Source organism: Watersipora subatra, chromosome 4 (genome assembly GCF_963576615.1).
Source record: "Watersipora subatra chromosome 4, tzWatSuba1.1, whole genome shotgun sequence".
NCBI classification, from domain to species: domain Eukaryota; kingdom Metazoa; phylum Bryozoa; class Gymnolaemata; order Cheilostomatida; family Watersiporidae; genus Watersipora; species Watersipora subatra.
The window spans coordinates 56,787,044-56,859,132 of record NC_088711.1 but is presented as its reverse complement, the minus strand read 5'-3'; the positions used below and the strand labels follow the sequence as shown (position 1 = coordinate 56,859,132).

Here is a 72,089-nt window from a genome sequence, read left to right as displayed (position 1 = left end):
ACGCAGTAGCAATACCCGTGCAAGTTCTGTAGTACTTGTAGCTAGAAAAAATGAAGGTAACTCAGCTGTGGAAGGAAATGAACATGTTTACTATCACCAACAGTGGCAAATGCAACGTTTTAAAGTAGTGGAGATGTGGTAATTCACAGATAATACAACGTAGAATGAGAAGTACTTACCTTTTTGAAGTAGAAATTTAGTAGGTAATTTTTGAAGCGAAAAAAATTGGCTCGGTGGCCGGAAAAGACAAACGTTCACGTGACCTTCCGTTGGCTTCGTATGACCGAATCGAAAAAAGGAAAGACCAGTCTATAATTTCTTTATTACGCATATTAATTCAGTTCGCTTCGTACAACCGAATCGAAAAAAGGACAGGCTGCTTTATAAGATGGACTAACACACACGCGCACACACACGCACACAAATATACAGACAGATCTTTTGTCGTTTATATAGTAGATATTCTTAAAATATCCTGGCAGTCAGATCACCTTCAGCTTTAAAAAAAAATTAAATGATAGTAAAATACCAATGCTTTCTGATAAACTCTACAGTGTAAGATTTATGTTTAACATGTCAACTTAAAAGTGCTTTTACTTGGAAAAGTTGCGATGAAACTTGTAAAATTATTTTCAAACAGTACATTGGTCAGATTCAGTAACCATTCCAAAAGTAATACTTTTGGCCATCAATGGAAGAAAACATTTTTTATTAACCTTTCTGTTTTTCTCCTACCAAATAATTATCTTTTTTCACTTAATTAAGAACAGAATAGTGCTCTTGAAAATTTTTGCTTTCTGATACGAGACAAATTTGAGATATCAGCATAGGAGGCGGTTTCTGATACGGCCATTAGGTGGCGATAATGCCCGAGACTGATAACAGCATTGCTTATTCTTTCGCATTAGATTAAAAAAGGTAGAAGTGAAAGCGATTCTAAAAGAGTCAAGCTGGAAGATAATAGAAAAGAGAAAATGAAAGGAAAAGTAGAATTAAGTTCAGCATAAGATTAAAACATATTTTTAAGTACGTGCATACTAAGTTAAGTTCTGTTAAGTTGGTTGTAAAGTTTATGTTACGTAGCGTCACAAGTGTGGCGTATCAAACGTGTTGCCATCTATTCTCCCATACTGCCATTAGCTAATACATGTACATCTAGCCTGGCCATGGCTCTCGTGGGAATTGGGAGAGAGAGCCTGGGACACATAGCGAAAAAAAGGTAAGATAACTTCTGCAAAACGAGCGACATATGTTACATATGACGCTCAGACTGATACTAATGAAAGCGTGCCGATAGATTCAGATTTCACGATGTATTAGATGTGGCGCGTTTAAAAGCCTATCGTCACGGTAACGTGACTTGATCTAGTGAAAGGCCTTATGTTTTTGATAGGCTGGGTAGTTATGTAATACCCCGTCTGATAACAAAACGATAAGAACCAAAGGTTACTATTCTCTTGCGTTTTCACGTTTGCAGTTTCATTTCATATACTGATAAAAAAATGGAGCGATTCAAAATTCATCTATCAAAGCTAGGCATAGTCACGCTGAGCCCAAAACAGTCTCAAGCTTTACAACATATCGCAGGTTTTGACTAATTTATAGTTCTTCCTACTGGCTTCGGAAAGAGTATTTGCTTTCAGATGGCACCATTTTGCGATGGTAGGTCCAAGTTGTTCATAATAACTGTTGCGAATCACAATACTCGCAAGTAAAATAAAACTGAGATTACTTTTTACTAGATGAATTTTTCTTTATTAGCAGCGTGCGATTCATTTTTGTTGTTCTATTGCTATTCGTTTGTATTGTTATTGTGAAAATATTTTATTCAATTGATTTAATTTTTGATTATAATTAAATCAAAACCTAATTAATTAAATTATGAAATTAAACATATAAAATAATATAACCCCCGTGATTGATTTATTATGCAACCAACATTTCATACTTACCAACCAGCGTTTTTTTGCTGCCAATTTAGATTAAAAACAATGCATAATACTCGCGAAGATCATAAAAAAAGACCGTCACATGATACTCCTTCCGAAATAACGATTGTGATATTAGCGACTGCAGAAATCGACTTTTAGAGTTTTCTTCCTCGCGTGTTGCAATGTGTCCCAGGCTCTCTCTCCCAATCCCCCACGAGAGCCATGCCCAGGCTAATGTACATCTATCTTGAAGGTAAGAACGCTATACAGTACTCAGTACTGTACGCAATGGCACATTTTATTACAAATCATAATAACTATGTATGTAATTGTTACTTTGTGACTCTAGCTGGTGAATTAGATAAATCAAAACATTTTTTTCTATGTAATATCATGTTTTTATGTTTTTCTTACAGAATTAGAACGGATTAATTTTGATTTAATTATATCGTGTAAAAAAATCGATTTGAGATACGAATAAATTGACATATGAGTTCGGGCCCAGAACGCATCAAGCTCCTATCTCACGATATTACTGAAGATATATAAGTATTTTCTTATTATTTCAGTGTTTTATCTTCGAGGGTTGCCAGCCTTTTTACTAACAGAACCGTGGTTTAAATAGATTTTGAGTGTCATATTTGGGAGATTATTTCATATGCCGAAACAAACATTGATTCATATTTTATAGTATAAGTCAAAATATAGATACGTAGAGGTGACTGTAATATGTACATGTAGACTTGACCTTATGTCTAGGTGAAATATGTTGTACTGCGATCTCTGTACCTATGAGCTCAGCATGGCTTTATTATCTGCATATTTTCATTATTCCGTTGTAGAAGGTTTCCGCAGCTACCAAAATTACCTTGAAGAGCTTGGTAGGGCCTACGAGAGACCTCCTACTAGGCAGCCTAATAAATATTTTCACTGTCGATAGTTGGCAGCTGTTGTTTGTTGTATTTTGTTTTTGTATATAATAAATTTATTGTTTTGTTTCCTCAGAAACAGTTATTTCTTACATTTTGAAATGCAGCTAATTGTTATAATAGAAACATGACAACTCTTGGCAATAGGATACAGTGTAAACAAATGACTCAATATTATGTAGTATAAAATCACACACTTGTCCATATAAAGATGTCAGTGGTAAGTATGCGTAACCCAATTAGTTGTACTTCAAATTATGGCATGGACACTATCTGTAAATGGAACTGCAAGCCTCACTAATAATTATTAAAGTTTAACTAAAGACAAAATAATCCCTGACGAATTTCTAAAGCACCAACTTGTCTGCAGTCTTTGTAGGTGCCTGTAGGTAGTGTATTGTAAACAACTAGTCACAATAATGATCAATTATTGAAATGAATCAAGCATAATTACTACAGACAGCGGGTAGCTCGAATCGTCCATTGACAGTTAATAGTTAACCACTTGCATAATACTCAGCATGTCAACCAATCATAGAATAGGTAAAGTTTCTTGTATTTGTAAAGAAACATGTAGCAAACAAGTGCATGTTTGCATAGCTGGCAGCACCGCTGTAGATAGCGGCAACGAGTTCTAAACAAGTGCTAAATCTTTTCCAGCAATGTTTACTCTTTAAGATAAAATTTCAACAGTAAATTGCTATTGAACAAGATAAGCAATGTAAAGCAATCAATCCAGTCTCCCTTCTTAAACATAGCAACCTGCTTAATACCTGCCAGCACTTTCCTTTGCTGCCAACAAGTGCTACTTTTCTATGCCAGTCAGTGTTGTTCGGAAGAAAGGCTCTGCAATAGGTAAGTGTGAAGCCTATAAGGCATTATGTTGTATAAATGGTGGAAACAACTGATAAGAGTAAATGTAAAATTGAAATTGTAGTAAGCTGAGCCAATAATGAGTAACTAATTTTTGAAATTTGATGAGATTGACTCACCTTAGTGTACATTGATGGCTGCTGTACATCCGGAGTATTCTATTTAAGATATACGGATAGAGCAGACAAACCTTAGATACTCACCTTGTGGTAGCAACCAGGCTGTTGTCATGTAAGGCCATAAACAATAAGCATTGACTGGATGTTAAACCACGACTAGCCAAATAGGAGAAGAGTGCTTTACGGCTAGACCATGTCAGGGAGGCTGAGTGGATGCTCTTTTCCATCATACCAAATAAGGTGCTGACAAACTATTCTAGTTTCTTGAGGTGAAAACATCGTTCAAAGTCTGTAAACTCTGTTACAGGCATGAATTCGCAACTTCGGTCTTAAATATGGTAGTTTACTGATAATTATAGAGTTATCTGCTCTTTGGTTACTTATCTAGTAGTAGGTTTAGTTGTTTAGTTAAGATTGAACATCTAAAAAGAAGCCATCAGCTATGATAGCTGTACTTAGAGCAAAGGTTAAACTAATGCTACTAGAACCATCATTGAAGACAGAGTTGATTAAACATTTCAGTCAGCAGGGTTTGAACTCCCAATCGTATAGACAACTGATTGCTGACGTAAATGTATTCAGCCAGCTAACCCTTAAGGCGTGATGCTTCTCATGACCCACTAAAATAGACAATTCCATACTTTATATTATCAGAACACAAATTTCTTTTCATAAGCACTTGAGTTAGATTTGAGATTATAGCTAGAGAGCTGCTTAGCAATCACATAAAAACAATCACATTGCGTTTTCACATTTTTAGGGCAATATCTAATAGACTACATTTTAGGGCAATGTCTAACAGACCACATTTTAGGCCAATGTCTAACAGACTACATTTATAGGCCGATGTTTAATAGACCACATTTTTAGGCCGATGTTTAATAGACCACATTTTAGGCCAATATCTAACAGACCACATTTTTAGGCCAATGTTTAATAAACCACATTTTTAGGTCAATGTTTAATAGACCCCATTTTAGCAATCTGCCTTCCGCCGGGTCGCCAAAAATATTTGGTACCAAAACTTCATCTGGTTCCTGATAATCAGCCTCTTAAACGCTCATTTGATTAGAAACTCAAAAATTTGCCTTCACATCTATTAAGGACGATTTTCCTCAACACGTTCATCAAGGACGATGTCCTCAACACGTTCATTAAGGACGATTGTCTTCAAAACGTTCATTAAGGATGGTTCTCCTCAACACGTTCATCAAGGACGATGTCCTCAACACGTTCATTAAAGACGATTGTCTTCAAAACGTTCATTAAGGACGATTCTCCTCAACACGTTCATCAAGGACGATGTCCTCAACACGTTCATTAAAGACGATTGTCTTCAAAACGTTCATCAAGGACGATTCTCCTCAACACGTTCATCAAGGACGATGTCCTCAACACGTTCATTAAGGACGATTGTCTTCAAAACATTCATTAAGGACGATTCTCTTCAACACGTTCATCAAGGACGATGTCCTCAACACGTTCATTAAGGACGATTGTCTTCAAAACGTTCATTAAGGACGATTCTCCTCAACACGTTCATCAAGGACAATGTCCTCAACACGTTCATTAAGGACGATTGTCTTCAAAACGTTCATTAAGGACGATTCTCCTCAACACGTTCATCAAGGACGATGTCCTCAACACGTTCATTAAGGACGATTGTCTTCAAAACGTTCATTAAGGACGATTCTCCTCAACACGTTCATCAAGGACGATGTCCTCAACACATTCATTAAGGACGATTGTCCTCAACAAGTTCGTTAAGGACGATTGTTCTCAACACATTCATGGATTTTTGGCGTGTAAGCCATTTGTATTGACAAGTTTGCACGCATGCAGCGGGTTGTTTGATTGAAAAAGAAAGAAATTCCGGGCAAGGCTGGACTTCCTGCTAGTGAATGAATAAAAAATAAAACTCTGTACCATGATATATATCATAGACCGAAACTTTATCAGTAGCCACTCACACTTCTGACTTTTATTGGTCTGTTTCAATGGAACTGGTTGAGCAACACGGCTATTGTCTATCCAAGCGCAATAACCTAGTTATCATTGTAACTAACCTAGTGACAACCAATAAAAATGCAGTTCGCAGATGATGGGATTGTTGAAACAGCAAAACTCAAAAGGTCTGTCAATGAACTTTTGAATTACAAGTAATTACCGTACAGGATTGTAATTTGAGATATTCAGGATCATGCGCAATAAACAAATAGTAGGACAGGCGGTTCAATATTGTTAGATTTTCAACCGCTGCAGTGATTTACTGGCAGCGACAGGTAGGGCTGCTTCTTCAGCTACACAAAAGGTATGCATTATATACTAGATAGATTTAGACTCATAAATTGTATAGAAAGAGAACGGATGTTGTTCATGAGATCGACTAGACTGAAGTTGTCTTTCCAGAGCATAGAACTAAACGTAAAATCCATTCATGGAGTTGCCAGTTCTTACATATGTACCATATAGTTATCAATTTATTTAAAGTAGAATATCGATTATTCACCTTTAGAGCAGATAAAATATAATGGCTAAATAGGATTAAAAAAGATTAAATTAAATTTTATACATTTATAAAGAAAGATAATTATTTATTAATACCAGTCATGATTTCAATGTGCCAGTAGACGTGTGGTTAGAGGTAGTGGGTGTTTTGAAAACTCTACTAGCTAACAGTTTGGGCAGAAAATGTCTATCTGCATCAGAGATGCTCTATCATCAACTTATACAAGGTAGTGGCTAGCAGGTGCCCTTAATCTGTGACATCTTATGCTTTGATGCACTTTTTGACGTTATTTATGTAGCAGTGCATATTTAGTTTTAATAAACTTTTTGTGCTAAAGTTCAACCGGATCATCTATACATTCTATTGTACTACCTGACTTACTGACACTTTTGGATTGGCAACACTTTTTTCAGCAAAGTAGTCCTGATATTAACTTAACACTACCATAGTGTTTTCTCTCTCCAATAAATGTGCTGGCTGTCCTGGTCCGACCTCTTGTAGCTAAGTGCTTACATTGCCATGGAATTCATTTAAATGTTTTTTAAAATCACTACAATGATTTAGGAGTTGAACCCACCCTAAATTTCATAGAGTTAATCTAGACACTTGGCATGTTTATATTAACTATTCAAATTTTGTCATTGTGTGCATCTGTCTGTTATTCTGCTCTTCTACATTTTTTGATTGATTTTATTCAAACTTTACATGCATATGCTCTATGCCTTCCCCAGGTTGCTAAAAGTACATGTGTTTGGTTTAAAAACTGCATCTGCCACCTGAGAACACGAATCTTAAACACCCTCCTGCAGGCTTTCTCATTGATAATGATAGGAATTCTAGGCATCGCCGAGCTTATTGCTAGTGAGATATGGTAACTGCTACTAAGTCAAGGCGGCTGAGCAAAGCTCTATTCAATGCTCACTTTATTATATTGCAGACTGACAAACATCTTTGAGGTTATACAGATGATAGTTAAACATTAGACTAGCTGGCAAAAAGTTTCAAGTTGTGAAAATTGGTATCCCAGTTGTGTTATGAATGTTTGTTCCGCTTATACTGAGCTTTCAACTGCTCATATAAGCAGCATTTTATATTTTATTTTTAAAATATAAAATAAAATATTTTAGAAACATCTAAACTTAAATGGTTTAAATATTCTATAGCAAATTCCTAAACTTATCATAAAACCAATAGTTAATGCATGAGAGGTATACAACTTATTTTATTTATAATGTTTGAACTTTAGTCTCAAGGTTGATTAGCATAAATTGATTGGTTTATTAGCATTTTGCAAACATGGCACGTCTCATGCCTTTCTCCATATTTGTAAGCCAAGAGAAAGGCTTGTTTATAATAAAGATACGGTAAAGTCAGCAGGATGGAGTCAGCGCTCTCCCATTTAACCAATAATCATAATTATCATTCAAAGCTGTATCTCTACCTCAGCGAATGATCTCATTGTTTGCATTCACGAAATGTTTCTCAACAATTTACAAAGCGAACGCCAGCAAGCATAGGTCAATATTTAGAAGAAAAGATTACTGACTTATATAAAACATAGTCTTAGACAGAAGGTCAGCGACAGTCAGCGGATGAGGCAGCGTTTGTAGTTAGAACTTATCTTAACAGCGGCAGCTAAAAGATCAGTCAGCAAAGATGATTAGGTTTGTTTACAGGAGCACCAATTATCTTATAGAAAAATCTGAAATACAGCAGTTCAAATCATTTTTAATTGTACGATTAAATGTTAGTACTATTTAACTGGTTGTCTTTCTGTTTTATATCTGCAACTTTTATATTATAGTGCTCAACTATTATTTTTATATATTCATGTATTCTACACTTGTTTTTGCTCCGTAAATTTTAATAACTACTGTCCAGGATTTTAGTTGGTCATATCTTTTAGTTTTTTAAAATTGGGTTTTTAGTTTTTAATTCATGTTCAGTAAGTGCTGACTCATATTTTGGAATCATTAGCATCTGCCAAATCAGCCATACTGTTCGCGCCAGTCGTATCAGCCGGCATCTGCTGATATAAGCCGACATCTGCCGGTTTTATCGTATATAAGGAAGCATCAATTTTAGAGGAATACCAGAGGTGCTAGGTTTAGTACCAGCGGCAGTCTGAGAATAAAATCTGATTATCATAATTGTACTCTAGAATTTGGAGTCTATTTCATATCAGTAATAAAAGGACTTGTGTACAAGTGCAAAGTTGTATAGAAGTCAAGCAGTGCTATCTTCAATATAGATATAATCGAGTGCCAGTACTCTTTCACTATAATATTTAATCACTTCTGCAGTAAACCAGCGTTGCAAGTCATAAAACTTTCACTAGACACCCCTTACAATTGTTCAACTCACTAACATACTTAACAACATAAGCTGTAGCGATTGACTAAATTAAGTAAATCTAAACTTCTGTGTAGAATCATATGAAACTGCGTTTTCAGAAACTATGAGTTGTTAAATAACCTTTTGCATATTACCTACTGCTGCTAGGCCTTTGAGGTGCTTTAGTTGTTGCTACGTTGTCATGGTTACTGCTACCAAAAACCGTTGGTTTAAAATATCTATTATTGAAAACTTGATAACAAGAAACTATTATAGTAATTTAGTGTATAGTTGTTTTCTGAATGTAAAAGCTTTTGTTAGACAAAATGTGATGATGTTAATACTCCTTTCCACGCAAGAGAGGTTCTAAGAGTCGGAAATGATGAGAGGTCTCAGATATCAGTAACTAATAAAAATGTGTCAGCGGATAGTGGTTTTTTGTATACATATTCCCATACTGGCTGTCAGCAGAAAAGAGTTTCTCAACATGTGTATTCAAATATGTTAAAATATTTATAATGCATATACACTTGTTAAGCTAACGTAACATCACAACTATTTAAAGATGCCATTTATAATTTTGCGTTGTTTAGATGTGAGAGGCTGGAAAAGGTACTAACAGGAAACCAGAAGAACCGGGACCTCAATTGCGGAAAGAGATCAGCTCGATATACGAAAATGAGCTCTAAAAAAAGTAACCTTGTTCCTGCGTCTATGAGACAAGCAGCTGTTAAGGTAATTGTATTAAGAGATCAAAGGAGTTACGAAAAGAGCACTCTAATGGCTGTAACTTTAAAAAATGACAACAAAGGAGAGGAAACGGAACATGCGTAGACCAAAGATCATGTGTGAATGAAAAAGCTGCAAAAAATCACAAAAAATAGATTGAAAGAGATGTTGAAGGGGAAGATTGAAAAAATATCTCACTTAAAAATAACCAGACAAAAAATGATGTGTAGTACGAAAGTTATGATTTTAGGTAATAAAAAGGTAACAAATTTTAACAATAATGTACATCATTTGCATTTTTATTTCTATTTACCAGAGCCCATCTGAGTTGCAAGAGGTGTATGCCTCTGATGCAGCCACTCTATCTCGGAGTAAATCACGCATTCAGATGGTACTACACGACGAGTCAGTCATAGAGAAGATAACCAAATCTCCTGAGCAGTTGCCAATACAGCCCGAAGCCTGTGCTCCAGAAGTGTAAGTGATATAAATAATAACCTATCATCTTTTTCTAACTGCATCTAAAATCTAAAATTCATTCAAAAGACAGAATCAGCCTATTTGTAACAAAAGGTTGAAATAAGAGTCCAAAAGAATGACATGCACAAACTATTAAGCCAAGCATTCCTATTAGTGCAAAACAGTATAAAAACATTAATATATTGTTTTAAACTTTCTACTTTTTCTCCTGAAAAAATATTAAAAATTGGGAAAGAATGGACTAACTGTCAGCATTTGACATTAGGTTGACCTTCTAATTAGGTTACCACAAGGTATTACTTATTAGGTATCTTTGACTGCCTGCTTGTCATTCATATACAAAATGGTCTAGTCTGAGCCAATTATCTCTATAGGAATTCAGAAGCATCACACTAGAGCTAAAAAGCAAAGTATTTTCAGCCATTAAAAATAGTTTGCAAACTGAAAAAGTGCAGCAAAAATCATAAAATATAAACAATACTTTAAATTCTTTTGCCTTATAAATAAGATCGTATATTTATTGCTGCAGTTACAAAAACTTCTGTGCCGTAAAAACGTTTCTTTCATTTAGATCTTCATATTAAAATAGAAGTATAATTTTCCTAAACTTTTCAATAAATACTGAATTCTAGTTGAACTAACCTAGGAGGCCTCTTATTGCTCCCTCTCTTTCCTTTTCTGTTTGTAGCTTTTAGTTAATTGACCAATCTTTGACTAGTGCTTGAAGGTACTGTCAATTTGATTTTCAACGGGTAAACCTCTATATCAGACGGTCCTAGAAAAAATGGTTAGAATCTGATTTTTTCATCTACATGTATATGACAGCTGACCATTGATAAAAAAATGTTATTATCTTGCATAAGCCAGACAAGTCCATATCTATACATGTATATATAAATCTCACTGTTTATCTGTCTGCCGTCTGTCATTCATGTGTCCAGCTATGGTGTTAAAGTTTTGGGTATGAAAAATACCCAAAAATACCTTTGCAATAGATTGGAAATCGGGAGCCTCCAGGTCTGCAGGCAGATTTTCTATTCACCAAGCCATACAGATACTTGCAACACAATGGAATAATTGTGCACATAGTTATTACACTTGTCAATATTTAACGGCGATTGGTTAAAGTACTTAAACCATAACTGTCACGTACAACTTTTATCGTATTTTCTAGATAAATCAAACACGCTGATTCCGATTTTGTACTCAAAATAAAGATTGGTCCACTAACCTTCAAAGTCATTAAGGCTTTTTTAAAGCGTTTCAATATCCGTCTGGAAAACAACACAATCGGCATAACAAGCTCCGCCCATAAATATGTGACGGAACCTAGCTTTTTCAGGAATGGAAGTTGGTGATGTTTAGTCCGATTTAGAATAATAGAGATGGGTGTCTTAAAACCCATTATTATCTAAACCAAGCCGGTAAAATAATCTCAGTCTTTTATGAAAGGTATATAAACTATTTAAATTGCTCGTACCTTGTAAATTGTTTGGCACAGTGCCAATGGATATTTTGAGTAAGCTTACTAATAAGAGCTAGCTACTTGCTCTCAAGATTGAGCACGCAAAGAATTACTTTACCGCCCTCAATGACGTTGCGTCATGACGGAAAGCGGTAACGTATTTGCACCCATATAACGACATATATCACCTGATGAATTCAAGCTCGTGTGGCTTAATTGGTTCAGGATTGGACTGGTGAATGGAAAGGTCCAAGATCCAAATCTACTGCGATACGGATTCTTTATTTCAAGATTTTAATAGTTATAGCTGGACAAACACAAACAGAAACACAAACAAACTTTGAGAAATATATACATTGTATATACTGTAGATATAGCAATGAACCTAATTAAACTTGGAGCACACACAGAAATAAACAAACACTTTTATCTAAAAGTTAGGTGGTAAATAACTGTTGATTGCTATGCAAAAACCTTTTGTATTACATGTGCAACGCCAAGCATTCAGTAGTAGTAATACATAATTCAACTATCAACATTATTTTGATCAATCAAAAGACTTCCTATCTTTTGATGAGACAACTTGTTTTAGTTGTGATATGGCAGAAAAATTGAAGACACAAGTAGCAGATCTCAGTTTATTCCTAGAAGAGGAACGGCTAATGCACAAAGAAAGCAAGAGGAGGGTAAGTAAATGCATACCTTTTACTGTGTAATCATGTTGATGTCATTGTGTCTTTCCTGTGGTAGGAGTGTGCTGTGATTATCTTGTGTGGCATGAGTGTAGCATGACTATGTTGTGATTGTGCCATGAGTGTTTTATGATCGCGCTGTGATCACAGGATAAGTGTATTATGTATTAATGCTGTAAATACTTCATGGCTGTACGGCAATAATGTCATTACTGTCTCATGAGTATTACTCGTAGCAACTGTCTAAATAGGGATTCCATGGATGTGTGGAAACATTTTATTATTTTTTTATTTAAACTAAAATGGCTGTCAAAAATCACCTTAAAAAAAGCTCAAAGTGAGGCCATTTTTATATGATTCTTTAGGCTGAGGAGCTGCTAAAAGACAAGGTAGAACAACTTAAGCTAGACCACAAGGAGGTGATGCGACTTCAACAAGCAGATCATGAGAGAAACATTGAATCGCTAAAAGCGCAGTTCCAAAATCAGCTCGCAGCTGAACGAACGGAACTGAATAGCATCATAGGTGAGAGCTAGCAAAAATTATGGTTCCTCCAATGAGTCATTTTAGAAACATTTTTACACTGGTAGTCTTATCTTGCATGAGAAGACAATTCCCTAAGTGTTAGCATACTAAACAGTGTTGAAAGTTACAATCTTGTCTCTAGAGATGCTGAACAATGCTTAATTTAACAATAATGAGATTAGCATTAAAACTTGGGTGTACTAAGAGCTTCTACAGGATGTAACTGCTGTAGATCCAGGTGCATATCACATGACAAAGTCATGCGACAAAGTCATGTGATAAGAGCTATAAACCCTTTATAGTTATTATCAATACACACAGAGATGATATGTTCATACGTTTGTGATGCTAAACTTTCTTATAAAGCCAAATTGAAGACAGAAATGGAAATTCTCGGAGGAGCATTTCACACATACAAGTCACAGACTCAACTCAAACATGAAGCAGAACTTAAAAAGAAGGAAGAGGGACTGGCGGCCATATTGAAAAAGGAGAAAGATCGAGTGAAGACAGATGTGGGTAAGAATGACATGTTCATTGGAGTCAAGCCAAGTGACAATAATATTCTCACATTCTGTCACCGCTGATAACAAAATAACATTCAAGTACTATATATCAGATAAAAATTTGTTTACTGATCAACTTTTTTTGCAAATAAATTGTAGTTTTTATGATGACATTCTTTCATTTGGAACACTTCAAGCTTGCGCTCGTTTGCCCAGCTTGGCCCAATAAATGTCTTCTATTATGACTTATTAGCCTAGCCTGAGATGCACCATATTTAGGTTGAATATAGAATTAATTATGCTCAAACATAATTGTCAATTATAATAAATTTGGTAGCCGAAAGTAAAAAAAAGAACAATGTTTTTAACGATCAGAAGGAAAATGGCTTGAAGCCATATATATAGTTTAATTATCATTAGTTTACATGTTCTAGAGAATTTGCTACAGTATGATCACAAGATAGAACTGAACAGAATAGAGAAGAGACATGAGAACAAGCTGTCAGAGATAAAACAGCAACATAAGAAGGCCGTGGATGCACTTAAAACTAGATACAGCAACCACGAAGGAGACCTGCAAGAACTGAATGACACGCAAGAGAAGTTACGGGTAAGGATAGAATAATATTAGGTGATGTGCAGTTATACCCTTGTGGTTTAACTATAGGTGACACATGGCATCTGTGTGCATACACATGCAGGAGAAAAGCGCCTTAACTGATGTCCAACCTCGGCAGCGTGAGACTAGCAATGTTCGTCCTAATATGATTTATCATTATTTTTTACCCATATCATGCTGACTTTGGTAAACTGAGTCAGCTTACAGCAAAACTTTTCAAATAGTTCATCTCTTTCTCCGAGGCTCTGTCAGAAAATGCACATCTGACCTCGAGGAACATGCTTTTTATTTTGATTGTTTTATTGTCCTATAAGAACATGGATTGCACTTCCACTGCATTAGGAAGCAGTGGCGATCTCATTGTCGGAATGTGCACGGGCAGCATTAGCTCTGTGGTGTAAGAATTTGGTTTGCACTGACCATACACATTGCACACAGAGCAGGAGCAAGAAGTGTTAAACCTGTCCTATTAAAGTTAGAACTTATTTTCTTCGCGAGTTGGTCCATATGTTTTTTTTGTTTCAATAATAATTCAGGATCGTGCAGAGGTGTAGGCCTACTTACAACAAGCATATAAACAAATTATGCTATTTATAGCTGTGGCGAAATAGGGAAGCACAAGATGTTCTTTTTGTCTTCAGAGGGCCCGAGAGAAAATAATTGAGAAGCACTGCCTTATAGCAAGTTTTAGTAAACATAAGTAATTCGTGGCTAGGAGAATAGTAGTCCATACATTTTACTTTCACTTCACATTTTACTCATCTGTTATTATGACGAGTTATGGCCTGAATTACTAAATCTTCCAAAAATGTCTAACACACGTTTGACTTACAGGAAGTGAAAGAAGAGCTGGAAGCAGCAAACGAGAAAGCAAAGAATGCTGAGCAGGAGCTCTATGACTTGAAGATGAAGTACAGCGATTCAGTAAATAAATGTTTTTTAATTCTATGAATTTAAAACATTTTAGTGCAGGTCTCGGAGCAATATAAACATGAAACACATTTCAGACACATTTTAATTTTTTGAACAAAAAATATCTTCCTCAGGGGCAAAATAGCAAGCCTGTATATAAACAAAGTTTAACATATAAAAATCTGTAGATATGAATTGTGTAGGGTGCAACTCTGACCAAAATTAAATTTCATCTAAAACTTGGAGTACATGTATATTATTATATAACTATTTGTAAGAGTCTGATACAATTACAATGTATTTGTAAAAGTAAGTCTCAGTAAAAATTTGAAAACAAATCGCATTTAAATATCGTACTCTCTGCCTTTCAGAGAAAAAAATAGGATATTGACATTAGTTGATCCAAGTTATCTTGAAGACTCCATATTCAAATGTAAAAATGAACAAACTGATTGAAAATGGCAAAAAAAACAAATAGGAAGCGTGAAAAGCAACAAACAAAAGGTTGGAGTTATAGAGTGTACCCCGAAAAAGATACCGCATACATAAGCTAAACAGAAACATGACAGCAACAACTAAAGTAGGAAAGGTATATAAACTGAAGGTGCTAATATCTTCAGATTCAAAAACTATTTAGACAGAAACACAATAAAAAAAGTAAATAAAACAAAAACGAAAAGATGAACAAGAAAGTTGGAAATTATAGAATAAAAACCATAATGCTAATTTGATAACAGTTCATTTGCAAATCCCGCCCAGTCAATGGCCAGAAAGGAGGTATAAAAGATTGTTTGCTGTTTTTAGAGAATACTGCTACTCGGTCCGAACACACAAGTGGCAGACAAGATAAAGGAGATAGAATCCAAGTATAAAGATCAAAATGATAGACTGCTAGAGGCCAACAGTACGCTGAGGTAAGTTGTTTTATCAGAAACTGAAAAGTTCACACTTTTTTAGCATAAAATGCTAAAAAAATGTAACCTCATTTGGCTGGTCAGTTAATTATACACATTAAATGCATATTTAGCGTAGAGCTGCACAGACACTTGTGAAGTTTCCTTTGAGAGAATATTTTGTGATATCAGTGACTGAGCTGTTAACTCAGCTATGTTGTAGTAAGACTTAACAATAATAAAGAAACAAGTCAATTTGAACAATGGCCGACTTAGTTGCTGATAAATAAGTCTGTCTGTAAGTTCATTAATACATCGCTGAAATTTTATCAAAATCACTCATTTCAGAGTGCAATATCTAAAAAAGTGTGAGGAGTTGTTTGCTCTGACTGCTCAAGTAGACGTGGATAAGACAACCAAAGATGTCGAATCATATCAGGTATGTCATCAGTGTTACCATGATTGTGTTTTTTCTAAAACAAAACTTTAAAAACAATTTTTCTTAATTTTGGAAAACGCATTTGCTGAGAAACGTGACAAAGGCCATCTTTTTGACAAAAGTCCAATCAGAGGTTTACTTGGATGCATGAAATTAAGGTGAGCGGTAATTTCACAATTAAAAAATATTTTTTATACTCTAAGAATTTGCTAATATATCCTAAACACAGACAAAAATAGCTAAAAATATAGCAAGCCAAAAATAACTAGATTCTAGAACCTTAAGCGACATACCACAAGTTTTTTTCAATCAAGATCTCAACATCAACACCTTTGAAAACATACAGTACTTGAATTTTCCTACAGCCCTGTAAACGTCTTTATCGACTTACCAAATCACAAAGTCTGATGGAAATTCCAGAGTTGGTTGCCCGTGGATACACCAAAACATTGTTCACTCAACTACATGTGCAAAACCTCAATGCTGACTTACAATGGTGGCTATCTCACACCCAACATGTACCTAACATTAAAAACGCAGCAAACATTGCTGTACAGCAGATTCCTTTGGTAGAGATATATAAAAGTTTGGAGAAGGGTAAGTGTAGACAATATTATTACACATACGACTTGATGAAGAGGTAAAACCTACTAACTTGAAATACATTTCAAATCTTTCAACCTAGTTGCTCAAGCTCAACTTGAGTAATGGATTCTTCCATAGACTTTACTACTTTCAAGATATCCTTTATGTATACGTGTACTATCAAGTAACCTGCATATACACATAGTATACGTTTAGATCTTCTCAGTATGCTTCCCGCGTACATATAACATACTTTATATGTATGTTACTGTGTGTCCCATCATTCTTAGAGTACCTACAGTATATACCCCATCAGAGGTATATACTTCCTCTTTCCTAAGGCATGTGCCCCATGAGAGCATATTGCACATTTCAAATATAAGGGTGTAGTCTGAACGCATGCTGCATAAAAATACATTTAAACATTTTCAAGTACTTTTTCTGAATCTATATACAGTACTTAAGTTAAGCTTTCTGAAGCTATCCCCAATAGAACCATATCACACTTCTTACCTTTTTTACATGACTTCTCACATATCTTGCAATTCAATTTACCAGAATATAAAGCATTTTCCCTTACCTCAAACACTCACCATAGCTGTACAGCTAACAGACAACGATATAACAGTAACTGTGAACAAACTAAAACTCTGTACAGTATTGCACTTACAGGTGATAGCTTGTTTATTGCAACCGCTCATCTACGACAATAGCTAAAATCTAGATCAGATAGTGACAAACTGGTAATATGCATGCAGACGTCAAGCTGTTGCTATAATTATTTAGATGAGCAAGTACTGACAACTCGCAGCAGGTTCCCTCCACTCACCAGCTGTCACAAATCCAGAAACCAAGATCTACTTTTGAATCCAAGTAACTACCATGCTTGCTGCTTCGCTAAAAACATGGCATCTACGCTGACAGTTTGTTTTATATGGGGAGGGGTGGTGGAAAGTGGAAACAATTCTCTTAAACTAACTAGTTTGATGGCCTGATGAGGCAAACATTTAGGTTAGCTTTTCACAAAACCAAGAGATGATAGTTCAGAACACTAAGAGATAGCATGGTGCAGAAACCACCCTGTGTTTTGGTTTTGTGTGATGGGAGAAAACATAACAAGGAATCAATTAAACTGGGACACAATATGCATTTCCTTTACATGTATTTTGTATTTTTGAAGCGCTGCTAAGCTCCGAGACGAAAATTTTGAATTTTTATAATAATATTTTAGGTTAGCAATGCATCTACGTATCGACGAATGACTATGTGATGTAAGCATTGGTACAACCAGAGCAATGAGACTTGGTTGAAATGGAGGCAAAAGTACCTCACAATAGAACAGATAGTTACAACGTGTTGAGTTATATTCAGGTCAAAAATTTATTCAATGTCTTCGCTGGCAACACAAATGTAAATACAAGATCGCAGGCTACGTACAATATTGTGTACGTAAATCGGTTATTATACCAGTAAGTTTTGATTCCTCCATAGATCCAATACAGAAGTCTGTTAGGAAGATCAGATTGGGTCAAATAATGGCCCAATAATAAAACATGCCACACTGTCTGTTACAGGAGAGGACAACTCGAGGGCAATGAGCAAGACTTCAAAGCAAACTCTTCAACATTCCAATAGAAAGAAATGAACTGATGTGTAACCACTGATGCATATCCACTGTATTATTTATGTATATTAATATCAGTGTTGTCTCTGCTGGAGTATATATTTTTATATATCATTTATATGATGATAATAATATAGATACAATACAGACACAGTCGACCATGACATATAAACAATGCAACAATATCCTACTAATGTCGAAGGTGTTAGAACCTTTATGTGCCGAACTGCTTTTTTGCCAAGGCCTGTGGCAATGCAGAACTCAATGAGAGAGGACTTCTCTCAACGACGAGAGCAAAATCATCATCCAGCTCCTCAAAGTGCATGAGATACTACAACCAACAGCGTATCAGATATTATAGATTCACACAATAATAGGAAAATCCATATTATCTTACATAATAAAGCTGAAGCATATCTTGCTCGGGCTCTAAACACGCGCCCCCTATACCTGTGTATATCCTAAAACTAAATAAACAGGTTTATCTTCTCTCAAGTCTTGAGTAATAGAAATTTTGAGTATTTCGATCTAGCGGGTTCGAGTTTTGACTTGCGAATTTGGGTTTTGGTACCTGAATCCGTCGAGTAGAGTGTACAAAAAATCGGTCTACTGCGCTCTGAGCAATGTTTAACAACCCCGCCTATTAACGCTGTGAGCACGAATATTGGTCGATGGAAAATAGTAAAAAACAATAAATAAATTGAATAGAATTATAATTGCATTGTAAGTTTTAAGATATGTTTGATGTTTGAAAATTTTAGACATGAAACCCGTATCAACAAACCCGATAACTAAAAAACTTGTTGGCCAAGAAGTACTCGTGCCCAGCACTAGTTCACACAATAACTAACCCATTGGCGTTTACGTCAGCGGATAGTCTACAACACAGCCCTCTTATTATACAATGTGTTTGTTGAAATTCTAGTGGTGGATCAACTAACATGAAGGAAAGTATCGATCACGCAATTGCTGACAGCCAATCACCATCCCCGAGAAGGCGCACATTGCGCAGAATGCCTTGATGCATTTTTAAATATCTATGAAGTTTGAGATACCATTGTTAAGGCTTTCCATAGCCTACGAATAATCGCCGAAAGCACAATACCGACATACTACAGTGTGTTCTGAGCTTAATCAGCATTTTTAGTGGCCTTGGGCATGTTTGTCCACTACACAAAGTTTGAAAGAAAATTTGGCTGCTACATCATTTTATGAAAAGAAAACTTGCAACTGGTGCTTTTGCGCCTAAGTGTTGGATAAGTGTTTATGCTTATTGATTTTTCGTGAAGAAAAACTGAAGCTTAAAGATGTGGTTGCGTCAAAAAGGTCGATTTAATGAAATTAAGACCAATGAAAGGCTAAAACATCAGCTATAATTTGATGTCATTTTTGTCTTTGTAGACCAATCCTGTCCAGAGATATATGCGTTTGAATGAGGCCATCTTTTAAAAAGCTCACATTCCAGCGGGTGCTTCGTTCGTGACGTAACTAGTGATACATATGAAAAGAGTCCACGAGCGATAAATATAAGGTCGCTTCATTAGCCAATCATCAGCACGAAATTTTTATATAGGTCGTAATAAATATTATCGCTCGTAAAACGCGTTGTCTGTGATCTCAAATTTAGGGATTTTATTGTATTATTAAATCGCATGAACATCAATATTTAATAAATTAATTAACATCGTTACTTTAATGAATTACTCGATCGACACGTTTTATTGGCGAACAACAGAATGGTAAAAATTGCTGTGATGTTACTGCGAAGGTGACTCCGAGTTTTCTGGGCATCAGGTGGTTAAAGTGCTACGGAGGAAAATAGGAGAATGGAGGTAAATTTATCTTTTACTTTGAGTCTCCTATAGATATACTGTTGAGTTTACATTCAGATTATATTTCCCTGTTTGAGACTAAAATGTAATTTCCTGCGCGTGCGAGATACATACGTATGTACAGTGAGTTCTTGACGGCTTCTTTTTAATCCATAGCATCTAGCAATACAATGGCTTAGATTGATGAATATACTAAAGGTAATATTTTAGTACTCATTAATACATGTACTAATTAATAAAATTATAACTTATGCTATCACTAATCATCGGTTTATATTTTTTTATCGGTTCACCTAGCTACATTTGCTTCAAATTTTCTGTGGCAGTTTTATCTAATAAATTAGATTTATGATTTGACTTTAGATGTTCACTTTTCACTTATAGAAAGTGAAAATAGATTGATCAATGCAAATCTTTAATTTCCAGAACCAAAGCTTCGAATCGTTGGCTTGGCGTACTTGTGCCTTTGTTAAACATTTATTCGTTTTTAAAATTACACTCGCAATCTATCAAACTCCCAATTTGAAAGCTTTCAGTAGATACGCTTTAGAATGACATATCTATGAATGACATATTTATTGCATTTGTTTTACTGATTACAGGATGCTTATGACGTTCCACCATCCGAAGCAGCTTTGCCAGTGTGGAAACTGCCATAAAGGGGAAAGAGAGACTTGAATGTGTGCTGCATAAACCATGATGTTTTGTTTGAGTTTGTTGCAGTAGATGAATTTGTTTTATTGTATCAGCTAAAACTATGTGAGTGGCCACGATTTGATGAATATTTTTAATGAAAACTTTATGCCGAGATAAAAATCTTTTTGCTTGTAAAAATTATATAATAAAATTATATTGTTGAAGATAATGCAAAACATGATTTGCAGAATATTGTAGTGAATTGGATACAGTATATGGATGTCCGCAGAACTGGAGAATGTGAGTTCAAATCCAGTTTGCAACAGACTTCTCATCCCAGACTTCTCTATCCCTATGTATATTCTTTTCAAAGATGCAGCTGCTTACTTTACTTACGGTAGTAAGAAACTAGTTTTCGGTGTGGACAATGATATACAGCCCCATCCCCAGGATCGGCGACGTGCATATTGTGGGCGGGGCTTTTGGGAGGCTGTATATCGTTAGTGTGGGTAGCGACGGAACTGTGCCGTTACAAAGACCATATTCTACATAGTTTGCTTGACAGAATTACTGTAGACCGGTAGAATTGGTAGTCGGTACTAAGATGTTTACACAGCACTTAGAAGCCAATATGACAAGTTTTTAATTTTTCTTGTTTAAGACGTTTGAGACATTGGTGATAATGTATCTGTAGCTGGATTTAAAATTTTATTCTAGCCAATATGAGCAAATACAAAATAAAATATATGCCATTAGAGCCACGTAGGACTAGACTTTTATCGCAAATAGCCGGTGTGAATACGAGATATATTGACAAATGTATCATGTGTTACATCATTTTGGGCAAGTCTGGGCATGTTTTTTTGGCCTGAACGTTTTTACCGCGATCAGATTTTTTCGATTTTAATCTTCAAATATCTTGGCAATGAGATCGCCTAACACAACAAACAACATATCAACTGATAGAGAAAAAAATGCTTTCTTTTAAGATTAACTCAAATTTGACGCAACCACATCTTTAAATACCTGCATGCATAAATGTCAAATCAAACTACAGTTCAGTTATGTCAGGATGGCAGAAATTATTAATAGATATGATATAGTTGCTAGCTAGTTGACAATATAATAACAATATAATGTAAACAATCACTTTAATAGTTGGAAGGATTAACTTAAACAGCCGCAAAGTCTGAAAATTTTGCAAAATTCATTAAAGGAAAGACTACTTTATTTTCATCAAACGTAATTTCTTCATAGAATAATTTGTAACCGCCGGTTACGACAGACACGAATCCTATCGTTGTAGTTAAGTAGCCATCTACATGTATCTATTCCGGCTGACTAACATAACTGACATCTACTAACTGACTTTCACTAAGACACTTTGGTGAAGGTGAATATAGAAGTCTACAACCGTGGATTTTAACCTGTTGTTGGTAACAGGTTGTTAACCCGGGTTTGAGAGAACCCTAGGAGTTCGGCAAATCAGTCTCAGAGGTTGGTTGGAGGTTACTCTAACGAAACCCCAGTAGTCACACTGATTTGAAAGGTCATGTGTCTCTGTGACAAGATGAGTAATTTGTTGTGAACTCATGCGATATAACAGTTTTGTTCTTTGAACAGCCATGTTCAAGGCCAGTTCATTTTGCGCATTCGTAAAACATATACCTGTCTTAAATGTGAAAAAATCATAGTTTTTTTTCAATAAAGAAGGGTTTAATAAAAGCGCATATGAAACTGGTGGGGTTAAGTAAGCCCAACAAGGTTAAGAATCACTGGTATACAGGTACTTAATACAAATTGCAATTTCACCCTCCTTGTCACTGCGGCTGCCATGCTGATTGCAAACTAATAAAAAGCATGACTAAGTAAAAACTTGAAATTCATTACGAATATGAGTTAGCCTCAGCATCTAGATACTCACCCGATTCTCATACATACTTCTTGAGCTCAGTTTACCCTGCAAGAGGAGACAATCACTACTTACAGAAATGCAGGTGAAAGTTTAAAACTACAGATACATGTACATGTCTGTACATCTATGGATCAAAAGCTGGTTTTTCTTCTTCAAACATCAAAATCATGATTAAAAAGAGAAATATTCTGGTTATTAATAAACAAATAAAAACAGAATAGATGAGAAGGGATTTATACTCATGTGTGAGCTTTGTCGATATATATACATTGTACATATATAATTATATATAAAATATATGTATAGGTTATGTCATTATACATATTAGTATACATATCGTCAAACTCTACAAAGACCTCTACAATGTACAGAGCTAGTTAATAAGATTTTGGAATCCGCAGTGCAATTTATTTCTTGCTTTTACAATCGTCATCCGCTAAGATTAAATTTTTGACGATGCCATAGTCATGCATAATAAGTCGGTGTTGTATATAGGCCTAAAAGAAATATAAATTTATATACAACACCAACTGATTATGCATGGGCACATATACAATGTACAGTCATGCCAAACATATGACAAAATCGAGATATGGACAAATCTTTTTAGCAAGTTACTACCTTGAAATATGAGAATACGAGCCGGTTCTCGATGGCCATTAATTGGCCAAGTATACGAGTAGCCTCATTCGAGAACAGCATCAATCAGTCTTTCTCGTCACATCAATTTGAAAAAAAAGTTTTAATAAGGTCGGTTAAAATTATAGTTAAAGAGAGGCAAAAAGGACCAAGCCGGAAACGGATAATAAAAAATTAGGATGATTGCGAAATTAAAAGTAAGTACAGTGGACCCTCGGTTCTCGAACGCTTCGGCTCTCGACCAAAAAAATTGAGATTTGTTAGTCTCAGATCTCGAAAATAAAACCAGTTCTCGATCTAACCGGAGCATACGCATTAGAATTAAACATCCGGAACAGCTCTGGAAACATTCGTTAACAAAGGGAGAAGACAGTTAAAGAATAGAGAAAGCATAATATTATTATGCTTTATTAGTTATCTTGAGGTGTTGACTGATGTTCTAAAAAAAGAATCAAGGAGATTGACCGACTAGAAGCTGAGATATAGACAGCCAAACACAGGTCTACCTAATAAAGAATCAGAGGAAAACCCTTCGAAAATCCCGAAAACTGTGACGTATAAAATCGACTTAATTGTCATGTGCCGGAGTTGCGCACCCTTACCGCCGTTATGTATAATGATTGTTTTGGCTACGAGATGTGAAACGCTTCTCGCGATAGTAAATAATTTACATACTAGCTCTGGTTTCTCAGGAAAATCAAGCAAACATTGTGTGGTAAAGGCATTTGCCCACAACTCCTCACCATGATTTTTTAAAGCAGAAGAGCAGATTTTGACTATTGTGCTTCAAATTTTATCTCGATCTCCACGGATATGCTCCGAAGATCATCTGTTCAACGAACGGCGCGTGTATAGTCTATATGCGATATCCGCGAGTTGCAGTTTGTTTACAATAAGATATAGGAATGGGACTTTTTGTTCCTTCATCATTTTTCTACTGTGTATCTACTGCAGCATTCTTCTACTGTGTATCTACTGCAGCATTCAGTTGATTTTCATGATTATCGTCACTATTAACAGACTGGAAGTTCACTACAGCCATAATCTTAAAAAGACTAACTTGACCGTGCTGCTCTTGCTATAAGAAAAGAAAACGATAACTTTTGCTTTGATTTTTCTATTGATCTATTATCTTATCTATGATTATTTTTTATGATTTATATAATATTCATAATGCATATTATACAAAATAATAATATAACTGCGTATAGAATAAATGATGTAACTAATATAATTTGTAGAAAATTCCAAATGATAACCGAGATTGATGATTGATTTAATTGATTCTATTTATTAGCTATAGTTAAAAAATCTGAACAACGCTAAAGATGAGTCTGAATAGGGAAGCTAAGTAGGAGAACAACAAAACTGAGCTGAACTAGCAAGATAGCGAAATGTTGCGAAATAATAGATGCGTGTAATTATTTTATGCTAAAACTAATCTACACGTCAGAGGGACTAGTTCGGAATTCTAGGAACGATGCTTGTTAGGCCCAATTTGATTGTTCTATACTTCCAGGGATTAAACCAATTAAAACGCCGTGATTGTTATAGGAGAGCGCATTAGTTGGCTTAATTGACCAATGGCACACAAGTCGATTTCATACGTCATATATTGATGATTACCAAAACACTTTTGTTTTTTGGTAGACCTGTGTTTGGCTGACTATATCTCAGCTTCTGGTTGGTCAATCTCCGTGATTCTTTTTTTAGAACATCAGTCAACACCTCAAGATGAATAATAAAGCATAATAATATTATGCTTTCTCTATTCTTTAAGCTTCATAAATTCTTTACAAAAAGGAATAAACCATCTGGGATGACGTTCCTCTACCGAAGAGATTCGCTAGAGAGACAACTCCTCAAGTCGAGTTACCCTAAATTGTTTCGGAGGAGAATTCTCCTTCAACGATGTGAAGTAAATGTGCCATTGCTGTTTATATTTTCTTTTTCACACGATTTCTGATGTAACTGATCTGTCGTATTTTTGGCTGTTTCATTATCAATTTCTGCAATTTGTGGTATTGTATCTTAACCTAGAATGTTTTCGATGTTTTGAGAGCAAAAGATACGAATTGTTTACTTTTTGTTTTCTGTTTTCATCATCATAAAATAAAAAATATTTTATTAAAAATAAACACAATCTATAACTACCCGTTTTTATTTATAGTATGTAGTATACAGTAGTTTATAGTGTAAAATGTTAAAAAAATACTTTACCAAAGTTATTATCTCGGCTTGGTACGGATTAAAACTTATATACATTAATTCTAATGGGAATAATTGTTTTGGATCTCGAACAACTCGGTATTCGAACAACCATCTGGAACGGATTATGTTTGAGAACGGAGGTTCCACTATATAGTAAAAGATTAAAATTTAACTTTAATTGTGCGTTTAATGGGCTAAATTCATTTAATATAAATTCAAAGTTTATGTTATGTAGCGTCACAACAAGTTTAGTTTACCGAATGTGTTGCTGTCAAGTCTCTCCTACATCGTTGTTAGCCAGTAAGTCTGTCCCACAAGTAAGAACACCATACAGCACTGTACATATTAATGCTACATTTTATTGCAGATCATAAGTTCATAACCAGTGAATAAGCAAGTGTTTCACTCTAGCAGCATAGGTACCAAATAGCCACAATTAAAAACATGGTTTTCCAATGTAATATTCTTAGTTAGGTAGAGTTTAGGTGGTTTTTTTGTAATATAGGAACGAATTAATTTGTATGTACCGTAAATTCGGACAAACAAATCAACCCGGCGTATACGTTGAGGTTTAACGTCTGCTTTAAAGATCCTGGTTTTGACATGTACCTGCCGTATAGGTCGACCCTCTTCTCTGACTCAAATCGTTTGATTGCCAATAGTTCAGTCAACAGAGAAGGGCGATGCATTGTTGAAGGAATGGCATTAAAAAACGCCATCAGCAAAATGCCCCTGTTTTTCGTGCCATCAGCAATACGATTAATAATTGTAAAACATTTTAAAAAGAATGACGCTAGTTCAAGCGGAGACCACAAAGCAACAAAGCAATACTTCACCATCGTATTGGCCCCCGTGAACAATAAAACGAAACTGCCACCTTTGATAATAGGTACATTTTCAACAGAAAATCAATGCTGCAGAACAGATTTCTGTCAGGAGTCGCGATTCATGTATGAGAAAAAGAATGGATAGACGATAGTAGATATGTCGAATGAATTACCAAAGAGTAGGCTTGTAGGTAGATACTTCGAAAAAAGCATTAAATTAGAAAAAAGCGCGTTATTCCGTAGGAGAATCCTAGCGATGACAATTGGAATTGTGAAGAATGGGACTTTGTGTTTAATCCAGTCATGTTGAGTAGGATTACTAGTATTTCACTATTCTATAAATAAATCCCAATATGTCATATCAAGTAATTTTGACTTGCGATGGTTTTTTGAAGTTGATTTTCACTAGAACTTTTTTTATGAAAAATGTGACCACAGTAGAAGTCAATGATGAATTTTCAAACTTGGAATTTGGTGTCAAAATTTAGACTTATATGCCGGAAGTTATGGTAGTTACTTAATAGAGGAAATATTGCATTGACTTACAAGCCCATTGACATACAAGCTCAGTCCACGAATACATTAAACTCGCATGTCAAGGTATGACTGTATATAGATAGATAATTATTTATACGTTATGAGATATGTATAGCTCAGTACCTGAAAAGCATGAAACAAAGCCCCGGTTCCTTGTTTTGCAAGTCATATCATGAATTCTACTAAAATCGTTCATTAGACAAACAGAATGGTTCTATTGAAGGCACAAAGAGAAACCTAACGAGTAGTACTCACAGACTTGGTATCATAGACTCGCAGGCCGAGTGCGTCCTGGATGAGAATAAGTGTTGAGTCGTGCCGTGCGTACTGCAGGTTCAGCACTTTGGTAACAATGTTGAACACTCGACTTTTACTCTTCTGTTTAATAGATACGCTCGGAGGAGTGGTGTAGCAACGTCGAACTAGGTTGTACTCTATGACCTGTAAAATCACTCTATGTTTGACCTATATAAATAACTTCTTTTCGTTTCTAGTAAGAATGTCTATAAAATCTTCTTTCGGCTTTTCCCATTAAGGGGAAAAGCCCAGTAAGTGCCGCAAAAGGTATATCCTGGTACAGAGTATATTATTAACCTTTGCTCATGAAAATTTGACACAAGAGCAAATGTAGCTGGATGCCTTTTCTAACACCACCAATGGTCCTTCTGTGATTTGAACCACTGACCTACTGGTTCTATGCCAGCGTACTAACCACTGCTGCCTCTAAGTTTCTATAAAACAATATTATGAAAATTTATAAAAAAGGTCAGTCACTGCAGCTTCAGAGCTGATCACTAAAAGCCTGCCAAGTATCATCTCTATGTAGAATAATAACAATATATTACAATATTATCTCTATGTAGAATAATAACAATATATTATAATATCATCTCTATGTAGAATAATAACAATATATTATAATATCTTCTTTATGTAGAATAATAACAATATATTACAATATTATCTCTATGTAGAATAATAACAATATATTACAATATCATCTCTATGTAGAATAATAACAATATATTATAATATCGTCTCTATGTAGAATGATAACAATATACGTTAATATTATCTCTATGTAGAATAATAACAATATATTACAATATCATCTCTATGTAGAATAATAACAATATATTATAATATCGTCTCTATGTAGAATGATAACAATATACGTTAATATTATCTCTATGTAGAATAATAACAATATATTACAATATCCTCTCTATGTAGAATAATAACAATATATTATATTATCATCTCTATGTAGAATAATAACAATATATTATAATATCCTCTCTATGTAGAATAATAACAATATATTATATTATCATCTCTATGTAGAATAATAAAAATATATTACAATCTCAAGGCTTGCTTATTAATTCTACTAGGTTTTTGTTGAAAAGAACCAAATGCATTATTTAATAAAAAGACAAAACTCTACCAAATACAATGCGCTCTTGCCAAACGATTTTAATCCATTCCAGGGTTAGCATCGAATAGCGAAAATGACGTATAAAGAGGTATAGAAACCCATAATAATTATATATAGGCCTACATGTATAATGCAAGCACCCCGGTAAAAATTAACAAAATTTTATATAGGTATGGACATATTAAAAATTAGCAACAAAATGGTATGCTAACCTTCCTAACTACATGTAACTATAGTTACCAACAATACCTTTAGTGTATTTAGGTCACTATTTAGCATTTAGTGTATTTAGTGGTTATTATCTGCAATAAAATGTAATAATACAATGTAAAACGCGTATGTGCAGTAGCAGCAGTACGTACCATAGGAGTTCTTACCTTCATGACGGACGTCTGACATAAACTTTGAATTTAGCTTACTAAACAGACACTTGAAGCTAAGTTTTAGTATGTATTTTACTAAACTTCCAATTTTATTACAACCTAAAATTTATCACCTATCGATCTCTGGCTTCGTTTGTACTATAATAACTGTCACCCACCTCATTAAAACCTTTTTCAACCTTATTTGACAAGAAAGCCTGAGTGATGCTGTTCTCAAATGCGGCCTCTCGCATACTTGAACATTTAATGGTCTCGAAAGGAAAAATGAAAAATTTTTTTTTTACCACACCTTTGGAGTGACGTTACTTGAGATAGTACATGTAGTGGGTAAAACAGAGAGAAAGAAAAATAATATCAATGATAATTATGATACTGCACACTTGAAAATAAATTTACTACGCAATGAAATGGGTTTTTGTTAACAGGCTAAGGGAAGGTGTGGGACTCCCTGACCCAATGCTCGAAAAGATCGCAACTCAAACCTTGTTTCTGGTTTCAAAGGGAAAATATTACTACTTTTCACACGAGGTATGCTGAACTGAAAGAAACCGGTGATCGCATCTCTTCCATGTGTAGTGAGAAAGTTTACAGCGAACAGCATATCAACATCTTTATTATTTCGATGTAGTAAGCACACAGACTGCCAAATTTGAATTTCGAGCAAAATTTGTTGAATTCGTATGGCGAAATAGGATTCGTTTGTCGAGAACAAAAAATCGTCATGTTTGACTTCATTAGGCAAAAAAGTCGTATAACAGGAACATGGTTATGCACATGGCGCACTGTACAGCAAACTACAGCGAATGTTTGAAGGGAAAGAGACGACGAAGCAGCAGCAACATACATGTATAATACGTAGATATAAAAGGAAAACAAAAAGAGGCACCTTGTGCGAAGAAAGGGTGTAGGAGAGACAGTCAGCACTAGGAGAAAAGGCCAGGGCTGTCACGAGAATATCTTCTCTTGGCAGTCTACAGAGCATCTGTGGGAATAAAAAGATAACAACTCCTGAACATATAGCAGTCTTGAAATTTCAAATTTGAAATTTAAAGACAAGTAGCATAATAAATTCTCTTACACCGATTAGTTCTATCATCTAAATATGAGTCTTAAAATATGTTGTACATACGCCTAGAAATGAAGTCAGGTATAAATTATATAATATGTAATACCAAGCAGAATGTAGAAATGACATGAAGTGAGAAAAGACGAATAATGTTCATAAAGTATATGTGGTCCATTAGCTGAGAACATGACATAAAGCTGCTTTAAGATAGCCAATATTCTGTCAATAGTTTAGCTATGAGATGGGGGCTCAAAAAATAAGAGCAATCCAGTGATTCCTTACTTATTGCAGTAATAGGAACCAGCACTAACCACAAAAACAGCCATAAATTATAGACTGTAAAAATCATTTATCATTAAAATAACAAAATTAAAATGTTATTTTAAGAAGAAAATGTTAATAAAACAACAATATTTCTTAATGAAAATATTTTATAATTATTTTAAAATAAAAATATTAATTTTAATAATATGATTATTATTTAATACAACATGTATTTTATTAAATATTCATAAATTAAAACCATTATTAATTATTTGGTTTCTTATTAAAATATTTAGCATCTTCTGAAAACAAGTCTAAACTAGTCTACAAGTTCATCTTTTTGAAGGCAAGAAAAATGGTGCGCAGAGAACCTGCAACCAAAGTGGTTTTGTGAGTGATTTTCGCTTATGTAGCCATTGAGAAACAACGCGCTCGTCCAACAATGTTTGTTTCCTGAATCAGAGCATCACACATTAACAGCTCGCTTGTTCAACTAGTTTGAATTATTGTCAATCTTATGTTGACCCTCCACTCCTCTCTATGATAGACAAGCAGCTATTGACAAATTCGCGTCGCACCAAAGATTAGAAAAACGAGGCATAAAATACTGACGATCCCCGTATTTTAATAAAATCGTGCAGTGCACTGAAATTCCAAACTATTGTCAGGACAAATTAGCATCCGTCCCCTAACACTTTTAGCAACAGCTAGTCAATGAGTAACAATGAAGTAGCTTAACCTTGCTGAGAGAGAGAGATATATCCATATGAGAACCAAAGAAAGTAAACACATACCTTCAGTTCCCCAGCGCAGAACTCATAAACCAGCAGGTTAAACAGACTATCAGAAGTAACAATCCTTTCTCCATCCTGGGATGTCTGAATGAGGCGCAATATTCCATGCTCTACACCTGTTATAAAACAAGCATCCTCTATGAAGATGCTAATGTCGCCATAAAAAAATAAAGCAAACAAGTTTGCCATTTGAGAATTATCAACTCTATAACAAATCATCAATACAGACAGGCTATAAAAATAGCATGTGATTTGTAAAAAGCAGAAAACCATTTCTTATCATGAATCATATCAATAGATGCTGCACTATAAATCTGATTCTCCTTGACCTTTACGCTATGTAGAAATAACCTGAGTAAGAAGGAATGTTATAGTGAATCTTGTTATAGTAAAAACAGTCCACTACAACATGTCTGGTTGGAGTGAACCAGACACACAGTATATAATTCCTCTTTCAATACAACACAGAATACCTTTTGCGTCATGACAACATAAAAGCTAATTTATATTATAATTAATTAATTAAATCAAAATAATTAAATTAATTAATTTATATTGTAAATAGTACTGAGTGTTGCAACTCTCTAAATCCCCAGTTACGTATTATGTAATCTTCCTTGGTGTTTATCACAACTGAAGTATGTTGCAGTAGTAACATGCAAACGCCTCTGGGCATGCAGTGACACTGCCTGCGTAGTGATCGCACTCCATCAGTACATAGAAGTTAACACATTAGATAAAACATTGCAGATTGCGTAATATCCACAGGCTATTCGATAGCTTTCAGTATGGCATAAAACCCTAAAACAACTATGAAGCATCATCGACCGTCCAACCTTTGTGAGGAGCAGGGCTATTGATAATGTTAGTGATCTGCGGCAGTGAATTGGTCTCCTTCAGCATGAGCACCTTGAGACTGCAGTCGACGTAGCCGAGGATGAGCTTACCATCTCCACTAAACTGCATAGCCCTAATAGGAAGGTGGGATATGGTCGTAGGCAGGCCTCTGAACCTGCTGGCAGACAGCTTCGGGGCCAACATCTCACCTTGACTCTGTAAACATATGTATGAAAACTGTACACAGACCGAAAATAGATGAGAAATACTAACTCGAAGAATGGTGATGATTGCAGATTGAATAAAGGGGAAGACACAAATGTTCAGAACTTGAACAAAGTTCTTTATAACAGGAAGTACTGAGCTGGCAGCGATTCTGATGATGCCAATGAAAAGCATGCTACATATCACTGCAAACCTCTGATTGCTAGAAAACATGCCAGGCAAAGGTCAATAGAACTGTAATCCGAGTACAGCAAAAGGTTCCTTAGAATCTTGAAAAGAATTTAGACATTATTTTGTTAAAGACAGATAGTAAAGTGATAATGCTGTTTTATCAGAGTTGAAAACATGATTTACTGTTTGAAACATTCCCCACCACTTCATATTTACAATCAATTTAGTGACTGCGAAACTACGCTGAGTAATTCTCTCAAATGATACTTGAGTGACTAGTTTTATCCACAGTATCCATGGAAGTCAGCAATTTGCACATTGTAATTTTCTTTACTTTTCATTCAAATTGAACAATGAAACTCTACTGCATGTAAACCGAGTAAAGCGGGTGAATGTATAACCAGTATTTCATGATTACAAACATAAATTCAGATGACTTGCCTCCCCCACGATCTAGTTTTGTTGACTAAGCAAAAGATGAGCAAAGATACACACCAGTGTCAGGTTGAAGAGACGCAGAGAAGTCCGGTCACAATAGGCAAGCCAGCAGGCGCTGTGAGAGATTGCAGAGCAAACAATATGCTCTTCACTCTTGCTCCTCAGTTCAAGAAGATTCACAGGGGAAGAGCTCAATGGCAGCTCACAACTACCTTCTTCTACAAATAGATATATATAATGAATCTTAAAATGTGCTCTTAATTTTGAAAGGGGAGGGGGAGGCTAACGAGTGTCCGTTATTGTATACTGCTGTTATATTCCTTGTTTGTGGTTGAGCCAGGTTGACAGAAACCACTGGGGATGCCGTGTGAGGAGAAAATTAACCGGGAATGTTCCTAGAGCGAACCATTGGCTCACCCCAAAACAGGTTCGGTAGTTGCCGCCCGCTACACAAAAAAATAAGTGGTTGCCTCTTTAATTTGTAAGGCGGATTTGTCGACAGCTACAAGAAATTTTTATCCTTAATCACTATCAAAAGATCGAATTTTAGGAAGCAAAAAAATAATAAAAATTATAATGCTACTTGTTGACGACAGAAAACAGGTTTTTGCGTGTTCACATAACTCTTAATATATATATATATATTTACAACGAGAAGAGCCTGATGACTGTCACATGACTGGCTACAAATATTAATAGTGGCCTGCATTATATAAAATGTTTCTAATTGGTAAAACAACCACGTATCTGTGCATTGATGCAGTTCAGAGAGTGCCTTATAGCAGTGGTAATATATGCCTCAATGATTTGATGGACAACAGTGAAACCGTGATTAGGTGAAGTCAACGTTTTTGTTTCAGCAAAGGCCTGGCAGCAGAGGCAGGTGTTTCATAATGATGACATTCACACTGAACCTATGTACATCACCTACAGTGAATTACTGATCTAGTTGATGCTTTCTTCACAGTTCTTTTTACGGAATAGTTGATGCTTTCTTCACAGTTCTTTTTACGGAATAGTTGATGCTTTCTTCACAGTTCTTTTTACGGAATAGTTGATGCTTTCTTCACAGTGCTTTTTATGAAATCATTATTTTGCTCAGTAATGCATATATGCTGAAGGAATTCTGACGAATGAAGTTAGAAGTTCAAGGTCATTTTCAACTTATCTATTTTTATTAATCGAACAAAGAAATAGTGGGTTTATTACAAGTTTGTAACAATTTTTCCGCAGTTAACAAAACAGCTCGTCACTAAAATGATTAGCCAATACGATGAAAATGCGCTTCAAACAAAAATCTTATCCGTCCATAGAATCAAACTAATAAGCATGAATAACATAACACGAGTATGAATGTTTACCTCTGTCAGCCAGCAGTGTATTGGTAACCCCGAGTGTCCACAGCTGGAGGTAATTGGTGTACTGGAGCAAAAGGAGTTGTGCTCCCTTGGCTACATGCACAAGTCGTTGCTACAAAGGAACAGAAACCATAAAGCTATCAGCAGATTCTCAAGAAACCTTTCTAACCTAGCCCAAAATATACAGTAGTTGCAACAAATTAGAATAAATAGAACAATGATCAAACAGCTGTATAACTAAACAATAAGAATCATCTGCTCTGACAGTCATCATAGTAAATCTAATAATCATATGTAATGACAACAGCATCCTGCTACGCGTCCTCAAATTTTTACTAATTAAACAACATTATCATCCAACTCAGGACTAAACGACTGGAATACCTAAATTTAATAAATCATTAAATTACATCAATTTAATGATTTAATAGATTTAAACAAAATAACTCGGAATTTGTAGCAGTCAGTTAAACTGAAAAAACTCTTAAATTTACTGCTTCCAAAATTGTATTTTCTTTGCAAACTGTGAGTGTTTTAGTGGCTGAGACAAGTGTTACATCATCATTATTATTTTGAGATTCGAATAGCGGTGATGGCGACATCAGAGTTGATCAACTTGATATTATCCAGTCATTTGTTGATACTAACATCTTGTAGCAGAGAGTGTTTGGTAAAAGTTACAAATCAGAATCGTGATGCTTTTTTCCAAACAACAAGAATAGAATAATTCAACTCAGCTAAAAGAATGATTAACTAGTCTTTAAGAAATAAAGCATGGAGGATACGGGATGACTCATAGCAAAAGGATTCAATTTGAATGTGAGATATGTGAATATCTTTCCCACCTGAGGAAGTGGAATCGTCTTATATTTGAGCTTCTCTTCAAAGTCAGCAACAACCAGCGAGCAGTCAACTCCTATAAGACAGTATGAGGTCACAGGTTCAGTATAGTCATAGCAGATTACTTGTCACACAATAACAAGCTCTGCCCAATCAGGTTAATTACAAGACCACAGATTGTTGCTCTATTCTTAGACGATCATTAGACAGTGTTATAGCTCATTCACTCTACAGATTAAAAACTTGCAAAACAAATTAAATTGATTGAAATCAAATAAAACTACTAAAATAGAATTCAAATGCCTTAGAAAGTCTCCTAGCTATATTTGACAAGATGAACAAAAAATATTGTACATAGTGTAAAATTAAAAGTTATTATTTTGTGTGGTTTTGACAACGTGAGAGCTCAGCTACGTTGTTGAACTTTTCAACTGGATGTTTTGGGGCTAATAGCAATGATAACAATTAAACTACATAACAATAAGCCCTGCATCTGTGGCGATGCACTTCGTTCTTCACATACCCGTAAACTACCAAGTCTGATAAAACAAAACTTGTAACTTTCCAATTGGTACTGTAAGATGTTAGTACTATTAGCAAGAGCACACAATTTTAATTCTATATTGTCTGGGAATGACCAGACAATATACTTAGTATTCAACATGTACAGTGCACCCTCGAGATACGATGTTAATCCGTTCCACGGCTAGCATCGTATGGCGAAAAAATCGTATGTCCGGGTATAGAAACCATTGTAATTATACAATGGAAAAATGCAAGGTAAAAATCGTCCAAATTTTTATAAAAATGCGATACATATTGAAAATTAGTAACAAAATAGTATGTTAATTTATGTTTTAGTATGTATTTTGAATTAATTTACTGAATTTCAACTTATTATCACGAAATTTTATCCTTCATAAGTTTCTATCTTCACTTTCATTATAAAATTTAGCGTGTCTGGTTGAAACCTTTTTCAACAAGAGTTCAATACGAAAGGCCGAGCGATGCAGTTATCGAAAGCGGCCTCGCACACACCCAACCATTTAATGGCTACCGAAAAGAAAAATGAAATTTTATTTACTATTATACAGGATGTACATACCTTCGGAGTAACGTGACTTGAGTTGGTACATGTTGCGAATAAAGCAGAGAGGAGGTAAAACGTATCAATGTTAATTATGTTGCTGTACACTTGAAGGTTAATTTAATACGTAATAAAATGGAATTTTTAGCAGGCGAAAGAAAGTTGTCTAGTCCTGTCCAATTTTTCTTCTGATTTAAAAAAAAAAATGCTGGTGCAATGCAGAAAACTGCTAGCTAGCTAAAGCTTGTAGAAGGATCCAAAGAAGGTGTTACTTTAGTTTTTCTTGTATGAAACGTGCACAAGAATCAATGTAACCATACGTACAAAGTTTGTACGTATTTATACACTAGAGGACAAGGCTCTAACAAGTTTCAGAAAGTAATGTGAATGCATCAACTATCTTGAGTAGCTAGTTCTATGAGTTACATACATACGATGAATTGTATTCACATAGGAGATAACAAGCCCATCTGCAAAAACATGGTTAAACAAGAAAATAAAACAAAATCAAAAGGAAACAAATAAAATGAATAAAATATGAAAACGTGCCACACAAGAGATAAATAATATATATTATACATGTATTGTTTTAATGTACCATTCCACATCAGTAAATTAAACACTTGAAACATTTCTGCCAATGTGGGGGTTTTCTGTATCTTCTATCTCCTCGACCTTATTAATTGGTTGCTCCTTTTGAATGCCTATCGCGTTGTTATATCTCGTTTTGTCAGTTTCTGCCTACCCGAAAAAGAGTTATCTCCTCATTGCTGAGAAATTCGACCTTTACATTATCTAAGTCGGAACTGCGTAAAAGAATTGCATTGTGGTTTGGATCCGCCATCTTGTAGTTCCACGTCGGCGTTCGCAATAGTGTATTAGGCACGATTAGTACGACCAATAATATTACGTAGCTGGCCTACGTCACATTGGTATAGCGTGAGTTATTTCTCTTAATAGGGGCAGTACTGATAACCTCCCTCCGTCACAGTTCTTACACTCGTTGGTCTTCAGATGTTACATCTAACCGGGAGATTTTGAATGATTCCTCTTTCTTTTGGGATGAGCTCTCGACCGGCGAAGACTACTTCAACGAGACAGTGATTGTCCTACGTTTATTATCAAAACCCGTGCTTGTCACGGCAGGCTGCGTACATCCAAGAAGGAGTGACCAGTCTGCAGTGGACGATCACTAATAAAAAGGTGAATTCCTATTATAATCTATTTTCATAATCAATTCTATATTTTGTTAATTATCGATTACGCCATAATGTAATAGCTACTGAATTCACGCCGTAATATTATTAAGCTTTGCTTAATAATATTATGTAATAATAATAATAATAACAGCCATCAGCTAATTCTCTCGCATGCTTAGCGAGTTATCAACTAATTGTGATATGAAAAGAATTTAAACACCGTAGTATTTCGGTTAAGGATAATTGAAAACTCTGAAATTCTAACATATCAGCGTGCATGGCCTTCTAACTCCTTCAAATCTTCAGTCGTAAGCTTCTTCTTGTGCTTGCTTTAATGGAGTTCTTTTTTAATAATAATTGCAAATGCTGATTGGTTGCAATCATATTCCTTGGCAATGTTTATAATACGGATGCCTTCTTCTTATTTACGACATCCAACTTCGTTGACATAGAAATCATTTTGCCTTCGTTTTGTATCAGTCTCAGATTCCATAGCTAACGAATTAGGTGTAGATACTCGTAGTTATATACGTATGCTGACTAAAAGTTTATAGTAAAAGATATTATAACGCTACAAATGAATATTTCCTCTGCCTTGAGTATTTTACACGAAATTTTCCACGCGGAATTCTGACATAGAGAAATCGATCATCGTGTCTCTTCTAAACGTTCGGAAAATGTTTTCGGCGTACTATGTTTCGGTGTCTCCTTTTATTTCGACGTGCGTTATGAGCACACCGACCGCCAAATTTTAACTCGGGCGAAACTTTTCTCACAATCGTATGGTGAAATAAAATTCGTATAGCGAGGTGAAGATCTCACAATGTTTGACTTCGTAAGGTGAAAAATCGTATATTAAGGTAATCGTATCTCGAGAGTACACTGTATTAATAATTACTGAACATTTGTTAAAAACTAGAAGTACTGGGGAGTAATGCACAGACATGATGGACCTTCAAGACAAGGCCGAATTTGCTTCCTTCTATAGACATTTATATCATGTGATAGCGTGGTCACCCACTAGGAAACCACCCATTGGTTTCTGGCATAGTTCTTACGATTTAATATACCGTAACTTGAAACTTGTTGGCCTCTGAAGTATCTTTGCATGTGAGAAACTATCTCATATTAACGAGGCACTAGCAAACAACAAATAATGAGAGATTGGAAAGGCCTTTAGCTATGCTACTCCGATATATTTAGCAGTGAACTTGCAGCAAACTGTTCTTACGAGCTTGCCAGACACAAGATAAATGGGTGATGAGGCGGCTGATGAAGAATTGCCATGAGCAAACAATTCCTCTTTCTTAGGTCAGCGTATCAAACCGAAGAATTAAAAAAAGGTCACAATTTATTAACAACACCACAGACAACAGATTATTTTACTAATAATTACTGATGTGACTACTTGATGTGAAGCCAGATTGGGGGGGTGACACCAACAGCGTCACGAAGAAAGAACTTTTTTCTAAAGCATTCTTAATGATTGCCGAACATCTGACGCACTTCGAAGCGGGCAAAACACTAAACGGCTGCTTCATGTAAAAAAATGAAAGTGGCGCAGCGCTTTTGAGTTTCTAGTGCAGTTTTGTTAGTAATGATAGGTAATGTTTAATTAACAATAACGATTAAAAAACAGGGTTCCCAGTAAGCAAAACAAATTACAAAAACAATGACTCTACATTCTTGCTACAGAAAACAAAGTAAAGTGTATCGACCTTTGCAGTACCTAAACTGTATGACTCTATGTCAATCACATAGAAATTTAACAGTAGCCCAAGTAATATAAGATTGTGTTAATTAATGGTCTGTGATGGTTGAGCGACTGACAATCCCGTGAAAATGGTATGTGGTTTTCAGCCGGATACCGATACGCATTAACAATCGATGTATAACACAACTAGCCATGTTATCAAAAGCCGAGATTAATGTCAGTAAGTTCAGTGATTAACTGACAGTTGAACTACTTGTTTAGATCTAGCGACAGCGCTACTGATCACACAACTCGATACTTGTTGTTAATTCTTTCGCTACCGTAAGCCGACCTATCGGCATTCGCGATAATAGAAGTACAGACCATCAGCAGATGTATCGGCTAATCAATAGGGTTTCACTTTTCTTTTCATTACAAAGCCTACACATTAGCTAGACCAATCAAATTTTTTCTCCAACGAAACAACCTTGTTACCAATCACCTGCAGCCAATCGAAAGTTTTTTTGCTAGACACTTCCATTTCTACTTATTTTTCAAAACGAGACAACCAGATCGCTATCGTCATGGCAAAAAGAAATTCACCGCGTTCGTTCAACGCAAAGAAAGCGTCAGAAATTTTGCGAGTGGTATTCACTGAACAATTTTATTCTTATCTTGTAGCGAATTTTGTTCTGATTAACATGCGTTTTACAGTAAAACAATATCTGTATTGATTTTCAAGATATTGCATGATTACTAGCGGTATATCGAATTTGCGAAAATCTGTTTGAATTAATTTGGTCAGAATTGTGAAAGTTAAATGAGCGCGTAACATCCCCTTTGTACTCTCTACGTACCATGAGTAAAACACAAATTACTAGCTACCAAGGTATACTCCCATAGACACCACAGAATAACGTTGGAGTGAAATAGAGGAAACTCACCGCCGGATATGACGAACCTATCCATAACAACTACTGCCCGTACATCATGTGAATGATGCGCTCGTACCGTACTTCGTTGCCACACCAACCAATCGGAAGATGCGCTGACGGGAGATAGAACAAATTGCACCAAGACTGAGTCTATACCGGCTGCGTAGACTTGAGTCTCATCTTGACTGACAGCGATGCTCAGGATGTCTGCTCTGTGGCAATTAAACATCTAAAAACAGTTTATAGGTTATTATAAATATTAGATAGCTATATCATAGAAAGACAGAAATCTAGAAGCTGGAAATAACCAGAAAAACAATTGTATGAATGGTGGTTCATTTTAAAACTTCCCGGCAAGTGGAGACAAGAAGACTAAGATCTACAGTCTGGTTACCATATACACAGCACGCAGCGGTGACAGGATCACCGGGTTATCAACAGTGAATGGGAGAATGGGAGCCTACGCGTCGAGTACTGCCGGTAATTACCAGCAGTCAACACAAGAGTTCAGCGCTGTTCAACTTTCGCAAAAAGCTGCAGGCAAAACCTTCCCAAAATGCACTGTACAGGTGAAAGTCAGCCCTTTCGAAATGGTGACCATTTTTATGCAATCATCAGCGACCCAGCTTTATGTGAACATAGGCTGTCTTTTGTCTGCGCAGGATCACCACCGGGTCAATTAATACGGGAACCACGTTTTATAGAGCACTTCTGTATGCCTAAAGTTATGTAACATTAACAGTTTCTGTGTTTACTACAGGAGCCAAGGCCATTCTGCCTTCAGTGTAGTTACCTGTCAATACTTGTCATTAATCACTTGGATAAGTCAAAGATAAACAGCAAAAACTTACGAATGAAAAAGTTTAAACAGCTGAAGTAATATAAAACAGTATATACCAGTACAAGTTTTCTATGTACAATACATGTCCGTGTGTCGATTGTTATGTGAATAATTACCAAACAGTTTTACAATAATAAAAAAACACAATTTAACTAAATTATCTATTAATCAATATATATAGATAAGTAAACATAAATACATGATATAATAGTATAATGCGAAAGAAATTAAAAACAAGTTATAAAGAAATGTGAGTGAGCGAAATTTTAAAATATGAAACCTGACGATTATATTTGAAGAAATCTATTTTACGAATACTTAATAATCGTATGTAACAGCGTAAACCAATCAAATTAATTTTTGCACAGGGCGTTAGACCCGAAACTTTACTTTCCTTTGTAACCGTTTTCGAATATCTTAATCTACTTCCTTCGCCATAACAACAATTTTACTGGGACGATACCGCGAAAAGAATTGATACAACTCGTTTGTTGGTACGTTATGGATGATTGTGATGCAGATGAAGAATTATATGATACTAGCCGTAATTTTACAGATTATTGTGAGTCATAAAACGATGATGAACGTGTGCTCGATGGATATCATGCTACTGTAACTATTTTTAGAAGTTTTCAAAATCGTACGAATTTTTATGGTTTCAGCCCGAACAACTGTGAAACACTTTTTTCTATTTGGTGATGTTTGCTGCGTGTTGCTGCACTTTTTACCAGTGTTTTACCAAATATCCTTGGATTATGATCATATTTAGATATATCTAATAAAAGTTTGACACACATTGACAAGGATGGCCAGGATTCAAAGAGTTAAAAAACCTTCAGGAAAAACCAACTTGAAAACTGTCTCCCTCCAGAGAAATTGCTCTTACTTTATCTACTGAGAGGCAAGTATGTGAATAAATGGCAAAGAGAGAAAGAGAACAAGTCAAATGTTAGTCACAATAACAAAGGTCAAAAGGTGAAAATGGCACCTTTATCTGAGTGCCATGCTTGCCATTCCAGAAGGTTAGTTTTCCACTTGAGTCTCCACTCACTATGGTTCTGTCCTACAAGCAGACTACAAATCATTTTCTGGCACCAAGTACAGATAACAAGAACAAAGATGACTTCTTTTACTTTCATGCATGTCTAGGTACTTTTTATATTTTGAGAGAAACACGAAACAAAATATTTAACAAAAATTCTATTTTTTATTAGAATATTATGGTAGAAACTGCCTGTACTTGTAAATTATACAGACAGGGATAGGGGCCTGTTGCTTAAGGCTCTCAATGCTCTAAAAAACGTTTTTTATTTTTGCTACTAAACTCCAGAGACTAGCAGCAGCTGTGGGTATTTTGTAGTGCTGACAGAATAGATGCTCTATTTGATACTAACAATACTCAGGCCTCGGCAGTTCCTTACAGGCCGAGTGTGCTGCTTAATATAAATTACTTTTTATTAAAAAAGAAACTAACTTCTTCAGCAACTTTAAATAAATTAATTCTTAACTTTTCAAAGTTCAAAAAAATTTCATTGCATGAAAGTTTATTGAACTTTCAAAAAACTTTTAAATTTTCAAATCATTAAGAAATTGTAATGATATGTATAATAGTATAAATATGATGATATATAATATATATTATTACATATATACCACATATATATTATATATATTTAATATTTGTTATATATTACATATATAATACAATATATATTATATTTCGTACCATATATATTATATATATATTAGATAGCATATAATGATATGTATAATGGTAGTCCAATCAAAAGACATTTTAGGAAACAGTTTTTTAAGTTCATGCAACTTAGTCACCTACTGGAAAATAACACCTTCGTTGAGTGGTTAAAATTACCGAGAAGATCAAACACTATGTGACATGAACTGTAATAAGTGACATTTGAAAGCTCTGATACATTGGACATACATCAAAGTTGGACGGATTATCAAGTGTAAAAGCATAAAATACTCAATGCAAGCTGGAAGTTATTTAAATTGCAAGACAACAAAAAAATGGTTACAACGATGAACTAGTCAGTGACATATTATGCTAAAATAATTATGCTACTGCTTTTAACAAATGTCAGGCAATAGGAGTTATACATTCTTGAAAGCGTGAAGAAGACAACTCTACACAAAGCTAACGCTTTACCCTGAGTATAGCAATAGCCCAAACAATGGTTGGTTTTTGGGGAGATTGCCGAGCAATTGTTATTCTTTGTAGAGCATGGCCCGATTCAACAGACCAGAGCCTAATGTTGTCTATACCGCCGGTCACTATCACATCTCCAGAGATGTGCCAGTCCAAGCAGAGCATTCTCTCTGTATTAAAGAACAGACGTTAATGCAATTGTAAATACAGTAGTTAAATGAAAGAGTGATACAATCACAGCCATATGTCTGCAGCAGACGGATAACAGTGTGTTGGAGAGGACAACTCCTTCAAAATGCTTTGCATGAAACAGCAAAGCGATTATCAAGCATGGCGGCATAATACAAATTCCATATGAACAGACAACCTTATCTGCTATAACATCATTGATTTGAAGTCATAAATATGGTAAACACAGTGGAGTTCACTCTAACCTAGACTAGGTAAAGTTTCATATGTTAAAAACCTTGTATGACATGTTATCCTAAACATACACAGTTCAAAACCTCACAATAACTTCTTAATAAATACTGCTGGTAATTATGACACATATGATTAGAACAAATATATTATATAAAACCTTGTACAAAACACTACATAGACAGGTCTAAACTACTAATAATCAATAAAAAGGATTTAATTTTTATTGAGCCTGAATGAAAATACAGGCTCAGCGGCGCATAGGCTCACCGCTAGAAATACTGATTGCAATACTCCATACTCCAACTTAAACTATGGTGAAGTTTGAACTACCTCAGCTTATACAGTATGTTTATGTTCCTGTTTTTGACCTTTGACCTTGTAATTTTCATGCGTGTCTATATTTTCACTTATGACAGCAATACTGGAAATGACAAGTTTAGAGGAGAATACTTACTCAAACTTTACATTAGATATTAAAAAGGTTAAAAGTTGAAGTGATCATAAGTTAATATTTAACTGTAATGTGATGATAATATCGTGTTGCATACCAATAAAATCCTCATGTTACAAGAACTCTGACAAACTAACATGTTGTTGGTCCTGTAACTGTATGATGTAAAATTGATGACATCATCAGAAACTTTGATTTGGAGAAGAATATATTTATGATGTCAAGGCATCAAAAGCATTAATAATGCTGGGTCAGTTCCGAGAGTTTTAAAGAAGCAACAAACAAGATTATCTACGCTATGTAAACAGAGTGTAAGTCCTTCATCAACTACATGTATGTTACACATCCTATCAATAGTGTGAAATAATCCCAAATAATTTTTTCATAAATTAAATTAGTCTCAAAATTGATTTCTCTCTTTTTAATATAAAATACAAAAACAGTCCACATAACATAACTAGTATGAAAAGTTCTCTATGCTTACAGGAGCAACAAGGCAGGATAGCGATGCCGTATAGAAAGTGCACAGCGCTATACTTTTCGTTAGCAATTCTATTTTCCAAATTTTTTTTATTTTGCTGACCCAAGTGCATTTATCCAAGATTTGTTTAATTATGCATTATATTAAGACTTAAAAAAAAAGTTTTTGATAAAAGCAAAACATTTATTTGCTGATAACTTTTACCCCAATTAGTCCTATAATACATAAGAGGGAACATACCTTCCTGCTTCTGTAAACTTTTCATATATTGAAAGCCTTCCCCTGTGTACTCAAATATGACAATGCAGCCTTCCTCTGTTCCAGCCTGTACAAATGAAAGTGTAAGTAAATAACCGTATGCTGCCGGCGATTCACACAAAGATTTGCCAAAATCAAATGTTTTTTTAAATCTTTCGAGCTTATCTCATTATTTATTACAGGACAAGTTGTTCTACAGTTTTTGATTGTGTAACCTGCCTCAAAAATGGAGTTGTGGTGGTGCTACAATCACCTGATCAAGAGAACACAACTAAGCTTCTTGAATTATTAAAAACTAGCAATACTGTATGTAGGGACAGCAGTGCATTCGAATTGAACATCACAAGACCCCATTACGTATCAATTAATCAATGCTTTAATAGTACCTGTTAATCTTTTGAACTAAACACATTTTAAAACACAAAGTACCCTGTGTATCAGGCTTATCTCGTAGGCTCAAAGGAGGGGCGATCAGGCTTCCCTCCACTTTCTATATGTTTCTTTTATAAAAATATAGAGTTTCTATATTTTTATAGATACTCTATTCTACCTACTCTAACCAACACACAAAAACCTTTTACAATGCGTCTAAAACCTATTTGCTATTCAGCAAATTGATTAGTCTTTATATAAGGAACTTACGGCAATATAAGAGTTGTCTGCACTCAATGAGAGACACCAGATTGCTCCAGCATGACAAGGTACGCATCTCTACAAATTGTGCAAAGAAGTCACTAGTGTATAAAAACCTATACACCCATATACTATAAAGAGTATGAATGCAAATTGTAGAGTATACGCATTTGCAAATGCGTATACTCTACAAGTTAAGACTTGTAGAGTATACACCTGGCTGAACCCAACACAAAAAGCTGCATTAAACTGTTACGAGCTTCTTTCTACCCTGTTTAGCATCCAGTATATACGGTAAACTCAAACTAGGGTGACATGTGCGTGCGCTACTGTAACATCAAGCGCAGTAACTACGATCAACATGAAAGACAACAAATACTAGTAATGTAAAATCGTACACAAAAATCAAAGTAATAAATCAACTTTACCGGTAATTTAATAAAAACATGCATATTTTATTTGAATGCAAATGTTTCTATGTTTTCTGACGTTATTAATCAGTGCTAACTTAATATGGGGATAGCCATGGTACATAGCAATGTTGCTTTATATATTGAGAATACAACGAATATTTTATAGAGTACTATCAGCACAAAAGGTTGAATTTGATACAAAAGAATACATTTAATTAAATGTAATTAATTTACATATAATAATTTCTATTAGTATAATATTATACCCTAATCATTTATAGCAGAAACTTAGACGATATTTTAGACCTTATTATAATTATAATCTCTACCCAGAGAGTGCAGAAGGATCTAATAGACAAACATTTGTTTTAGAGCTTTAAATAATGACATTGAATGTTAAGAAGCAAAAAATCGCTGTATTAACTCTTTTGTCACAAAGTTAAAAAATATTTCCTTTTGATTCCAAAGTGACAAAAAATATTGTTGCCTCGACGCGTGTTAAAAACATTAATAAAAATGGATAACAATTTAACCTGTTAAAAATTATCTGCGCCAGCATTAATAGTTAATGCAAATAAATTACACCCTAGACTGAGGAACTAGACATGGTACAACGCGGTACGATATAGCGATACAAGATGAGGAACTGGATATAATACAGTCAGAAAAAATGGAAGTTAAAACAATGCAGAGCATGGAAAAGAAAATTTAGAGACTCTTTATATGGTAAAAACAGGGAAGCCGCAAGCAAGTGTCTAAAGATTTTGGAAGCAGTGAATCTATTCTTTGTGAGTAGTGAGTATTCTTTGTGAGAGATGCAGCCAACTACTTCGTTTGATGAAAGTGAAGGTTTAAAAGGAAAATAATTAAAGGAAGCAGAGCAAACACCACTCAACAAAGTCGTGATACTATGGTTTGCTGAGGAACGGGTAGAAGGAACACCAATATCACAGGAAAGATAATGTGGGTAAAAGGACAGTTCAGAAACAACAACTTGATGTACTGCAAGGCCTCGACGATCAGTAGAAAGACTGTCAGGCTAGTATGAAATGGACTTATTTTTATTATTGAAATAAATAATAAAATATGTGAAGTTTGAAATAATGTTAACTAAAAAAGGAAAACTTTGACAACCCAAAAAAAACTTGTTCTGGTTAGCCTCTCTAACCAGTCGACTTTTTCTCTCTCTTGTCCTCGTCCTATCGGGTCTAGGGTGTACCAACAATATTCACCATCAGTGTGATTTTTAATAAAAATAACTACCAACTGCTAATACCTGGCAATAATGGACAACTCCAATCTATTGTTCACAGCCACTTTTGTGCACTAATTAATAAGCCATTAACGAGTGTAAACACACCTTGATAAATATCTAGCTTACATATACATAGAGTTACTTACACATAGAGTTAGCTTACATATACATAGAGTTACTTACACATAGAGTTAGCTTAACATATACATACCATTCGCAGACTGAATGAACAGCTCAATACATGAATCAATGATTTTTTAAAATTGCAGCTCGTGTAGAGCACGCTGACAAACGCAATACAACAGCTATCATTGAGAAAGAAGCTATAAAAAGAAAAGTAAGGATATACTTTTGAGTTCAAGGTCTGCATATCATATTCTACAAGGTCTCCATCGAGTCCTGCTCTAAAGAGGATGGAGTTGTGCCAGAGGAGAGCCTCTATAGATGTCCCACTCTCATTCCTTATAACCTACAATACACCACATACTAAAGTTGCGCTTGGAACCCTAAATGATAACATCTATTTTAGAATGATTCAATTTATTGAAATACAATTTAACCTGCAGCCTAGTCTATCAACATTCAAAAATGCCTGTGAAAATACAAAGGAACAGTTTGCAAGATCTATCAATGCTATCAAGAACCAAAAGCATGTAAATTAATCGTAACTCTTCATGTTGAAAGATTCATAATGAATGTTTAGCAAGCTGCAAGAACCTGCAAGGGAGAAAAAAACTTTATGTTGATGACATCACTCTGCTGTAATGGAATGATAGAGCCAAAATATCACCCAGAGAAATATGAAGTTAGTTACAAAGTATGGTTACAGAATATAATCTCATTGTACTATACATGGACTATACATGGGCTAGCGAACAGACTCACATATTGCTGACAAAGGTCTGCAGATGATAATCCAACAGTCCAGATCTCTATGGAGCCATCAGACCTGCAGCAATATATGTATACATGAATTTTAATAAATAAAACAGTTTTAATGGATCGAGCATCAGTAAAATAGCATCACATTTAGGGACTTTTTAAAGTTATTCTTTTTTTAAAAACTGTTTCTAAATTGATGTTTCAAACTTTTAAAATTCAGGTTTATCGCAGAATATGATTTAATTTAACATGCAAGAGAGGCTGACAATATTTATAACAATGTATTTAAATAATATGAATGCTTTAACCATCCACAACTTTTAAATATACAGCAAGGCAGTGCAGTTCTGATTGTTATATTCGCAATGTGATAAGTAGTAAATATTTTTACCGAGACAATGCCAGTCTGTTGTTTGCATTATCACAAGCTATGCAATTTATGGATTGAGGCTCATATTCAAAGAACTTGACTCTGTGCATACGATAAGAATGATGTGACATAACGACATCATCTTGAGATTGATGTTTGCCTTCACCGACTGATGTGGAGCGCCTTCTTTCAACTTTAGAAACACTGTTTAAATGTGAAGGATCCGTAAGGTTTTTATTAGCTTTGTTAGATGTTTGAGAAACTGTTCTTTTTCTTTCCACTTTTGGAGACTTTAATCCACCTGAAGGTTTACGCTGTCTTCGCGGTCTCTCTGCCAAACAAAGAGTATGCACAAATAAAATACAAAACCTCATCATTCATGATATAGGCTACAACTTCGGTAAAAGCCAGAAAGAATGACGGCAAAATTGAACGAACCCTTCATCAGTTAGAAGCAGCTAAATATTCAATAATTGTTAGCTCTAACCTGATTGTGACATTTATAAGCCTCCTCTTAAAAACTGATAAATGAATCTAAAACGATAACTACCGATGCTCACATATATGCAAAGTAACACAAGGTTAACTTGGTGTTTACCCAAGTTCAGTTCAAATTTTCTCTATGTAAACACACTCAAAATTAGATATCGGAATAGTAACAAAAAAAATTACGTATATTCAAGTTTCAACATAAATGCTCCCACACATGGTTCGCTGTAACTGTTGGGCAATTCGCTAATATCTTCTTTATTACAGTCCCTAAAACTTTTACCTATCACTTGCTTGTTCAAACTATTATTATACAACTGATTAGATGGGTTCGCTAGTAAACATTCGCTGGTTGGTTATACAGTGGTGGCGCGAAACCGAAGCACGTGGATTGGTTAGTTATCTTTGTACGCGCTCGACTTATTGTATCCATGCTGTAAAAAAAAATAAAAAAACACACATTACCTAACGCGAAACGTCTTTAAATGTTGCGTTTACGTTTTCAGGTATATTGATAAACTTTTATCCATAGAGCAAATTGTGAAATGAGAAACATTTTTAGGACAAGTAATAGGTGCTCGACACTGTCAAGTACTTTTTACGTAGCAGATTTTCACATTAATATTCGTCTACCCTGCTGGTGTAAATTTCTTTTTGTATTTAGACAATAGAAAAATCGTGATCACTCAAGGATATTTTGTAGCACAACACATAACGAATTCATTTATCACGACTTTTAACTTAGATGAGCATTACTACATTGACCAGAGCACAATAAGTCGAAGGGAGATTACTATCTACCTACTAAGATACATAAAGATCGCCTTAGTTTAAGCTCACTTTCTGATTTGATTCCACTTACCTCACATATACTTTTGCATTTTCTATTAGATCCACTCATTCCATCTAGATGTACTCTATCGAAATAAAAAAGTGTCTAAAGAAGAGACCAAACTTTCACAATGTTTAGCTTTGTATTTTTGCCTCAACTTATTTAACAAAATGCATGTACGTAACACAAAATAGTTTAATTTCTGTTAACAATACTGGTTAGACATTTTGTATTTTTGCAGGCCAGTAAACAAGCTTGAGAGGCGCTGTGAGGGCTGTACGCATGCGAGATGCTGATAACAATCGGCAAGTGAGTTTTATGCTTGTCTATTACAATTAGCTCAGTGATTTCCAACATAGACTATTTTATAAATTTCAATCATGGGATTTCTTTTTATTAATCAGCTTTTGGAAAACGACACCTACAGTACTATCTTTACAAATTATGGACATTCCTATAATATCTGGAATGATCTAATGGAAACAATGATATACAACCTCTACAGGATAGATTACAGCAATCATATGGGTGAGGTTTAATGATCGAGCTTTATTAGGATGAACCCGAACATGGCACCAGAACAAAGAAACATGCTCAATAAAGCCCTTTGTAAATTTACAAATATTATGAACGACAATGTTTATTTTACTGATCTGTTGGTTTCATTTTGTTGTCAAATAAATAAAGTTGCCCAATATAGTCACCGCTATGATCAGTCAGTTGCCATTCACAAGCATTCGTGGTATTAATAGTTGCCATTGTGAAATGGCACAAATTTGGTTTTAGATTTAGATTTTGAGTATGAAAACTACACTACCGCTTTGCCTGCTGTTTCATCTTATTGGCCAGGCCAGTATATTTTTTGTATACCGTAAAAAATCGTTAAACTTTTTAAACTGAGCTCGAAGGAGTACATATCATTGTCTGATAATCATGACGAGCCTGTTGGTTACCTGTGATAATCGAAAAGTGCTGCAAAAATTCTTTGCGAAGTATTGGGTCACGTGATCAGATTACAACTTGACGATTGAATAATGCCGAAGCAAAACTGTAAAGTAGCAAGCATCTATATTCGGTAAAGGCTCTTCGGTAAAACCCAAAGTGTTTGTCATAAACTGGTGCTACGAGAAGTTTTATATTGAGCCTTTTATTAGCCTTTCAATTTACGTGCGAACATCACGTGACAAGACGATAACCAAACTGTAATGACTACGTCAGAGAAATAAACAGATTCCAATCTACGGCGGCTTTTCGTTTTTGAACTTTTAAGTGCTTGTAATCACATTTCCACATATTTGGCACCTACAACACAACAGAGTAAGACATAGTGTATCTTTTGATACCAAATAACTGTAATGTGAATTTTGTTGCAAGTCAACCTTTAAGCATATACTACTACCCCTACCAGTCTCAAAATTGGTAAAAACAGGTAATTTGAAATGTTTTATTTTTCATGGATCCTAGTATATACATGTAGCTAAAATTGAAGAGGAAATGAGAGAATTACATGTTTGCTGGTTACAGGTTTTGTTGTTTTGTACTATTAACCGGAAATCAGGTATTATCCGCGATCGACGCATATAGGTGATACAAATCTAGACCAAAAGACCTAACAAGGCAACTCGGTCACCTGCGCGAACTGTGTTAGCCCCAAAACCTAGGCTAGCACAATCCTAACAGATCTCGATCATTGAACCCCGCCCATGTCATGGCCGTAACTCATGTTGTGGGTGTTGTATATCATTGACGGAATTAACAGTTTTTCTATTATTCTTTTATCTTTCCAATTTGCATGACAAATTTTCAAAATCTCTCAACATATCATGTTTGAGTTGTTTGGAATTAATGCGGAAATGTAATACATCGGTGACAAATATTATTTAAAATGTTGTTCCTACATTGCATTGATAGCAAGTTGAGTGCCAAACTGAGTACATGACATAAAGGACTTTAAATCTAGCGCGGATCTCATTGCCACATTGAACTGCTGTGACTAGATATGCAGTATAATAAACTAGTTATAGCAAGTGCAGAATTTAGCATCTGCTAATCAGGAACAGCAAGATTTGTTTAACCAACTAAAGAGCTGTACAATATTACTCTTCTACGAATCGCACTGAGAGTGCAAAGAAATTGGACCACCAACTACAGATTTTATAGGAATATTTGTATGCACTATTAATAACTGATAGGCCTACATTATTTTGACCTGAGATCAGCAGATTTAGAGCACTGTTGGAATTGTTTTTTCTGTTCAAAATGTTTCTTATTCTCTGATATGCTGCAGTTTCGTCATACCCGCTTGAAGTAGTAGTTAGGCTTGATTTTCTTTTTCAGAGGTGCAACAAATTAGGTTGATGGAGTTTTCTGTCTTTTGTTTAACTATGAGTTAATTGAGTTTGCTGACACTATTGCCAATATATCCTAAGCTAACCTAGAATATATTAATCTAGAATCTTCCATGTAAAAAATATCTAGTTTGCAATATACCGCAATAAACGTCGAGGATGGATGTGAGCTATTTACATAGTATATTGATAATAATAAATCTCAAATGTCATGAGTGTCTGTTAACCTGCATTTCCACATTTTTCGGGCCAATTTTATCCAAACTTCACATGCATATGTCAGGTTGCTAAAAGTATTGAGTTTCAAAACCCAATCTGGTTTTTGAGAGTTGCGAGCCATCTGATTATATGTTAGGAAATTCGAACATCGCCTGAATTGTTGTTAGTCGATAAGAAGCTCACAAAAGCTAATTCATTCAATGTGGCTGTTTAGCTTCATTAGGTTTAGTCTAGTTGCACAAGTTTTACCATTTTTTCAGTACTGTTCAATTTGACATGGTCAAGTAAGGCAATATCCTGCCTATTACAAGCGCTGTCTTATAAAGACTTCGGAAACTCTGGTGGCCAGTTTAATAGACACAAAAGACATACAGTAAATCAGAACAAATGTGGCTACTTTGCACACCTGCTTTACCACAAAGATTTCCTGATGAGATCATATGCGGAAAATTTGAAAAATCAATGTTACATCCTTAAGTTTGTATGGTTACATGGGTAATGGCTGCAGTTTGTGTTGTGATTAAAAGAACTGAATTCAGTGGACTCATTACAGTGCGGCCAATCCTGACAAACAGGAAACTGTGATAATAGAACTACAAGGGGAGTTACAGTGCCGTGTAGATGGTAGCTTGGATGGAAAGTTTATTGGCAACCTGATCTTTACAAATGAGGTAATTATGACACGCGCTGCGTGGTACTTGCTATATGAAGTAGAGTCTTGCTGTAGATTTTCTGTTTGGTGTCTAATAGAGCTGCACAATGATCGCGTTAATTAAACGATTAACGCAACTAATACAAATAAACGATTAACTGAGTTGGGCCAATTAATCTTCAATTAAAATGCAACCGAGGTGATGATCTTGATGCGGTTCCTTTCCTTTGTACTGTTTAGTACCATACGTTATATTAACGTAGCAGGTTACTACCATTTAATTTACTAACAAATATTATGACAAGCAACACTTTCTTACCAATAAATTAAACCACAATTATTTTGCACTCGACTATGAAAACACAGTGAGTCGCTAACATTAAACTTGTTTATACAATACAATGCACAAGCGCCATGCAGATCTAGCTGTAAGTGGCCATGTTGTTAGTTGTTTGAACATGTTTCTAGGTAACAACAACAAAAGTGATTTCAGTATTATTTAACACCTTACAGTTTATTTTTGTTTATTTTTAAAAACTTCTTTAAGTAAATTATACATGTATTTTCATTTTTCAAAAAAATCACAATCATATTTCAGCTTCAGAATATTAGTAAAATAAGATTAACACTTTTTTGGAACATGAAAGCAGAAATATGTCTTCCACCCTAGGTAGCGCACTTCTGTAAGTTGTTGGAAGCGTAAACAAAAAAGCGAAGCGCAGTATATGCCAAAAAGAATTTGCTTACCACCATAGCACATCATCATTAAGATATATTTTAACTAATTCTCATCCTACCGCGCAGAAATCATCACCAGCTGTCGCAGACTATAACTAATACAGTGCACCCTCGAGATACGATTACCCTGATATACGATTTTTTCACTTTACGAAGTCAAACATCGTGATATCTTCACCTCGCTATACGAATTTTATTTCACCATACGAATTTGAGAAAAGTTTCGCCCGAGTTAAAATTTGGCCGTCGGTGTGCTCATAACACACGTCGAAATAAAAAAGACACCGAAATATAGTTTGCCGAAAACATTCTTAGAACGTTTAGAAGAGACACGATGATCGACTTCTCTCATATCCGCGTGAAAAATTTCGTGTAAAATGCACAAGCGAGAGCAAATATTCATTTGTAGCGTTATTATAGCTTTTGCTATAAACTTTCAAGTCAGCATACGTATATAACTACAAGTATCTACATTTAATTCGTTATCTATGGAATCTGAGACCGATCCAAACGTTACAAAACGAAGGAAAATTGATTTCTATGTCAACGAAGTTGGATGTCGTAAATAAGAAGGGACCCGTATTATTAACATTGTCAAGGAATATGATCGCAACCAATCAGCATTTGCAATTATTATGCAATTATTATTAAAACAAGAACTCCATTAAAGCAAGCACAAGAAAGAGCTTCCGACAGAAGATTTGAATGAGCTAGGTCATGCACGCGATCAGCATTCAAAAGGAGCAACCATTTAGTAAAGGCAAGGATGTAGAAGATACGGAAAGCCCCACATTCGCAGAAATATTTTAAGTGTTTAATTTACTGATGTGGACTGGTACATTAAAACAATGCATGTATAATATATATTATTTATCTCTTGTGTGGCATGTTTTTCATATTTTAGTCATTTTATTTGTTTCCTTTTGGTTTTATGTTTTATTCTCTTGTTTAACCATGTCTTTGCATATGGGCTTGTTATCTTCTACGTGAATACAATTCATCGTATGTATGTATGTAACTCATATAACTAGCTACTCAGGATAGTTGAAGCATCCACATTACTTTCTGAAACTTGCTAAAGCCCTGTCCCCCCTAGGGTATAAATACGTACAAACTTTGTATGTATAGTTACATTGATTCTTTTGCACATTTCATACAAGACAAACTACTGTACCACATTCTCTGGATCCTTTTACAAGCGCTAGCTAGAAATTTTCTGCATTGCACCATCAATTTTTTTCGTAGAAAAGGTAGAAGAATTGGACAGGAATGGACAACTTCTTTTAGCCTACTAAAAAATTCCAATTCATTACGTTTTAAATTTATTTTCAAGTGCACAGCACCATAATTAGCATTGATACGCTTTTGCCTCATCTCTGCTTTACTCGCTACATGTACCAGCTAAAGCCACGTTACTCCAAAGGTATGTACGTCCTGTATAGAAAATAAAATTTTATTTTTCTTTTCGGTAGCCATTAAATGGTCAAGTGTGCGAGGGGCCGCTTTCTATAACTGCATCGCTCGGCCTTATTGATTTAGGTTGAAACAGGTTTCAAACAGATAGGCTAAAGTTTGTAGTGAAAGTGAAGATATGAACTGCTGAAGGATAAAATTTCGTGATAAAAAGTTGATACATACTAAAACTTAGTTTCAAGTGTAGGTTTAGCAAGCTAAACTTACTTGAAGTGAATTCAAAGTTTATGTTATGCGTACCTTTTGAAGGCAAGAACTCCTTACCGTACGTTATGCATTTGGTACACACATTATAATTTTGCGTTTTATTGCAGATCATAACCATTAAAATACACTAAATACAATACAGTTACTGTAGGTAACTATAATTACTAAAGTTAACATACTATTTTGTTGCTAATTGTCAATATGTACACATTTTTATGAAAAAAATTTGACGATTTTCACCAGGGAGTGTTTGCATTGTTTAATTACAATGGTCTCTATACTCCGATATACGAATTTTTCACCATACGATGCCAACCCTGGAACGAATTAACATCGTATCTCGGGGGTGCACTGTACTACTGACTACCGGCACTGCTGTCCCCTGTGAGCGGCTATTCTCTAAAGCTGGCAATATCGTATGTAGGAAGAGGGCATCTCTTTATTCAGATAATGTGAATAAACTGTGCTGTCTCAACTCTTGGCTCTAGACTTTCATAGACAGTTTTCATACTCATATTAATTATTACATTTTAACTTATGTATATTGCACATAACATGTACTACTGCTAACAATTGTTTAAAATATAATTAATCTATATGTAGCTGTATTATTTGTTTTTGAATATGCAGGTTTTTGCTAGATTAATTTGAAGATTAATCGAAGATTAACTGGTTCAGACCAGTTATTAATCGCGATCAATTTTTATAATCGTTGTGCAGCTCTAGTGTCTAATAAATGTGATGAGGTCTACCATGCAATGCTCAGTGTTTTGTAGGTTTGTTTAAGCCTGGCACATGATGTTCAGTGCTTGTTAGGTTTGTTCAAGAATGACACATGTTGTTCAGTGCTAACTGAGACCTGCTGTATACTATGGTTTCAGTGACAATCAATTGTATTTTTGCCATGAAAAGGCAAGTGTAGTCATTTGTTCTTTATTGCCTCTGGTAGGCTTTCTGGTCAAGTTTGTCATGAGAAGCTAAGGAAGTCTTCAAGCATTAACTCTTCTGCCTATATTTCACCAAACTTGTTGAAGAAAATTGACCCGTGATTGGAACAGATTATTACTTTTTCAATTTAAATTTGTGCGACAATGGCTTTAAAAAAATGCCACGGCCTCTGGTTGCTGTAAGCTAAGACATTATACTCGATCTTTTAGAGACTGCTCACCATAGACCTATTAACTATACTATTATCACCAACTATACTATACTATTAACTATGCTAGTATAGTTGATAGGTCTATGCTGCACACAGACATCAGGATCTCTGTGAATCCTTTCTTCAGTATTAGCGACTTACATGCTTTAATATAAAATTATTATGTGCAAACTATATATAAGTTAGTAGAGTAGAGCTACTAGCAGCTTCATACGAAGTACTAATGAAAACCAAAGACAAAAAGGTGATATGAAATATTTAAGTTCATTTTTTTATCAGGGTGACCAATTAAATTGATCATGCAAAGTATAAATATTCTAGTTTTCCACTTTTTCAGTATTTAGCTGTTTTTTATTTTGAAATGAATGAAGCCAGAGCTTAAGAATACCCTTGCGATGCATTTGAGCTGATTGCAGTAAAGAGTTTGATGCCATGTCATTTATTAAACAGAGTAGTGAGGGAAAACTGTACCTGTTACAGTTGTTACTGCTTTCAGGTTTACTAAATAAACTCACATGTACTAACTTCAAGGGTTCTTCTATAGCATTGTATTACACATGCATTCAATTATCTCAATCACACTTGCTAATTCTTGATAGAAGAGTGTTTACAGACTTGTTACATACACATCAACGCAAGATTGTTTGTCAAGAAACACTGATTCATGTGAAATGATGAAAACCGAAAAAATCATAAAAATTTAAAATTGTTTTCCAAAAAAATTTTGATTTACATCGTGATTAAAATAATTTTTGTTTGTGTCAAATAATTTGGTAGTGATTTTGATTTAAAGAAGCTTGATTTATTATTTCATAGCTAAGATCACATGGACTATTTACTACTTTACTGAATTAGTTTACAAATATTAATCAATTCTTTATCTCTTCCGCCTACCTTGGTTTTAAATTTTGTTTGAACATACTAATGTGAGCAAAACTTGATAAGAACAACAACTTATTGTTCTTGTTAGTTGTTTTCTCTACAGATGCCGACCAATTCTCCGTCTAAACACATGTTTTTCTTTACAGAATAAGCCTATCATGATCATAGGCCACCACATCCTCCATGGTAAAGTTGAGAGTTTAGAGAAACCACTGGCTGTCATGACTAAATCAACAAAAGCAAAAACTGACAGTGAGTCATGTCGAAACAACAGAGAAGATAACTACTATGATATTAATACTATCATCAGGCGAAAGATAATTTTTAATAGCCTTCCCAAGCCCATTATAGCTAGTGTTCCAAAGACATTGTAGGCAGACGGACATCACTAAAGCTATACAATTTTAAAATACCTGCTTGGAAGGTAGTCATGTCGGCCTCATCAAAGAGTTGTCTTCACTTGCTCTGGTTTCTTTTCAATGATGCTGTAGGTCCCTCTTTTCCAGTTCTAGTAAATGCTTGATTTGAATTTCTGATTTATATGAAATACTCCCTCAATGATTTCCTTCACGGTTCCTGCTTTTCTATCCTTTCTCTCCTGGTTTCCCGCATGTAACGTTTCCACTCTCGTATGTTCAGACAATCCAAAATCATGACGTTGCATCTATTGCTAGAGTGTCTCGTTTCAAATCAAAAACATATGTGAGCAAATTTTTAACATAACAGAAAAAATTGGTTAATTTTTCATCACATTTTGGTTTGTGCATAAAAGTCCTGCTTACGCATATTGTTAGTAACATCAACATTAGTTTTAATATAAAAACACTCATAGTAGGTTTCCCATGTACGTGTAGTGTATGGCTCCCTCTGCTCTGTGTATGTTGACCTACATGAAAGATTCTGTAAAGACATACAGAAATACACTATTGTGTATCTACACATGTTTTTGTATAGGTCCAGTGCAAAATGTTTTTGGCTGCAAACAGCTGGCTGCAGAAAGACTTGCTTATTGAGTTAGAGATGCCCTGATCCTTATATGTACTGATATCAACATCATAATGAAGGTTTAGTATTTAGATGGATGTCTCACCAGATCACAAAACTTTCCTTAAATAACTCATATTCAATGTACAACAATACACTAAGATACTATTTATGCTAAATAGATCCATGCTATCACATTTTAGCTACTTGCTGTCTGTAATAAGTTTGCTTCATTTCAATTGTGAGTAGTTGTTTACTAACACTAAATGCAGGCACCTACAAACACTTGCTGACAAGTTGGTTATACAGAAATTAGTCATGGATTATTTTGTCTTTTGACAAATAAGATCCACATAGGACAAGTGGATCTATATTATTTGTGAGGCTTGCAGTTTCATTTACAAATAGTGCCCATGCCATGATTCGAGAAACTACAACTATTTGGGTTACTCATGCTTACCAAGAACATGCTTATATGAATAAGTGTGTGATTTTATACTACATAATATCTTTACTCAATCCTATTGTCAAGAGTTGTCATGATTCCATTATTACAATTATCTGCATTTCAAAATTTGAGAAAACAACTTTTTGTTTGAGGAAACAAAACAATAAATGTATTATAAACAAAAACAAAATACAACAAACAGCAACTGTCAACTATCGGCAGTGAAAATATTTATTAGGTTGCCTAGTAGGAGGTCTCTCATAGGCCCTAGTAAGCTCTTCAAGGTAATTTTGGTAGCTGCGGAAACCTTCTACAACAGAACAATGAAAATATGTAGATAATAAAACCATGCTGAGCTCATAGGTACAGAGATCGCAGTACAACGTATTTCACCTAGACATAAGGTCAAGTCTGCATATCCATATTACAGTCACCTCTACATATCCATATTTTGACATATAATAAAAAATTTGAACTAAAGTTTGTCTCTGCATATGAAAAAATTTACCAAATATGACACTCAACATCTGTCGAAACAGAGTTTTATTAGTAAAAAGCTGGCAATGGTTAGAGGTAAAACACTAAGAAAATAAAAAATACTTATACATGTATATCTATAGTAATACCTTGAGATACGAGTTTCCAGGACCGAGTTCGTATGTCAATTTACTCGTATCTCAAATCGATTTTCCTTATATAAAATAACTAAATAAAAACTCATCTGTTCCAATTTTGTAAGAAATACACATACAAACAGGATATTACGAAGAAGACACGTTTTGGTTGATCTAATTCACCAGCTGCCCTCACAAAGTAACAAATACATATCTAACGCTTATGATCTGGAATAAAATGTGATATTATGTACAGTACATTATAGCATTTTTATCTTCGAGACAGACAGCTTCTAACGGCAGTATAAGAGACTACACGGCCACACTTGTCACATAAACTTTAAAGTTAACTTGAATGACCTTAGCTTAGTACGCAAACACATAAAAATACGTTTTACTCTTACGCTAAACTTAATCCGACTTTCGCTTTCATTTTCTCTTTTATTATTTTCCAGCTTGACTCTTTTTGCGTTGCTTTAAAACTCGCTTTCACGTTTACCTGGCCTTTTTTAATTCTTTTTTCTATTACAAGAAAAGCCAAGCGACGCTGTTGTCAGTCTCGGGCATACTCATCACCTAATGGCCGTATCAGAAACCGTCTCCTATGCTGATGGCTCAAATTTGTCTCGTATCAAAAGGCAAAAATTTGCTCAGAAGCTTTCTCATATTTTAAATTTCTCCTATGTCAAGACACTCGTATCTCAAGATAATACTGTAGTGTGAATAATATCACACATTTTCATCCTATTTCTACTCTTGAACCTACACTATGCTGAGCCTACGTGTTAATGTCCTTGAATACTAGTTAGTCACTTTTTGCAAAAAGAGTGATTAACTGGTATTCAATGAATTTGATGTTTGAGGTGATCTGACTGCCAGGATATTTTACCATTAAAATCGATAAGACTTCATTGTTATTAAAACACTCAGAAAAAAAACGTTTGAAATGACATCACGAGTTGTTATAGATGTGATAGTTATATCGGCTATTGTATTGAAGTTGTAGCATTACGTGTCTCTATTCTGCTGGTCTCTCTGCGACTATTATAGACGTCATAATAGCACTTTTACTTCATCTGAGCATTTTAACGGTCATCAAGTTTTATCAATTTTAATCTCGAAACAGCCTGGCATCCAGATCACCTCAAACGAGGAAAATATACTGATATTTTCTGATAAAATTTTGTGAAATTTCATTCTTATGTACTATTATCAAACATACCGTTATTATTTTATGTGTCTTTTGTAAATTCTGTCAATTTACTATTAATATATGAAGCAATGCTATACAACCATTTCACATCCTTACAAATACATGTATATGCTGCTCAAATGAGCCGGTAGGCACTGGGAAAGGTGTGGAAGTGCAAACTAAAGATGTGTTTACCAAGGCACAAGTAATCATATTCCATCCATTGAAAAGATAAAAGAATGAAAAGGAAGGTGAGAGGCTAATAGAAACCAGAAATCCTTCATATGATGTTACAGTGAAGCATTTTGCTTTTCTAGAATACAGGCGTGACACACGAGTCTCATGGTAAGCTAAGCTATTCGTGAACAGATAGATATTACATGTATACCTTCACTCCAGCCCCAGGGTATCATGTTGCGGCTGACCAGCCTTAAAGCCTCCCGGTCCATAACTCTCCCGCACCACTCTAAAAATGGCGGACAGCAAGCGCAGTGTGGAACCCTCGTCTCCGTGTAAGTGGATCTACACCAAGGATTCTGTAAAATAAAAGAGAAATACAAATCTATGTAATCAGATATGCTGTTGTTTAAGTCCACTACGATATGATTCGTCGCTGATAAGTGCTGGCAGCAAAAAAACTGATTTTCCAGCCATACACCTGATCCCGGTTCTGATACCAGCATCGACATCAGTATGAAGGTTTAGCACCTGTGTGGGTGCCTCATCAGATCTTGCAGTCAATAAATCTGAAAATCAACACAGAGTGGTGCCTTGGTTCTTGAAACAGACTATGCAAGAAGGGTCGTACAAAGGCTGAGTTTTCATCCCAAGTAAGCTTACATCTCCTTAACACCTGAGTTTATTAGTTATGTTGACAGCCTACGGAGAGTGTTTATAAAGAAACCAGAGTTGACTGCTGGCATTTGATAACACCTGATGCTCAATGAGAGGCTCACCTGAGGAGCGAAGAAGCCAACAACAGAGGAGACTTCAGCGGGGGTTAAACTACGAAGAGGCACAGTACAGCAGAGATTGTCCCTTCTCGCTCGTAAGCCGAGCAGAATTTCCAGGTGATGGTAATGGCGAGGTGGCGTGTGCCTGGAGAGGTAGACATAGAGCACTTTGTCTCTCTCCTCAGTCCTAAACAAGCAATAGCCGGGGTACGAGGTCGCTGTCCCTCCTAAATGAAAATGTAGATCATAAAGCTATAACTGAGAAAACATATACCTTTTGACATAATGCATTGCCAGGAAGACATGATATATAAATATAGTGTCAACCAAGCGTGAGACCCATTTTAGATATGTGTGTACAGAAGCAGAATAATAGCACAAACCCTTTCACATGTAGTACTGTTAGCCTTATTTGGTGAGTTTGAAAACCTTTGATATAAAATCATCCTGGTAAAGTTCTCTGAGTGTCCAATAAAAACACGCTCAGTTTTTGTGAGCCTCTTGTGATCCACACGCTAACAAAGATACAATGTTAAAAGGTCGTGATAACTATAACCCTTGCATAACGACTTTTGCAGCTTACCCAGCTTTGTTAACCATAGCTTATAGCGAACTCCGTGCATTTTTAAGAGATATATAATATGTGGACCCAGCGATGTTAACCTCCCCTTTTTTGATTTTAACAGTCTGCTATTTATTTAACCTGCCAGTTTTTTCTCAAAAATAATTTGAAAAACAAATATATATATCAATACATTTATATATTCATATATCTTTATACATGTATATACAGTGAAACTCGGATAACTCAAACTTCAAGGGACCGAGCAAAAGTGTTCGAATTATCAGAGTGTTCAAGTTATCAGAGCACTGTCACAAGTCCATGTATTTACTTATTTATTAGTAGATACATGAACATATACAAACTATAATATAAATCAAAAGCACAAATGGCTTGTTTCAAATTAAATGCTTCTAATGTAAAGTTTAAAACGTTTTTATCAAAAATTATAGAGATTTTTCTATCACTTGAGATTGGTTTGTTGTTTGAGGTGATGTTATTGCCAGGACGTTTTTTAGATTGACATTGGCAAAACTTGATCGTTGCTGAAATGCTCAAAGAAAAGACATCTTTTTCTTTTGAGCGTTTTACCCACGATCAATTTTGCCGATCTTTCTTGAAGTTTATGCAAAGATTACCTTACTTTATCTGGGATTCGTTAAGAGCAACACTCCGAGGCAGTCCAATTAAAAGTTTTACGAGGTTTTATGGTACATTGTATATCACTCACGCTTTTTGAATGGATACTTATTGAATGTACACACGTATTTTGTGTTTAGGTCAAACGATGAATAGTTTTTTTTAGCTAAGACAACGTATAGCCTACGTTTAATTTCCAACAATTTTTAAGACGTTTTAAACATTCAACATTTCGACGTTAATTCAACACGGAATCAACGTCGGAAAACTATTCATCACGGGCTAGCCGGGTCACGCACTCAAGGATTTTTGCCACGCAAATACAAAACAAAAACAACATGCTGTTTTTGTTTTGTATGTGCGTGGCGAAAATTCTTGCGCCCGTGACTCGGCTAGCCCGTGCTACTCATCGTATAGCAGTATAAATCAAATTTCACCAAACCTTTAGAACAGTCGTTGACAAAAATATTTTGCCGATGGAGGTAATAACGACGCTTATGAATTACGAAAAGTTAAGGTTTACCTCTATGGCTTGGAATAAAGTGATTTTCTAAAGCAATAGCAACCGTTTCGGTAGCCGTTGGGCAAAAAACAGTTCGTTATAACAGTGTTGAGTTCGAGTTATATAGAGCCATTTATCATTGCGTGGGAACGGACCAAGCAAATCCAGTCGAGTTAACCATGTGTTCGCTATATCCGAGGGCGAGTTATCCATGTTTCACTGTATGTATAAAGATATATGTATACATGTTTATATGTATAAATGTATACATTTATACATACATGTATACACAGTGAAACTCGGATAACTCAAACTTCAAGGGACCGAGCAAAAGTGTTCGAGTTATTAGAGCGTTCAAGTTATCAGGACCGTCATAAGTGTACGTATATCAGTAGATATATGTACATATACAAACTATATATAAACCAAAAGCATAGATTGCTTGTTGCAATTTAAAGGGTCTCTCGTGTGAAGTTTTAAATACTTTTAATCAGAAAGTATAGATATTTTTCTATCACTTGAGATTTGTTTGTTATTTTAGGTGATGTGACTGCCAGGACGTTCTCAGATTAAAATTGGCAAAACTTGATCGCGGTTAAAACGCTCAGAAAAAATACATACGTATTTTTCTACCGAGCGTTTTAACCAAGATCAATTTTCCAGTAAGTCAGTTATTACAAAACTGCTTTACTATTAAAAACCCATTATCAATTTTGCCGATTTTACTTTAAATTTATCCGAATTTTACCTCGCTTTTCTTGCTTTTGGAGGGTTATCGCTAAGCGGATGTTTGGTAAAAATTGATTTTTGCAATCCTTTAGAAAAGTCGTTAATGAAAATATTTTGCCGATGTTGATAATAACGAGGCCTAAGAACTACTAAAAGTCGATGTTTATCTCTATGGCTTGGAATAAAGTGATATTCTAAAGCGATAGTAACAACCGTCTCGGTAGCCGTTTGGCAAAAAACTGTTCGAGTTAACGGAGTTTCGGTCGAGTTATCTAAAGCCATTTATCATTGCGTGGGAATGGACCAAATAAATACGTTGAGTTAACCGTGTTTTCGAGTTATCCGAGGGCGAGTTATCCGAGTTTCACTGTATATATATATATATATATATATATATATATATATATATATATACTAGATGAATGCTTGACATTGCCTGGGTAATAAGAAGTCTGCGCAGAAAACCGATTTTTATTTATGATAAACAAAATTTTCATTCTAACTTTTAAACTTCATATCACGAGAAAAATGTTTTTGTGCAGTTCAAATAAATTAAGATAAAAAATAAACCATCAGTACATTGTGTGTATAAAGAATGTTCCTGTTGCAACAGAAGCTCGTTGTATTCAAAGTTTTGATGGATGGTACTGGTACCTCTCGCTACTGGTACAAATGGAAAAATGAGATATCAGATTGTCTTTGTCTGACCAAACGAAAATAGAATGTAGATGTAATTCCGACTCCAGATAATACATTTGTCCCTAAGAGTATTTAGCTTTTAAAGATTTGTCCAAACAAAAAATAGGAGTGTAACGGATCACAAAAAATTGAAATGGCACATTTTCAAATCCCAAATAAAAAAATATGTATGTAGTGGGATCAGGTTGAAAAAGCTTGCTTTAAAATGTTTTTCTAAAAAGCAATAGTAAAAGGTAATATCAATTAACAATAATAAGTGCATATTTAGCGTGTGCAACCGCGATAAGGATATACCAATATGTATGAGGGTTAGTACTGATAAGAACAGCTTAGTCTATAGTTATAGTTGTTTGAATTTATACTTATGTTATAGTTATATATAACGTTATAGTTATACTCACTACGGTATTTGAATGTTGCGATTTGAAATCCCTGGAAAGCAGATTTTTAATTGCTAGACTTTTAATCACTGTAACTAGACACAGTGGTGTAACTAGACACAGGGATGTAACTAGACACAGGGATGTAACTAGACACAGGGATGTAACTAGACACAGGGATGTAACTAGACACAGGGATGTAACTAGACACAGGGATGTAACTGAACACAGGGATGTAACTAGACACAGGGATGTAACTAGACACAGGGGTGTAACTAGACACAGGGATGTAACTAGACACAGGGATGTAACTAGACACAGGGGTGTAACTAGACACAGGGATGTAACTAGACACAGGGATGTAACTAGACACAGGAATGTAACTAGACACAGGGGTGTAACTAGACACAGGGCTGTAACTAGACACAGGGATGTAACTAGACACAGGGATGTAACTAGACACAGGGATGTAACTAGACACAGGGGTGTAACTAGACACAGGGATGTAACTAGACACAGGGATGTAACTAGACACAGGGATGCAACTAGACACAGGGATGTAACTAGACACAGGGATGTAACTAGACACAGGGATGTAACTAGACACAGGGATGTAACTAGACACAGGGATGTAACTAGACACAGGGATGTAACTAGACACAGGGATGCAACTAGACACAGGGATGTAACTAGACACAGGGATGTAACTAGACACAGGGATGCAACTAGACACAGGGATGTAACTAGACATAGGGATGTAACTAGACACAAGGGTGTAACTAGACACAGAAATGTAACTAGACACAGGGATGAAAACAAAAAGACAAACAGACACTGAGATTTACATATATCTATAGATATATTTATGTACAAAGTTTATTTTGCTTTAGACTTGTTTCCAAGAACTGCTCCTAAGTGGCAGAGTGCTAGGTTACAGACCACGACTAGCTAGTAGATTTGTGACAAGGAAAGGATCTGTAGCTACATGAAGAGGCGCCCTCATCTACGTAGGATTAACTTACGTGATGTCCCTTCAATCGGATTGGCAGCGGTTGGTATGTCATTAATTCTGATACGTTTTGCATTTTCTGCCTCAGCTCCAGCAGCCATCGGCCTTTTTAAATTCTGGCATCCTCTGGTAGGCGTATTAGCATCATTGTCATCAGCTATGTATTACAATTCAATAAAATAATAGACAGGAGCATGAGATGATAGCGTGTAAATATAATCATGAAGTACGATAGAAATAATAAATATAGACAAGAATTAAAAGGATGAATGCTAAAAGTAGGAAGGTAAAAATCGATAAAGACAAGAAACAGTAGAAGAATACACAAGGACAGGGAATAACAAAGGAATAGAAACAGACGGGGAATAATAGAGGGGTGGATACAGACAGGGAATAATAGAGGGGTGGATACAGACAGGGAATAATAGAGAAGTGGATACAGGCAGGGAATAATAGAGAAGTGGAAACAGACAATGAATAATAGAGAATTGGAAACAGAAGAGAATAATAGAGTGGAAACAGACAGAGAATAATAGAGTGGAAACAGACAGGGAATAATAGAGAAGTGGAAACAGACAGGGAATAATAGAGTGAAAACAGACACGGAATAATAGAGAAGTGGAGACAGACAGGGAATAATAGAGAAGTGGAAACAGACAGGGAATAATAGAGTGGAAACAGACAGGGAATAATAGAGTGGAAACAGACAGGGAATAATAGAGTGGAAACAGACAGGGAATAATAGAGTGGAAAGAGACAGGGAATAATAGAGTGGAAACAGACAGGGAATAATAGAGAAGTGGAAACAGACAGGAAATAATAGAGGAGTGGATACAAACAGGGAGTAATAGAGGAGTGGATACAGACATTGAATTATAACATGGACAAAGACAGAGAATACAAGAGTGGATACAGACAGGGACTATAAGATTAGATGCAAAACAGGGTATGGAGCAAAAGCAGATGAAGACAGAAAATAGTAGATACACGTTGTAAAAAAGGGAATAGTTACTAACAGAAAACGGGACCGAAGTAATTACAGGCAAAACTAAGCAGGAAATGAATATAGATAAAAAACATGCTGATAAGAAATGAGGGAGAAGTTGCAGAAAAAGAGTAAGACAGTATAGAACACAGGCAGAATATAGTTGAAGGAAGTAACAAAGGAATGATATAAAGTAATACCAGAATAATAACAAAAAATAACAGAAGGTTGAATGCGGACAGGAGGCTGGAGAAAAATGATTAAACACAAGGGGAACATGAAAGTTGTTGCCATGAAGTAAATTCTAGTGCTTACCGCTGGAACTGCCTGAACTCTCCTCTCTATCGGTGTAGAAGAGCTGTTTTGAGCCGACGTTATTATTTTTTACGGCCTCCTCCGCCTGTTCCCTCACCAATGACTCTAAATTCTCAGCTTCATCAGCAGACAAGACCCTCTTTCTGAGTTTATTGCGTACGACTCTTCTAACATCAGCCATTTTTCTGTACTTCCTAGAGCTTGGCCCACTCTGCTCTTCATCAGCCGACAACTCCGAAGCTGAAGTATTGCTCCTCTTGAGCAGCCTAGGAGTTGACCGTTTGTCACACCTCGTCAAATGCCTGAGCAACCCCATGTGATCGCCGCTTGTATAGCCATCAGCAGGAGGCAGCACACGACATTTCACTCTAGCCCTTACTCGAGCTGACCTGACCTTCACCTCACCTATAGAAGTGAATATACAAATGCGCCATAACTTAAATGTCTCCGCAGGTGACTCGGTCTATTTTGTACATATTCAGGCCCCAAATACCTAAAAACCCTACTACACTATCTTCGTTAAAGCTTTGAGCCCTCTACTGACAGACAACAACGCAGTTTAGCAAAAATTACGGTAAGAAGAGTAAACTTGCTCTTCACACTAACCCGAGAGTTAGAAAGAAAAAATGAATGTACCCTACAATGACTCTATGATAGTGTACATACCTGACTCTACCTGCCGTCGTATCTCTTTGAGTTGTAATGGAATGCCATGAATCAAGTCTTCTACAGACTCACTCGGGTTCCCTGTCCACTCATTTCTCCTCCATGAAATCTTCTCCACGGGTCGGCTACAATACAATACTCAGATGCAGGTAAAAATGAGTTAGTGGAAAAACCTATACATTGTGATAGAAGAAGGATGAATCAAAGTTGAAAGCCTAAAATAGTTCTCAGGTTCTGGGGTAAACGCAGAACTTAGTGCTAAAAATGTGTTTGTGCTCTGGATGAAGGGGCTTTATAAAATTACTACTGAATGCCCGGCATTGCCTTCATAGAAATTGACTATATCTTTTGTTCTAAAAAGTAAGAATAAAACAACTTCATTTCCACAAGTAATAACAAACTTATCGAGATATCTTCAACTTGAGCTATTCTATAGCCAGTGTACCATGATTATCTGAGGAAAATAAAAGGAGTTGTCTCTCAGCAACACGGGAGGTCAAGAGAGAGAGTTAAATATTCATATGATAGAAATACAACACCTGATGAACAATTCCAAGCATAGGTGTACATCTTAACAAAGTCTTGTCTGCTATAACACATACTTTTACTTGAGAGATTTTAAATTTCAAGCACCTTGAATCAAAGATGAGTCTCATCTGGAGAAGCTGCTTCATTGAGATGGTCATCAAATTGTCAAAATTTGCAAGGCGATAGAGGACAACTCTACACAACAAGTTCATGGTCATCAACAGACCAGTTGTAGACAGACTTGCCTTTCCAAGGTTTAACGCAGCCTACAATAGTTCGTATTTCATGTTTTTCATATTTCATGTATTTATGTCCATGTTCATTAGCCAGTTTATCTACATCAATTGAGAGAGCTAATTTAAAAGACTAAAAAGTACAAAGGCAAAGGGAAGGCATTTTTAATTCTGCTAAAAGTTGTTTTTATGTATTTACATAAATTAGTACAAAGTTTATATGACACAAACAACAACGAGGGAACATATTTCTGGTTTATCAACCAAGCAAAGTGTGTAATGAATTTGTACAGCCATCATCATTATAGTGTAGTTATGGCAAAACTGAAATAATACTCACCGCAGTCAGACTTTGTACAACTATTATGGTCTTTATGAGGCGATCTTCGTTGCATTTAATAAGATCATCTCTGATGAGGCGCTGTGATCGAATGGCCTCTTCTCCAGAAGTTTGCTAAAAAAATCACTTCATGCAACTCTTGTGGTAAAGCTTTGTGTGCGCACAAAGGAATAAAAGCAAGAAGGGATGTAGCTATTGTTAAAGTGTTAACAACATTACCAACAAAATGTAAAATACTGATAACATAACATCATAATGTAACAACATTAACAGCGACATGTACCAACAACATAATAGAACAATAATATCAGCAACATAATATAAATGCAACAATGTTAAGAGAATAGTATAACAATGACGGAAACATAACAATACCAAAATCGTACAACACCGAAAACTGCAGCTAAAAGAATTAGTATGAAACTTAAAATGACAATGACCAACATACCAAAATCTTTCTTATACTGGGGTCCACAACCGACTCCATTAATAAATCAGTTGGAAATTGGGGGTAAGCATTGGCAATGGAGGTCTGACTTTTAGACAGTCGCTGCAATTATACAGGTAGGCCTATAGAATGTACTAGAACAAGAGCAGAACAAAATGTACGTAAAAGCTAAAATACTTTTACACTCTCAACTAAATAATGCATACAAATCATAGAAACATTTGATATAATTCAAATAGTCACACAGCCTTTAATCTAAAAACAAGCACGAAGTAATTCGGAGGTAACCCATCAGAATGAACAACTTTTTATTTATTAAAAAAACTTTTCAATGTGTTTTGCAATTAATCCAAATTGTACCTAATGTCCAGCAGTCAACGTAAAAATGCAATGTATAGGCTTTCCTCTACAATAACTATACAGACTTGCCAACCCAAGAGTGGGGCAATGCGTGAGATTTAATTTTGGGGCAATTGATGTATCAATGACAGCATATATAAAATTTTGGAAATGGGGGCAAAAATCTCACGCATTTCTCACGCATTTTCATTTTTTCTTTGGGGCGATTGCGTGAGTCTCACGCCCAATGCGTGAGAGTTGGCAGGTATGTAACTATACCAATGTGTAGGCGTAGTTATTAGGCGAACAATAAACTTCTGGACAATACCCCGAGTTAAATAAGCTGAAGCAACAAAATAACGAATAAATGAGAGAAACACTTACAACGGGACAACATTCCATTGGCATCAGTAAGCCAGTAAATACATTACAACAGCTTCTTGAAAATCTTAGGCGCTACAAGACAAACTTCCTTATAGCTACAAGCAAAGCTTCCAGACCAATATTAAAGGACGTACGCAAAGTTCAATATAAAACAAATAACTTATTACTTACACGAGACATTGTTTTTTGTGAGTAATAAAAACCAACAAATAGCGAGACAGCATAGACGCAATAGCTTACTCGTATTAATATTATTACTGCAATGGCATCACGAAACCATCCCATTGTTGACGTGAAAAGCAGTTGACGGATATGCCCGTTGGGTTTTCTGCGCAAGCGCACCTATTTTTATAGCATGGTCGAGCCATTGTTGTAGCCACCCGTAAAATGTATCACGTTTTACCCAATGCTGTTTAGAAAAAGGTTACGTTACCGGAAGTTTACATATTTCTAAGAGTTCCAAGCAAACTCACGTTGCCATACAAAGTTCTGTTGTAAATTGAGGTACTGCATCAGAAATACTACTTGAACACAAACAAAATCACTATTTTCTAACCTTTTTATATACCACAGAAATTTTCAGAAAGTTCTGATTTTTTTTATGTATAAAATAATAATGGCATGCTTCTGTCATGTAGTGACAATGCTTGGTAGTGTTCTCTAGTAGAGAAACACACCACCAGGACTAGGTTTTTGTAAGCTACCTTGGGTGGTCCTAACACTTATCAAGGGCTGCTTCTGGAACTGTTAGATTAACCTGAAGGGATTCATTTTGCAACACGTCCAGTCTGACAGAGCCAGGTAGCCATGTCACTTGTCCAATGTGCGAAGGACAGAGATGGATCATTAACGTGCCCACATTGTAGGTTTGGTACATGGGGCCTCCAAATTAAGGTCTAGATCCAAAAGACCCAGCAATTTAGGGTTGAAAGCTTGCTGAGAGCTTTTTGTCAAATTGGCATTAAGCAGGGCTCGAACCACCAACCCCATGGTTGATAGGCAAAGATGATACCACTAAACCACCCTGACACCCTATGTATAACACTAGTATCTTATCCTTGGTTAGTTAAATTTACACGAGGCTAAAAGTCCTGTGCCAACAGCTACAGAATTTCATTATGCTCTAAAACTGATCACTGTGGCACAGTATCTCAAACCGACTCAAACTTCTAACTATGTAGAAAATGAACGAGAGTATTATTGCTATCTACCATAGAAGTACCAACTGCAAAGCCTCAGGTCATAGATATACCTCTGGCTTCACGTGCGGAAATCAGCGCAACTGAAGAAGATTCACTATATTAACTAGCGGGCTATTGTCTACAGAGTTTGCTAAAGTTGAAGTAAGTACATGAAAGTTGTTGCATCAGCCTATCTCACACATTTAGTATTCCACATTGTAGGTCAGGTCTTCTGCAATTAAAAAACTTTAAAGAGGGTGCTTTGTGTGAGGTTTCTGGTGACACATTTGCTCTGCTCAAAAAGTGAGAGTCAGTCATGAGAGGCTTTGAAACTCATTTTAACAATAACCATATAGGTACTTTGATAGCTTCTAAATGCATGGAGAATATTGGTATGCCACATTAACTGCCTACTTGTCATCTTATATTACAGAAACTAGTGAGAAGGTTGGTGAATGTTAGACTTCATGTTTTATGTAAAAACCATATATCCACCTCACAGTCAGTGCAGCTAGGTAGCATGGCCACACAAACACTAGCTAAGAATATACATTTAGTGTTGTTGAAATTCTGTATTCTTACTGCACTCATGCTTGTTGGCTATTATAATATGTATATATGTTATAAACATGTGTAGATCAGCCATTGCACACAAAACTCTACTCTGGCGTAGCTTGCTATAGTACTAGTACAGCTTAGCTTTTTTGATTTATTTATTCCAAGTTCATAATTTTTATTGTAACGTTACTATGAAGGATTTTCTATGTAGTAAAAGTACAATATGCTCTTTTAGTATTCATTTTTTATTATGGAAAGTTGTTTAATTTTGATGTTGTACCACATACTTTTTGCACTGTCAGTTACAACCATTGCCTGTAATAAATTTGCAGTTGTTCATTAATTTGCATAAAACAAGCCTGTTTATAACTACTAAGAACAAAAAAATTGACAAGTGATGGTCTTATAAATATAATTATCATTGTGAATACATTAAATTGTTTGTTTGGAGGCCTAAAGTAGTGAAATTACAAGTAAACACAATTTAGCTAAGACAATTTAGCACATATAATAGGAGTTATTTACTATGAAGTAGCAGGAAACTTTCAAACTTTTTCAGACAACTATAACTTGAATTTTATATCATTAAAATTGTGTTATGTTGAAATGAATTAAGAGAACGATAAAACAATTGTAAATGTGCTTAAATGTAAATTTGAAATAATTGCAAGCAATGGCTAAATAAAATCTGTTTTGATACGATTACAATGGAAAATTATTTGGTGTACAATTACAT

General features: G+C 35.3%; 3 protein-coding genes across 3 annotated transcripts; 2 read left to right on the top strand and 1 right to left on the bottom strand.

Annotated features, from left to right (window-relative positions):
- Positions 1–18,033: 18,033 nt before the first annotated feature.
- Positions 18,034–48,355, bottom strand: LOC137393549 (U3 small nucleolar RNA-associated protein 4 homolog). Its single transcript, XM_068080146.1, has 18 exons — positions 48,154–48,355; positions 47,688–47,997; positions 47,300–47,363; positions 46,764–46,883; positions 44,756–44,824; positions 44,096–44,180; positions 42,501–42,670; positions 41,319–41,393; positions 39,499–39,718; positions 34,581–34,651; positions 33,739–33,847; positions 32,435–32,595; positions 31,543–31,759; positions 30,707–30,822; positions 29,469–29,564; positions 27,017–27,202; positions 22,557–22,592; positions 18,034–18,495 (listed from the first exon to the last, which is right to left on the bottom strand). Exons 1-18 carry the CDS (start codon positions 48,164–48,166, stop codon positions 18,379–18,381), a joined length of 2,235 nt encoding a protein of 744 aa, XP_067936247.1. The 5' UTR covers positions 48,167–48,355; the 3' UTR covers positions 18,034–18,378.
- A 198-nt stretch (positions 48,356–48,553) lies between these two features.
- LOC137393595 (chromosome transmission fidelity protein 8 homolog) lies at positions 48,554–57,499 on the top strand. The gene is made up of 4 exons (XM_068080221.1): positions 48,554–48,661; positions 49,229–49,296; positions 52,108–52,225; positions 56,812–57,499. The coding sequence occupies exons 2-4, from the start codon at positions 49,277–49,279 to the stop codon at positions 57,037–57,039; spliced, it is 366 nt and encodes a 121-aa protein (XP_067936322.1). The 5' UTR covers positions 48,554–48,661; positions 49,229–49,276; the 3' UTR covers positions 57,040–57,499.
- A 2,815-nt stretch (positions 57,500–60,314) lies between these two features.
- Positions 60,315–65,205, top strand: LOC137394382 (RNA-binding protein 25-like). The gene is made up of 2 exons (XM_068081095.1): positions 60,315–60,415; positions 64,467–65,205. Exons 1-2 carry the CDS (start codon positions 60,315–60,317, stop codon positions 65,203–65,205), a joined length of 840 nt encoding a protein of 279 aa, XP_067937196.1.
- Positions 65,206–72,089: the final 6,884 nt, after the last annotated feature.

Excerpts from the sequence above, each read along its gene's own strand:
- LOC137393595 (XM_068080221.1), top strand. The coding sequence starts at position 49,277 with ATGCTGATAACAATCGGCAA. Across the intron at positions 49,297-52,107 it reads ATGCTGATAACAATCGGCAA|TGCGGCCAATCCTGACAAAC; the intron begins GTGAGTTTTATG and ends GACTCATTACAG. Across the intron at positions 52,226-56,811 it reads ACCTGATCTTTACAAATGAG|AATAAGCCTATCATGATCAT; the intron begins GTAATTATGACA and ends TTTTCTTTACAG.
- LOC137394382 (XM_068081095.1), top strand. The coding sequence starts at position 60,315 with ATGTTGCGGCTGACCAGCCTTAAAGCCTCCCGGTCCATAACTCTCCCG. Across the intron at positions 60,416-64,466 it reads TGTGGAACCCTCGTCTCCGT|ACACAGTGGTGTAACTAGAC; the intron begins GTAAGTGGATCT and ends CACTGTAACTAG.
- LOC137393549 (XM_068080146.1), bottom strand. Across the intron at positions 34,652-39,498 it reads TAGGTTCGTCATATCCGGCG|GAGTTGACTGCTCGCTGGTT; the intron begins GTGAGTTTCCTC and ends ACTGTCTTATAG. Across the intron at positions 22,593-27,016 it reads GAGTCTATGATACCAAGTCT|GGTAAACTGAGCTCAAGAAG; the intron begins GTGAGTACTACT and ends CTCCTCTTGCAG.